This window comes from Armigeres subalbatus, chromosome 1 (genome assembly GCF_024139115.2).
Source record: "Armigeres subalbatus isolate Guangzhou_Male chromosome 1, GZ_Asu_2, whole genome shotgun sequence".
NCBI classification, from domain to species: domain Eukaryota; kingdom Metazoa; phylum Arthropoda; class Insecta; order Diptera; family Culicidae; genus Armigeres; species Armigeres subalbatus.
This window is the reverse complement of record NC_085139.1, coordinates 281,892,133-281,964,221: the sequence shown is the minus strand read 5'-3', so window position 1 is coordinate 281,964,221 and position 72,089 is coordinate 281,892,133. Positions and strand designations below refer to the sequence as shown.

At 45.4% G+C, this 72,089-nt stretch overlaps 2 protein-coding genes across 2 annotated transcripts; one reads left to right on the top strand and one right to left on the bottom strand.

The window, feature by feature from the left end:
* Nucleotides 1–44,725: 44,725 nt before the first annotated feature.
* LOC134207654 (uncharacterized) lies at nt 44,726–45,511 on the top strand. Its single transcript, XM_062683422.1, has 2 exons — nt 44,726–45,206; nt 45,263–45,511. Exons 1-2 carry the CDS (start codon nt 44,806–44,808, stop codon nt 45,429–45,431), a joined length of 570 nt encoding a protein of 189 aa, XP_062539406.1. The 5' UTR covers nt 44,726–44,805; the 3' UTR covers nt 45,432–45,511.
* Nucleotides 45,428–56,592, bottom strand: LOC134207653 (NPC intracellular cholesterol transporter 1 homolog 1b). The gene is made up of 7 exons (XM_062683421.1): nt 56,166–56,592; nt 55,031–55,963; nt 54,756–54,973; nt 53,164–54,692; nt 52,989–53,101; nt 45,945–46,510; nt 45,428–45,889 (listed from the first exon to the last, which is right to left on the bottom strand). Exons 1-7 carry the CDS (start codon nt 56,206–56,208, stop codon nt 45,512–45,514), a joined length of 3,780 nt encoding a protein of 1,259 aa, XP_062539405.1. The 5' UTR covers nt 56,209–56,592; the 3' UTR covers nt 45,428–45,511.
* Nucleotides 56,593–72,089: the final 15,497 nt, after the last annotated feature.

The following is a 72,089-nucleotide window of genomic DNA, read 5'->3' as shown; positions in this document are numbered from 1 at the left end:
CGAAGAAAGATTAGAATCAGTACAAAAACAATTCCTATTATTTGCTCTTCGTAAATTAGGTTGGACAACATTCCCACTTCCATCATATGAGGCACGCTGCAAGCTTATAAACATTCAATCTTTGAAAGAGCGTCGTGAAACTGCAATGGTTTCATTTATTAACGATATAGTTTCGCAGCGTATTGATTCAACAAACATTTTATCGAAATTAAATTTCTACATACCATCTCGACAACTGCGTCATCGACATACATTAATCACTGCCGTACAAATTATGCAAAATTCGGACCTCTCAATCAGATGATGGCTATCTATAATCAACACTGCGAAACTGTTGACTTTACAATGTCTCGGCAGAACCTAAAAAAATATTTTGTCACAATTCGTAACCTACACATCTAAATTTACATTAAATCGCAAAATTAAACACTACTTAACCAAACTATTTTTATGTTTATACACTATAATACCGTATTTATAGCATTAAGAAAATAAAGAAAAACATGTATATTGTATATGTACTAGTCTACGTCGGTTGACGAAATAAATAAATAAATAAATAAATAGATTCTCTGAAAATTCAGGGGGTGGAGGTCAACCTTTAAAAAAAATTAAGCATCGGATAATCAACAAAAATTCGGCCCGGAACAATCGGCGAAGATCACAGGGACTACTGATTTGAAGCTCGGTTCTTGGAACTGTAAATTATGCAATTTCATTGGGAACACTGCGGGTGGCGTATTGGGATAAAGGGTGCAAAAGTTCATAAGTAATCATACCACCTGCTTTCACACACATGGGACAGCTTTCGTTCTTCTTCTTCTTCTTCTTCTTCTTCTTCTTCTTATTGGCATTACATCCCCACACTGGGACAGAGCCGCCTCGCAGCTTAGTGTTCATTAAGCACTTCCACAGTTATTAACTGCAAGGTTTCTAAGCCAAGTTACCATTTTTGCATTCGTATATCATGAGGCTAGCACGATGATACTTTCATGCCCAGGGAAGTCGAGACAATTTCCAATCCGAAAATTGTCTAGAACGGCACCGGGAATCGAACCCAGCCACCCTCAGCATGGTCTTGCTTTGTAGCCGCGCGTCTTACCGCACGGCTAAGGAGGGCCCGCTTTCGTTATGATGGCTGATATGCACAGGCGCGTAATTGGGTGATGGCCGTTCAAAGAGAGAATGTACAGGTCGTAAGCGTTCAGTGGACTTCTCGAGAGTACAGCGAAAAACTTGGTGGCTTAAGTGCCACTCCCACAAACGAGAAACTTGTGCGAGACTTGTACTGACTCTTTCCCTCACGGTATAACCCAAACTAATCTGAATCTCGCTCAATCCGCGAAAGTGCAAAATGGACTGTTTCGAACCTTTGCATGAGCAGAAGATTGAAAACGAAACAGCGCAACGGTAAATGCAATAGGAGTGGAGTCTCCCAGCACTGTGAAAAACTAAACTAAACTGCATAGCAGAATATCACAGTAGATCTCGCCACAGTAGCGGTTAAGTAGCACAGAGTGCCTGAACAAATAAATAAAGGAATAAAAACAAAAGGCCAGGAAGACTACAATATAAACTTCGACTTCCAACCTCCCGGTGAGAACGATTCTAACCCTCTAGACCCATTGTCACCCTCGAAGGCTATATAAGCCAATATTCTCAAATTCAGATCAATTCTCAGAGAAGTTCCTAGACTGGACCGGGAATCGAACCCAGCCACCTTCCGAATGGCCTTCATGGGCATTAGACTTGGACAATGCTCTAGAGAACTTGCTAGCACTTGAGGTATTCAAGAGACGCGTGTGAACTGTGTGTTAACCACGACCTCGCCCAACTTTACGGCGAACCCAGTATCCAGAAGGTTACTAAAGCTGGAAGGGTACGAGGGGCAGGGCATGTTGCAAGAACGCCGGACAGCATCCCGCAACCCTTGGTGTTCCAACACGGCAGGCACAAGAAAGCGTGGAGCGCAACTAGTTCGGTCGGCGGACCAGTTTCAAAATAAATTGGTGATCGTTGGGCGCAACTAAGGATGGAGAGATGTGGAACCATGAAGTGTTCCATCAAATTGATGATTCAATGCTATTTGTTTAGATGTAAGCTAAATAAATTGAATTAATGCTTAGATTGAAAACAATTGTCAGATTGCATCTTTGTTCGTTAAAGTTCTCGCGTGTAACTACGCTCATTTATTGGTACCGACAGCAATAGCAGAGTTCCCATCACATAGCATCACGGCATCCCCGAACGAAAGCCAAAACGGCAAAAAATTGGAAAATGTATGTTTGCTTTTAAACAATAATTGATGCATACACATCCAATCCGATGAGACGTGAGGATAAAAAGTGATGCACTTTCCTAATGGCCTGGCTGGAAAGATACAATGAGCAACGCGGGAGCCATTATCGAAAGTTCTTTCGATCGCACACTCGCTTATTGTCGGGCCTCGTCTAGTTATGTTTGATATCCGTTAAGGAGCCGCTTACCAGAACAGAACTTCAACTGCATATATATGTTATGGTCGGTCCGACAGTAGCGATTCAATGTTTGATGGCTGTAATCCAGCGAAGGATGAAATTATAGGACGGTGTGAAGACCGAATCCAATGTTCCACTGGAAGCACGAGCGTTTCCCTCTGCGTACGGAGCGAGATGGTAATGTGTATTTTAATAAATGTATGAGCAAATTAACGAGTTTCGGAAGCATCAGAACAGTCAGCGGTAGCCGCGGTAGCAGTCCAATATACGTAAAACATATGTTTTGTAATCGACTGGATACGTTGAAAACACTATTAAACAAGTGAATTATGGTGTAATATGATTGGAATGATAAATGTTCTAGTTGTTTGTTTCAATTTTACAACTGAACAACCAGTTTCTTATTTATGCATATGTAAACGCCGATTTTGATATTCCTAGTGGAAACATATCGTTTAGCAACCTTTTATTATATCATAATCAGGATTTTCGGCTATCAATCACATGAGAATGTTGATGATTTTAAATCATTGCCAACGTTTCGATCCGAAATTTTGGACATCATCATGGCTCAGATTGATAAATGCCTTCACTGCCCATGATTTCATAGTTGTCGTATCAACCATTCAAAGTTTCAGCGAATTTATCTAGTTATGTCTTTACTTGGTGTATTCTAGTTAGGATTATGGGATCCAAAAACAAATTCGAAACATTTTCATATGGGAATTTCTCATGATTCACAAAGCTCATTCTTGTATCGGTTCAGGATTGCTGCCTGTCACGTCACGTAGCCTGTTACTTTCTTTCGGTTACATTCTCCGGGATTGAGCTCATGAACATTCACAATGCTAAGATTCGAAGCGACTTATAACAAATATTGGAGCGTGTTCTGATAAGTGGAAGAGGTTTCTTACGAATGTTATTTCAGCATACGATGACTCTAACATTCTCGATGAAATTCGAGGTCTTTCAAAATAAACCTAGATTGCACCATCAGTGTAATTCTTCAATATTTGATTTTAATTACCAATTTTCCTCAGTTCATCCAACTCCAACTGTAATTGTTGTGTACATTAATTGAATACCTGAAGCGCCTTCTCCGCAGGAGTTTGGAGAGCGTAACTACTGCTCCGGCGCAACTTCAAGAACAGCATTCACCAATTAACACTGCGTATTTTAATTAGCATAAATTAATAGGCAATAAATGAGCACCCATCAGTGCGATCCAATTAAGACCGAAAAGGAAACATGTATTCCATCAACTTATACTTCGGGTGCATCAGGTGCAACGAGTGCATTGTCTGACGGAGTGCACTCCTCACACTTGGCCCCGAAAGAAGCGGGCTCGAAAAAAAAAATTGATACCTTACTCACTGATTTGCGACGACATGCGTCCACACAAGACACAACACAGAAGACGGGCAGAATCGAAATTTGTTCATTCCGTGCGAGTCTCTCGGTCGCCGATCGTCTCCTTATCAGTCGCATACAGAGTTACCAGAGGCATTCAGAGCAGGAAATGAGTTGCACTGGAATTTGGATGAGTTTTTCTAGGACTTGGACCAATTTCTTTGGAAATCGCAGTTTTAGCTTGGAAGTTTGATTAAAAGTCTCTGCGGGAAGAACCCTTTACCATACTTGAAGCTTTCGTCACATAGCTCAAATGCTAGGCATTCTCTGTAGGAAAATATAGCGTTGACATCAACCAAATATACTTTTTGCTTCAACTAAGGAGTATATAAACGCAGTAGTGTCCATTCTATCACTACTATTATAATGGTCCAGCGTTCAACCGACACATCGAATTACTCTCTTCTTAGCTATGACGTATCCGGCTCAAGAAAAGAATGTTCACACAATAGTATGCTTGAACTCATTTGGAAAGATAGCTTTACTGATCAGACATTTTACGTTTGTTTTGATATAAATTTAAATAAAAAATATTCGATTTTTACCGATAAATCAAAAATAAATTTGGAATTTTGTTTTAATTTATGATCGTGTGTCGTGTTTCGTTTGCGTTTATAAAATCTGTTCGTTCCTGTATCAATTTCAAGTTTATAGTATTTGTTATAAAAGCTCAACTCATTATGGCACGCATGTGAGCTGCAAATAGGCGGCAAACAGGCGCCATGCCTCCGATCGCCATGCCAATCGGTTGGCGCAATTTTATTTGAATATGCTTTACAATCAAATTGAATGATAGCTTAGATTTGAATAGTTGAATAGTAAAATGATTTCAAAAGATTCAAAATTTCTTGGCGCAAGTACGACTCAGACTCGCTCATTTCGTCTACGAATCGGCTGGAGAGCAGAAGTGCGCGAATAAAATACTTACGTTCAGTTCTTGAAAGTTTAAGATTTTGCTTAAGTAATTTTAGTTTAATTTGAAGGTTTAGTGAGTGAGTTTTAAAAAAATAAGTGGTGTTAAATGTTCTGTGTTTTCTTCCTAGTTTAGTGGACCGAGGTCCAATCGATTGCGTTTTCTGCTCAGATAACTTTATTAAAGTGAATTAGTACGAAAAAAGGTAATTAAATCTAATAATGTTGAGCAATTCCTTAAATTTAATGTGATTTCGTGTTGGACACGCAGCGCCCTGCGCTTTTTTCGTACGGCTGGATTTTCTGTCGCTAATCGGCGGCATTCATCACCTCATCGAGATTCCGTTCGTGGTATTCCACCACGACTTCGTCCGTTGACCGTCCGAGGACCGTCCGACCCGTGTGCCCAGCGAAGGCCCGCCTCAAGTATGTAGCCAAACGGAGGTGAGTGAGGTCGCTAAGTCAATCGTAGCGAATTTACCACGTTAATTGCCGACGGTACATTTTCGGACCAGTCAGTGTTTTAGAGAGTGTAGGTTCGTCTTTTCTGCGTGTCGTAAATTGCACGCCCGTTGGGAATCCGCTCCGGATTCCGTTGGGAATCCGCTCCGGATTCCGTTGGGAATCCGCTCCGGATTCCGTTGGGAATCCGCTCCGGATTCCGTTGGGAATCCGCTCCGGATTCCGTTGGGAATCCGCTCCGGATTCCGTTGGGAATCCGCTCCGCATTCCGTTGGGAATCCGCTCCGCATTCCGTTGGGAATCCGCTCCGCATTCCGTTGGGAATCCGCTCCGCATTCCGTTGGGAATCCGCTCCGCATTCCGTTGGGAATCCGAACCGAATTCCGTTGGGAATCCGAACCGGATTCCGTTGGGAATCCAAACCGGATTCCGTTGGGAATCCGAATCGGATTCCGTTGGGAATCCAAACCGGATTCCGTTGGGAATGCGCACCGGATTCCGTTGGGAATGCGCACCGGATTCCGTTGGAAATCCGATCCAGATTTCGTTGGGAATCCGATCCGGATTCCGTTGGGAATCCGAACCGGATTCCGTTGGGAATCCGAACCGGATTCCGTTGGGAATCCAAACCGGATTCCGTTGGGAATCCTAAACAGAATCCGTTGGGAATCCGAACAAGATTCCGTTGGAATTCCCAACCGGTTCGGATTCCCAACGGAATCTGCTTCGAAAGAAATTTAATTCCTTTGGAAATCCGAACCGGATTCCGTTGGGAATCCGTACCGAACAAGTTTCCGTTGGAATTCCGGTGTTTCCGGTGCTTCGAAAGAAATTCCATTCCGTTGGGAACCCGAACCGGATTCCGTTGGGAATCCGAACCGGATTCCGTTGGGAATCCGAACCGGATTCCGTTGGGAATCCGAACCAGATTCCGTTGGGAATCCGAACCGGATTCCGTTGGAAATCCGAACCGGATTCCACTGGGAATCCGAACCGGATTCCACTGGGAATCCGAACCGGATTCCACTGGGAATCCGAACCGGATTCCACTGGGAATCCGAACCGGATTCCGCTGGGAATCCGAACCGGATTCCGCTGGGAATCCGAACCGGATTCCGTTGGGAATCCGAACCGGATTCCGTTGGGAATCCGAACCGGATTCCGTTGGAAATCCGAACCGGATTCCGTTGGAAATCCGAACCGGATTCCGTTGGAAATCCAAAACGCTGGGAATCCGAACCGGATTCCGTTGGGAATCCGAACCGGATTCCGTTGGGAATCCGAACCGGATTCCGTTGGGAATCCGAACCGGATTCCGTTGGGAATCCGAACCGGATTCCGTTGGGAATCCGAACCGGATTCCGTTGGGAATCCGAACCGGATTCCGTTGGGAATCCGAACCGGATTCCGTTGGGAATCCGAACCGGATTCCGTTGGGAATCCGAACCGGATTCCGTTGGGAATCCGAACCGGATTCCGTTGGGAATGGGAATTCGAACCGGATTCCGTTGGGAATCCGAACCGGATTCCGTTGGGAATCCGAACCGGATTCCGTTGGGAATCCGAACCGGATTCCGTTGGGAATCCGAACCGGATTCCGTTGGGAATCCGAACCCGATTCCGTTGGGAATCCGAACCGGATTCCGTTGGGAATCCGAACCGGATTCCGTTGGGAATCCGAACCGGATTCCGTTGGGAATCCGAACCGGATTTCGTTGGGAATCCGAACCGGATTCCGTTGGGAATCCGAACCGGATTCCGTTGGGAATCCGAACCGGATTCCGTTGGGAATCCGAACCGGATTCCGTTGGGAATCCGAACCGGATTCCGTTGGGAATCCGAACCGGATTCCGTTGGGAATCCGAACCGGATTCCGTTGGGAATCCGAACCGGATTCCGCTGGGAATCCGAACCGGATTCCGCTGGGAATCCGAACCGGATTCCGCTGGGAATCCGAACCGGATTCCGCTGGGAATCCGAACCGGATTCCGTTGGGAATCCGAACCGGATTCCGTTGGGAATCCGAGCCGAATGCCGTTGGGAATCCGATTTGAATTTCGTTGGAAATCCGATCCAAATTCCGTTGGGAATCCGCTCCGGATTCCGTTGGGAATCCGCCCGATTCCGTTGGGAATCCGAACCGGATTCCGTTGGGAATCCGCTTCGGATTCCGTTGGGAATCCGCTCCGGATTCCGTTGGGAATCCGCTCCGGATTCCGTTGGGAATCCGCTCCGGATTCCGTTGGGAATCCGCTCCGGATTCCGTTGGGAATCCGCTCCGGATTCCGTTGGGAATCCGCTCCGGATTCCGTTGGGAATCCGCTCCGGATTCCGTTGGGAATCCGCTCCGGATTCCGTTGGGAATCCGCTCCGGATTCCGTTGGGAATCCGCCAAATTCCGTTGAGAATCCGCTCCGGATTCCGTTGGAAATCCGCTCCGGATTCCATTGTGAATCCGCTCCGGATTCCATTGGGAATCCGCTTCGGATTCCGTTGGGAATCCGCTCCGGATTCCGTTGGGAATCCGCTCCGGATTCCGTTGGGAATCCGAACCGGATTCCGTTGGGAATCCGAACCGGATTCCGTTGGGAATCCGAACCGGATTCCGTTGGGAATCCGCTCCGGATTCCGTTGGGAAACCGCTCCGGATTCCGTTGGGAATCCGCTCCGGATTCCTTTGGGAATCCTCTTCGGATTCCGTTGGGAATCCGCTTCGGATTCCTTTGGGAATCCGCTCCGGATTCCGTTGGAAATCCGCTCCGGATTCCATTGTGAATCCGCTCCGGATTCCGTTGGGAATCCGCTTCGGATTCCGTTGGGAATCCGCTTCGGATTCCGTTGGGAATCCGCTTCGGATTCCGTTGGGAATCCGCTTCGGATTCCGTTGGGAATCCGCTTCGGATTCCGTTGGGAATCCGCTTCGGATTCCGTTGGGAATCCGCTTCGGATTCCGTTGGGAATCCGCTTCGGATTCCGTTGGGAATCCGCTTCGGATTCCGTTGGGAATCCGCTTCGGATTCCGTTGGGAATCCGCTTCGGATTCCGTTGGGAATCCGCTTCGGATTCCGTTGGGAATCCGCTTCGGATTCCGTTGGGAATCCGCTTCGGATTCCGTTGGGAATCCGCTTCGGATTCCGTTGGGAATCCGCTTCGGATTCCGTTGGGAATCCGCTTCGGATTCCGTTGGGAATCCGCTTCGGATTCCGTTGGGAATCCGCTTTGGATTTCGTTGGGAATCCGCTTCGAATTTCGTTGGGAATCCGCTTCGAATTTCGTTGGGAATCCGCTTCGAATTTCGTTGGGAATCCGCTTCGGATTCCGTTGGGAATCCGCTTCGGATTCCGTTGGGAATCCGCTTCGGATTCCGTTGGGAATCCGCTTCGGATTCCGTTGGGAATCCGCTTCGGATTCCGTTGGTTGCCCGTCTCGGATTCCGTTGGGCATCCGTTTCGGATTCCGTTGGGAATCCGCTTCGGATTCCGTTGGGAATCCGCTTCGGATTCCGTTGGGAATCCGCTTCGGATTCCGTTGGGAATCCGCTTCGGATTCCGTTGGGAATCCGCTTCGGATTCCGTTGGGAATCCGCTTCGGATTCCGTTGGGAATCCGCTTCGGATTCCGTTGGGAATCCGCTTCGGATTCCGTTGGGAATCCGCTTCGGATTCCGTTGGGAATCCGCTTCGGATTCCGTTGGGAATCCGCTTCGGATTCCGTTGGGAATCCGCTTTGGATTTCGTTGGGAATCCACTTCGGATTCCGTTGGGAATCCGCTTCGAATTCCGTTGGTAATCCGCTTCGGATTCCGTTGACAATCCATTGGGAATCCGAACCGGCCGAGCACAACAACATACTGTACTGTACACTCACAGGCACCCCAGTAAGTCAGAAAAATGAAGAATTGTAGAATCTTAGAAAGAACGGTGTTCACTCGTTTCCTTGACCAGCCCTTTAATACCAATCCTAAGAGTCCCAAGCCCTTGGCCGGGTTCTCCCGGCCAGATCAGGGATAAATTGCTTAGAAATTCAGACGAACTTCTCAAGAGTTCGGACGATTTTCTTGAAAATCTGCTAAATTATTTTGCAGTTCATACGAAATCCAATGGATTTAACATAAATTGCTATAAAATTCAGACATAATTCTTTGGAATTCAAAATAATTTTATTGGAGCTAATGTAAACTGTAAACAAAGCCAGACAATGATGCTATGAATTACACTTTACACACAGGATTTATATTGAAACTGTTGAATGTAGTTCCTCTGAAATACACAAATACGGATGGTAACCCGTTTGCAAGCGGAACCACCTCTCGTCGATAGTGTTGATGCGTGCCCTTCATCACCATCATCATGATCGTTTCCACCGTCACTTCCATCGGCGATGATGGTACATTGTTATGAAAGCGTTTTTCATTCTTTCTTCAGACCGGAGCTGGACAATGCCAGGCGACGGACATGCCTTTCGACATTCTGCAACAAGAATGTTACACACGAAAATTACGGAAAGATGGCCATAGCACAACATCATCATTATCCACGGTGGAGCCCGAGCGTGGACCGGCCTGCCCGAGCAACTCGGTGTGGTAGCATAATTACGGTGTGGAGTTAATTGAAACATTTAAAGTGTACATACAGACAAATTCCACGGGAGGTTGCTGCGTATCGTTGGTTTTTTGTCTTCGGAAAATAAACTCCAGCCTCGTATCGTCGCCTCCAAATGGTGGTCGATCGGGCACGGTTTGTTTGCACCTGTAGACGTCCCTGGTTCCGGCAGGGATCCAATAATTTCCCTTCATCGGACGGTGAATATTGGGAAATATTTTACGCATATCATTAGACGGGAACATGCTTTTTTTCTGCTTGTTCACTAGACGCTTATGCAGAGGGGTTCCAATCAAGACCCGCTCGGCAGACCCGGAGACGATGGCCGGTGTGGTTAGGCTGATGTGGCCCGGTTATCGTGGTTAGTGGGGCTATAAAATAAAATTAGGAAACAAGCCGCATTCGGGTGGACTGCGAGCACGGCTCTAAGTCGCTGAACCTGGCCAAATGATCATCGGCACGGGCCCGATGTTGATTATTGGGTATATAAATTTTAGAGGGCATTGTGCGACTCTTTTGTTTGCGTATCTGGCAGCTGGAATCTGAACCTGAAGCTTCTTGTTGATGATATGGCTTTATAATTTAGTGCCATTTTTGGACATGCGTGTACGTTGGAAACGGTGGAATTGGAAACGCCAGTTTAGTGTAACGACAAGCGTTCCGGATTATTAATCAGTAATGAAAAATACAGTGGCTGTAAAACATAATTCCTTTATAAGCACGACTCATAATTTATTAGATGTCATATGACTTTGTTCACAAACGATACTAATTTTCTTCTGTTAAAGCAACGGAATATTTGAGCAAATTCCAAATACAATTTATGCAGTCCATTATTATGAATGTGCAGAACATTTTGTTATCAATAACCGACTTAGGCCAAAGCGAAACACGCATTTAACAGTCTCTATGACAAAATAACAAACGTATCTGATTTGTAAATAAAAAAATCAAATCAAATTAATCGAACCTCGTGCTCCTTTCTGGAGAAAAATACGAAAATGAGAAACATGCTCATTTGCATTTCAATATTGGATAAATTCTATTCAATGGATAAAGCACCGAAACAGTAACCCTATTTCAATAACATTTATTTTTATACTAATTTCATTGTTTGGTTTGCTGTTATAGTCTTACGGCAATCAGTAATCAACCCAACAAAAGGAAGAAACCCACAATCCACTTTTAGGAAATTGTCAAATAAATTTCAATGCGCCATTCCGAGATGGAGTTTCCTTTGTGAGCACGAAACCGCTACCCGGTTCGACAGCTTGACCTTATTAAAGTCATGACAAAATTTGCTCCAAGGTTGACCTGCATCCATCCTTCTCCCCCAGATAGCCATATTAGGCGAAAAGCGCTGGAGCTATTTATGTGTACATAGAAACACCTCACGCTCTTGTGTAATACACCCCGGCACCGACACAGGAAAGAAGGAAGGATGTGGGCAGTCGAAAAGAAAATCAGATTACGCGACCTACCCTAAATGTTGTTTCGTTGAGCATTTTCCGTCCCTACTCGCCCGCACGCCAACAACCTGTTCACACACCGCGCACCGACGTGACCCCAATATTGTATCATAAAAATAAAAACGCCCACCCACACTTTCGGCGTGCACTGCGAGTGAACCCAAGAACGCCCGGGTCGGGTGCGAAAAAGTGGATTGGCTGGGAGCGGAGACTGGAAGCCCTCCCAAGAAGATCGATCGATATCCTACGACCGAGCGCCGAAAACCTGCTTGACTGACTAACTGAATAACTCCGAATGACGACTGACTGGTGCGACGGAATTTTTCGAAGCGGTCATGAAGGAAAGCAGTTCAACCGTATTTTTCAAAGCGGAAAAAGGGTTTTATTGCGTTAACAGTTTTCCATTTTTATCACTTCGCTGTAGACTAATAAGCTGCTCAATAAAACACTAATTTGCCTCGGCGTGTATCGGTGCTTGAAATCACAAGAATTTTTTGCCTTTCTGCACCTGAGACAAATTACCTGCTATTTTTCGTCTTTACGCCTTGTCCCGCAGTGACACGCAATCAGTCAAAAGCTGGATGAAACGATGGCAAGAGCTGTAGCACAAACATGATCATATTTTAGGGAAAGATGTTGTGATGGGTTACGGAACGTTTGATCTTATGATCCCAAACCGACCCCCTAAATGGCAGATGCCATGAAATTGCCTAAAATGATTTTTATGGCCAAGTTTCGTAGTCCATATTGTAGGGGCATTATTCAGTGAAAGTATACGATTTCGGCATTCTCAAAAATGGTGGTCCGAAACCGACCCCCGTCCCTGTAGTCCAAAACTGACCTATATTTCGTACACATATAGTTTGAGTCACGACAGCTGACAGCGCCATCTACGAGAAATACTGGAGAATCGGTACACTCCTCCCACAGTTATGGAACATTTTTGTCCAAAAGTAATAATTTCACAATCAAATTCAATGTTTTCAGTGGAAAATGAATTTCTATCAGCAATATTAGATGATTGTATGACACTTGCCAGAAAACCATTTGCCAGAATGATTTTTGTCAGAATGTTCCATTCCCCAGAAATAGTAAAACTAAAATTCCCGTTACTTTTGGTGACTAAAGAATTATATAAAGAAGGTAGTTTTTCTTAACGAGGATTTGGCATTATTTACAAATGAAGGGATTTTCGATATAATTAATTTTTATAAAAGGGATTATTTCAGACAATTTGTATAGAGATGATAAAGATGGATACTATTTATCAAAAAAATACATTCATATTTCTCTAATACACACCAAAAAAACTGTTTACGAATGGATATCATATTCCTTTGGCTCATTCCAGACGCAGACTTCATTTCGAATCTACAATGAATCACCCACTTTGAGCGTGCTTACAGCGGCAGTCTACAGTTTATCTTTCTGAAATCTGTATGACGAAAGGCATCTAAGGCTCGATTTCTCAAAATTCAGCACCTTCATCGAAAAAATATTTGGTAGAAGTAGTAGCTGATACCTTCCCACATAACTGGTACCAAATAGTTTTTCGTGAAAAGTTCATACTTTTATGCCTTTCGCCATACAAGTTTCTGGCGGTTAACTCATGCTGGCAATTCGCGCATATATGATAACGCCTGGATGCTGACAGCAGCGTATGGGAAACCATCCACTGCCAATAATTCATTGGATAATATCACTTTAAGTCAAAATAGACAGTTATTTGTATTCATTGAAGAAGTTATATCTACAAGTCAGAAGGGTACGATGGGCAGGACATGTTGCAAGAATGTCGGACAGCAACCCTGCAAACATGGTGTTCGCTTCCGATCCGGCAGGTACGAGACGGCGTGGAGCGCAGCGAGCGAGATGGGCAGACCAGGTGCAAAACGACTTGGACGACAAATTGTTGATTCAGTGTTATCTGTTTAGATGTTAACTAAATAAATGAAATGAATATCTACAAGTGTAGGTAAAATGTCTACTTTAAATAAGGGATGACATCTACCCTCGCCTTAATCGGAGCAAGCACCTTCTTTAAAAAAAATTGGATCATATCCACCATTGCTTCATTTAACTTGCAAACGCCTATTTTCAAAGAAGGGATCACATCCGCCATTACCTTAATCCGGGCAAACGCCTATTTTTGAAGAAAGAATCACATTATAGAAACTTCTATTATAGTAATCCAGCAAACGCCTACTTTTAAAGAAGGGATCACATCCAACATTCTTTAATGACACTCCTCATGGAATCCAAATTATAAAATACTCGCGTTTTCAGGAGCACACCACTCGATACGGCAGCAACGCACAACGTCAACTGTCAGCATGCGTTACTTCCGTATCGAGTGGTTGTGCGTTACTTCCGTATCGAGTGGTGTGCCCCTGAAAAAGCCAGTACTTTGGCATTTGGATTCCGTGATGAGTGTCTTTAATCCGGCAAACTCTCACTGTTAAAGAAAGGATCACATCCACCATTGCTTCATTTGTGGCAATCGTCTATTTTTTAAAGAATTGATAACATCCACCATTGCCTTAATCCGGGAAAGCACCTTCTTTTTTTGACGTTGAACAACGTCTTACCCGAAAGTACTGGGTGTCAAATCAGAATATAAAATTGGGGACCGTAATCATGTAAGATTTTGAACGTTAATAGAGCCTTTATCTTTCGATGGATTTTAGAGATTTATATATCAATCGACTCGGAAACTCTCCAGCAATTTGTCAATTTCATTGAAACTTTTGATTATTTACGATAAACTATTGAAAATTTCAATTCTTGTCCTATCCAGTAAAAATATCAGAACCAACCAATCCCATTCATGCATTCCCAAAACGGGCATCAGAATAGTGTAAGTTACGGGCCTTGTGACCCACTGTTTCATTTTCTTTGGGTTTAAATAGCCCATGATTCGCGCTCGCGCGTCATCAAACGAACGCATTCCAGTTCGAGACAGCAACACGTACGGACGTGTTTTTTGCTCGCGCGTTTTTTCGAAGTGTTTTTTCTCGTTCTTTCGCTGTTTACGTTTTCGCTTGTCGCGTTGGCGTTATTTTCTCCCGGACCCGTCATGGGAGACTCGGTGGCCGATTCGGTCGCTGGAAAAGTGCCTAAGCGCACTGCTCTTGGAGGCGCGGGTAACCCCTCCAAGCAGCTTTTGCAGAGCAATGTGTTCTCGCCGTTGCCGCTTGATGGCGCCGGCAATCCGCCGAAAAAGAGGAAGAAGCAGCAATCGCAGCTGCCGCAGGTGCAACCGGAGCGGAAGGAGAAGTGCCCGCCCGTGTTTGTGAAGGGCCGGATTTACGCCCAAAAATTCGCCAGCTGATCGCTAAGGGGCTGAAATGTACTTTTCGGCTCTGCAGCGAGGGCGTGAAAGTGATGCCGGCCAACAGGGACCATCATCAATCCGTCGTGGAGTTCCTCGAGGTCCACAAGTATGAGTACTACACTCATGACCACCCCGGCACGAAGCCGCTCAAGGCTTTGCTGCGAGGACTTGAAGGACGACATGAAGGAGGAAGAGCTCCAAGCAGAGCTTGAAAGTTGCGGACTGAAGCCAGTAGCCGTCCACAAGATCGCTCGTCACGACAAGGCGAGGAAATATCGCGACCAGCTTTACCTGATCCATCTGGAGCACGGCTCCACTACCTGGAAGGACCTGAAGCTGGTTGGCGTTATAAATTACACCGTCGTTGACTGGGAGCGATATCGGCCAGTGCACCGCGATGTCACGCAATGCACCAACTGCTTCAATTTCGGGCACGGCACCAGAAACTGCCGCATGAAGCCGCGCTGCAACAAGTGTGGCGAACCCCATCCGACTGACGAGTGCGACAAAATGGAGGTGGCTGATCCCAAGTGCGCCAACTGTGGCGACAAACATCGGGCCACCACAAAGGGCTGCCCAAAGCGAGCCGAGTTCCTGGAAATCCGGAAGAAGGCTTCCACCAGGACCATTCCGAAGAAGAACCGTGTTCCTGTAATCAACGAGGTGAACTTTCCAGTTATCCCGGCTCCCCGTCGTGTGATTCCAATACTCCCACCGCTACAGCCGCACAAGCGACTGGCAGCGGCAGCTGCATCGGTCCAAGCTCCAGCATCGTCGGCACCATCCACCAGCGAATGGCCCCGCTTCCTCCTCCTGGGTTCCGTCGGCAGTCGGAGAACGAAGCCGTCCCACCGGAAGAATCTGCCCCGCTGTACACTCCGGAGCAGCTGATGCCGATCTTCGCGCAGCTCGCCACTCGACTGCGCGGCTGCAAAACCCGATTCGACCAGGTCTTCACACTTGGCATGTTCATCATTGAAAATGGCTGCTATGGTGGGCCTGGTCAACTGGAACGCTTGCTCGCTAAAGAGCAAAACAATCTAGCTGAAGGATTTCCTTGAGGAGAAGGAAATAGACGTGGCGTTCATCACCGAAACGCACCTAAAACCGGAGGTGAACATCAACATCCCGGACTTCCGCATCGTGCGACTCGACCGGCCGACCAAGGGAGGTGGTGTGGCCATCGCTCTTCGCTACAACATCAACTGTCGTCTGCTTCCAAGCTTCCAGCTCAGTGTCATCGAGGCCATCGGTGTCGAAATCACCACTTCGGTCGGCACAATCGCGCTCATCGCGGCGTACTGTCCAACGCAAGCCAAAGCCGGCGATGGATCATCGGCTGCCCTTCGGAGGGACATCGTCAAGCTGGCGCGGAGGCAAGGCCAGTATATCATTGCCGGCGACTTGAATGCCAAACATCAAGCCTGGGGCAACAGTCGCGGCAATCGAAACGGCACCATCTGGAGCAACGACATGGAGGAAGGCCACTACACGATCCTGAGCCCGGATTCCCCCACTCGGCTGAGTCGGTCCGGTGCCCACGCAACGCTCGACCTCTACGTAACAAACCTGAGTGACCACGTCTCGCAGCCGTTTGTATACCAGGAGCTCAGTTCGGATCACTATCCGGTGGTGGCGGAACTGGGCTCCTCGGTCAATCGGCACCAGCAGTTACGGCGGAACTACCACCGAGTGAACTGGCAGCGTTTCCAGCAGTGCGTCGATAACACCGTCGACTACGAGGTGCGTCCGGAGACGCCGGAAAGTATCGACCGCCAGCTGTGCGCTATCGAGGAGGCGATCACGGCGGCCCGAGAGCAACACGTACCGACGGCTCGGCAGGTAAGCAACTGCCCGACTGCCTGAGCTTAAGGCACGCTGCAATCGAATCACAAAAATTATCAAGGCCAGAATGGTGGACCTCAAGAATAACGACTTCTTGAATAAGATCCGCACTCTCCCAGATTATGCTAAGCCGTTCTGGAAAATGATCAAAATTCTAAAATCCAAGCCTCGGCCCATTCCACCTTTGATCACACCAGAGAATAATGGCGCTTGATAACTCCTGCAGAGAAGGTAGCTGAAATAGGTCGTCACTTCGTCAGCTCACACAATCTTGGGCAGAACATCGTCAGTCCACACGAAGCAGCCGTCAACGAGCATGCTAACAACATCGATTTGATTCCCAACGACTTCTCGGAGGAGTTGGAGTTCTCAGCTGGCGAATTGACGGCCTATATCAAATAGTCGAAGAACATGAAGGCCCCAGGCTTCGACAGCATCCTGAATCTCGAGCTCAAACACATGAGTGCTCCGTTCTGAGCACCTCTCGCTGATCTTTAATCAGTGTCTCCGGCTTAGCTACTTCCCATCGTCCTGGAAGTCAGCGAAAGTCATCCCCATCCGGAAGCCTGGGAAGAATCCTTCCTCACCCAAAAGCTATCGTCCCATCAGCCTTCTCTCAGGATTATCCAAGCTATTCGAAAAAGCTATTCATCACCGGTTACTTGAGTCTGCCGAAAATCTCAACATCTTGCTCGAGGAACAGTTTGGTTTCCGATGCGGTCGGTCAACTGTACACCAACTGACCCGAGTTACCAACGTCCTCAGACGGAACAAGTTTGTCTCGAAAACATCCGCCATGGCCTTACTCGATGTCGAGAAGGCATTTGACAATGTATGGCATGATGGCCTGGTGTACAAACTACAACGCTACAATCTTCCCAGCTACCTGGTGAAAATCATCAACAATTACCTGTCGGCAAGGACATTCCGGGTCTCAATCAGCGGAGCGAGTTCCAATGCGCACAACATCGTCGCAGGCGTTCCCCAGGGCAGTATCCTCGGGCCCTGCTTTTCAATCTGTTCACCTCCGACATGCCAGAACCTCCAGAAGGCGGCATTCTGTCTCTGTTCGCAGATGACACATCCATCGTCTACAACGGTAGAGTGATCAGAGCGCTAGTGGCAAAACTCCAACGAGGCCTGGATGCCCTGACAGAGTACCTCACCAGCTGGAAGATCTGTATCAACGCGGCGAAGACCCAGGTCATCATTTTCCCCCACTCCAAATCCCCTAAACTTGTTCCGCCTGGGGACTGTAGAATCATCCTCAATGGCACGACTGTGGAATGGGCCAATGAGGCCGGCTACCTTGGCTTGCAAGCAAGCTCGACAGCAAGCTTATTTTCAGGCAACAGGTTGACAAAACGGTGACAAAGTGTAACGTCTTGTTGAAACTACTGTACCCTTTGATCAACCGCCGGTCGTCATTGTCCCTGAAAAATAAGCTTGCTGTCTACAAGCAAATCATCCTCCCTGTGATCGAATATGGCATGCCGGTCTGGGAGAGCTGCGCTAAAACCCACCACCTCAAACTTCAACGGGTCCAAAACAAATTCCTGAGGATGATCCTCAACACCCTCCCAGGACAAGAACATCCGAGGTCCACCGTCTGGCCGGAATAAAACCTTACATGAACGCTTTGGTGAGTGTAAAGAAAAGTTTAGGGTCCGTTGCTTGCACTCGGACCAACAAGCGCTTAGGGCGCTAGTTCCAATCTAGGTTATCAAATTTTTATTGTAAATATTAGTGTACATAGTAGTTAGGTTATCAAATTTCTGAAATAATCAATTCCTCCTAAAGGATGATATGGTAAATCAAGCTAGATAATCTTTTGAAAATTTTATTGAAAATAACCTTAAAAAAGAGACTAAAGTTGAAGGGCCTTGTGGCCAACCACTTGAATTGTTTTTAAAATACTGTACTATACAAAAATTGAAAAATAAACAAATTTAAGTAAGTAAAAAATAAAGCTAGCGCGTCATTTCTGTACGATGATCCACGGTGAGTGGTCACGGAGAGCGGGAACGAAGAGCGCACAGAACGATGGCGTTGGTAACGGTCCTAGCATCGGAGGGGGTGATTTCTGCATCTGTATCGGTTAAGCGACAAACTATCGAGTGAATTCGTCGGCGTCAGCGTCCCTGCAGTAAATTATTTTGCATGATTCTGGATCTGGCTTTGCTGCAGGACCAATAAATTGTTTTTTTTTCAGGACCACCATTTTATACAAGAGAAGGTTGCTGTGTGAAGAATTTTGTTTAAATTGTAAATTAACCGCTTTGCGACGCCAGAAAGTTACCGTCCGTAGCAGAATCATGAGAGAGAGGCGCGTAGCAAATCATGAGAGAGGGAGATGCTACAAATATTTATTCGCATGGATGGCATCAGTGGCAGCCAGGTGTAATTTTCTCAAAATATTTATTTGGTTTTGTTGCAGTTTGTGATTGATCACAATTTTGTGGTTAAGCCGAAGCGAAGGTTAAGCCGAGACGAATTTTGTTTAAAGTGCAAATTATAATCGGTTGGTGACAGCAGAAAGTTACCGTCGGCAGCAAAATCACGAGCGCCTACTGATCCCCTCTATGTCACACTTTTTGTATGAAACATCTAAAAAAAATGTATGGGATGTCACACACTAGGGGACCCCCTCCCCCTCTAAACGTTACGTAATTTGTGGGTCTTCCCTAATCTATCACGAAATTATTTAGAAATTCGTCCAAGAGTAAGTATATCCCCTTTCAAATCATGCAGTAAAAAAGTAGAGTGCATGGTTTCGGACCACTGCTTGCCGGTAGGGTTCGGACCACCCCAACTTTTTTCGCAAAATGACGCGCCGCAATAAGAATAGCTTTTATCGTTCAATTAGTCAATACAAGCTAAAAATATGTTACCGATATCTCCTGCAGCCAAAAAATCAATGCAAACACAATATGGCGTAGTCAAATCACAATATGGATAGAAAACTACGAAAAACGCAACCTTGGAAGATAGCTGTCTACGTCCAAATTAGTAGTGCCGCGGCAGTATTCTACTGACTATGCAGGCATACTCGCCCACAGCGCCACTTATGAGATAGACCGGGGGGTCGGGTTGGGAACATCCTCTCCTAATAGAACAAAACTCGTTGTCTTCCACCTAATATTCGTTTTTTTTGGAAAAAAAAATGGTGGGGGCCGTTAAGGAATCTACTCCATTTAGCCGAAAGACATTTAGAAAAATAATGTTTTGTCGAATAATATTTAGTGGAAAGGTATTTCGAAAAATTTCGTTTCAGGTGGTTCGAAACGAAATTCCGCGAAATTTCACGGAATTTGATCATGGTGAAATTTGATTTCTTGATTTCGTTTCGTAAAATTACAAAAAAAAAAATCGCTAGGAAAATTTGCTTTTAACGAAATTGAACGAAATTTCGAAACAAATTTAGACTTTAACCATACTGTTTCGTACGGTTGCTGCGCCCGTTGCTGCGGTTGCTCAATGTTATACCAATTTTTATATTAACACTTATTACATAATCCCATTATGAGTCGACAAATACGTATTTAGATTTCTTCTATGTGTTTTGTTAGAAATATCCAACAGAAAACGAAAAATATCTTTAACTATTCTTTTTTTTTCCAAAAGTGATTCGACTCGTTATTTAAGACGTCAGGCTCAGAGAGAAAATGTAATCAGATATGAATCGGATCAGTACAACTTAGTCAAAGAGGCAAAGCCGTAGCGTGAATTCCTGAGGCCCTTTGTGAAGTATTTTTAGAGCGCCTCTTTCTTATTGAAGCCAACTTCGTCTCCTCTCATGCCTCAAACCAGGTTTAAGTGCAAAGGCCCTAAGGAAAACATCATTATTAAGCGAAGAAAATGATTTTGCGTTGGGTTGATTTGAAACACGGTTTTCATTTTCGAGTTTTCAAAATGACTTCGTTTACAATAAATGTGTAGTCGCTTACCAAGGTGGCTTCACATGTATTACATTTTTAACAATCCAAAGAATCTTTTCCAGTGGCGCTCCAGAGATGCAGAGCATTCCTCGGCATCTTATAAGAATAAGTGTCAAACTAATTCTCCTCTCGTAATACTAAGTTGACTGTAAGGACGTGACCGGCTCATATTGTCCATAGCAGCTGTTTCTTGCACTCAATTGAAGTCGTTGAGGATGAAAATTCGACAACAATTTTTGTATGCCTCATTTGCACAAACACATTTATTTATTTATGATCAGGCTAAGGCCGGAGTGGCCTGTGCTGCACATAAAAGTCTTCTCCATTCAGCTCGGTCCAAGGCTGCACTTCGCCAACCACGTAGTCTGCGGAGGGTTCGCAAATCGTCCTCCACCTGATCGATCCACCTTGCCCGCTATGCACCTCGCCTTCTTGTTCCCGTCAGGTCGAGAACCATTTTCACCGGGTTACTGTCCGACATTCTGGCTACGTGCCCGGCCCACCGCAGTCTTTCGATTTTCGCGGTGTGAACGATGGATGGTTCTCCCAACAGCTGATGCAACTCGTGGTTCATTCGCCTCCTCCACGTACTGTCCGCCATCTGTACCCCACCATAGATGGTACGCAGCACTTTCCTCCCAGTGCGCGTTGGTCCTCCACGAGTGTCGTCCAGGTCTCGTGTTCGTAGAGAACTAACGGTCTTATAAGCGTTTTGTAGATAGTCAGTTTGGTACGGCGGCGAACTCTATTCGATCGGAGCGTCTTACGGAGTCCAAAGTACGTACGATTTCCAGCCACTATGCGCCTCCGAATTTCTCTGCTGGTATCGTTATCGGCGGTCACTAGTGAGCCCAAGTACACGAATTCTTCAACCACCTCGATTTCGTCACCACCGATAGAAACTCGTGGTGGGTGGCTTACATTGACCTCTCTTGAGCCTCTTCCTATCATGTACTTCGTCTTCGACGTGTTGATGACTAGTCCAATCCGTTAAGCTTCGCTTTTCAGTCTGATGTAGGCTTCCTCCATCGTCTCAAAGTTACGTGCCATGATATCAATGTCGTCGGCGAAACCAAATAACTGGACGGACTTCGCGAAAATCGTACCAGTCGTGTCAATCCCTACCCTTCGTATTACTCCCTCCAAAGCGATGTTGAATAGCAGACACGAAAGACCATCATCTTGCCGTAACCCTCTGCGGGTTTCGAAGGGACTCGAGAATGCCCCTGAAACTCGAACTACGCACATCACCCGATCCATTGTCGTTTTGATCAACCGTGTTAGTTTATCCGGAAATCCGTGTTCGTGCATTAGCTGCCATAGCTTTTCTCGATCGATTGTATCATATGCGGCTTTGAGGTCGATGAATAGATGATGTGTGGGCATGTTGTATTCGAAGCATTTCTGCAGTACATGGCGAATGGCGAACACCTGGTCCGTGGTGGAGCGTTCGCCCATAAAACCCACCTGGTACTGCCCCACGGACTCCCTTGCAATTGGCGCTAGTCAACGGCATAACATTTGGGAGCGTACCTTGTAGGCGGCGTTCAGCAATGTGATTGCGCGGTAGTTGCTACAATCCAGCTTATCGCACTTTTTGTAGATGGGACACACGACACCTTCCATCCACTCCTGCGGCAAAACTTCCTCCTCCCAAACCCAGCGCAGCGCTCTAGCCAGTGCTTCACCACCATGTTTAAATAGCTCTCCTGGTAGTTGGTCAACCCCAGGGACTACGGCCAATCTCCTCCTGGATTTCCTGGAGATCCATAGCCGGTAAAATTATGTCCTGCGCGCGTTCTCCCAGGTCCATCACCATACCGCCATCTTCGTCTGCCACATCGCCATTCAGGTGTTCTTCGTAGTGCTGCCGCCACCTTTGGATCACCTTACGCTCGTTCGTAAGAAGGTTCCCGTTTATGTCCTTGCACATATCAGGCTGTGGCACGTGGCCCTTACGTGAACGGTTTATCTTCTCATAGAACTTTCGTGTGTTATTAGCGCGGTACAGTTGCTCCGTCTCTTCACGGTCTCGATCTTCCTGCTGGCGCTTTTTCCTCCGGAAAATCGAGTTTTGTCTGTCCCGTGCCTGTTTATATCGTGCCTCGTTCGCCCTCGTACGGTGTTGCAGCAATCTCGCCCATGCTGCATTCTTCTCTTCCGCTAACTGCTCACATTCGCCGTCAGGGTCGTTTGGCCGAAAGGGTCATTTAGCCGAATAGGTCATTTGAAAAGTGAGAAATTAGGAGTAAGAAAAGAGACTTCTCAATTATCATTCCTAATTTCTCACTTCTCACTGTAAAAAATGAGGAGCGCGAAGTGAGTAGCGAGACGTATAACTACTCACTCTGCGCTTCTCACTTTTTACAGCGAGAAGTGATAAATGAGGAGTGAGAAGTTAGACGTCTCACTTCTCATTTCCCACTTCTCACTGTAAAAAGGGAGCGCAAAGTGAGTAGTAAGACGTCTCACTACTCACTCTTGACAGCGAGAAGTGAGAAATTGAGATGTCTCTTCTCATTCCTAGTTTTTCACTTTTCGAATTACCTGTTCGGCCACATGACCTATTTGGCCAAATGACTCTTTCGGCTAAACGACCCTTTTGGCCAAGTTATCCTTTCGGCTACATGACCCTTTCTGCCAAATAACCCTTTCGGCCTAATAACCCTTTCGGCCTCATGACCCTTCCGGCCTTATGACCCTTTCGACCAATTGACCCTTTCGGCCAAATGACCCTTTCGGCCTTATTATACTTTCGGCGAAATGACCCTTTCGTCCAAATGACTCTTTCGGCCTAATGACCCTTGCAGTCTAATGACCCTTTCAGCCAAATGACTCTTTCGGCCAAACGACCCTTTCGGCTTAATGACCCTTTCGGCCAAACGTCCCTTCCCCGATCTAGATTTGTGAGCTGCTGAAACGTGTACTTTTAAAATAGGTGGCAAATCTCAACCTCTATTCACTTGGATCGCAGTCAATTTACACCAGTTCTGATCAATCTCACGTTCGATAAGTCTGAGCTTAGTAAAGCTGTTGCTTGATTTTCTGAAATAGAGACATATTCTATGTGTCTTCAATCCCGTATTTGCCTCGGAAGTCATATTTCGGAACTTTTAGCCCTCTTCAAATCATCGACTATGCGGCTTTTTCGGGAAGGCCCGCCACTGTGCGTCGTCTTGGTGATTCTGGAGGTCCCCTTCCCCCTCTTCCGCAAAACCCTTTTTTTTCAGCTGTCGGACTGCGCCAGACTTGCGGCACCGAGGGCCATAATTTTCAATTAGGTCTTCGACGTAAATTGGCAACAAGCAAATAAAAAATTATAGACGATAACCGGCGCAACAAAACGCATCATAAAACTCGCTCACTTTGGGGCGCACTGTGCTAGGCGATGAATGGATGGCGGGATCAGCCATCGCCGCAGTATTCTGCGTGCTGTTGATGGTTGCCCGACAACCAACAGAAAATCTTCATCGTAAAGGTGCATTCCTGCGCATTCGTATCTCGTAGGAACGAATCGGAAACACACGAAACATTATCAGCTCGCACGCTTGGCGTTTTTCTCTATTTTTTTTGCACTTGAGTATGGGAAAGGGCGTGGGTGGAAGTCCGATTTGAGCCTATTAGCGTAGCCTTAAGAGATGCTTACATACACTCAGAGTCCAATATAAGTGCGTTAGGGTGTTCACAAACAGTTAAATTAGAAGTTTTCAAATTACTTTTCAAAACATTGTCAGAACTTGACACCAACTTCTTGAATACTAAATTCTTAACAGAAGCTTTTAGGAAAAGCACATCATAATATGTTTCCATAATTCGTTAAAATCATGACTATTGCAACGCCAACTCAGCTAATTGGGTCAGCCTATTTTACGTATATCAAAGCGATAAGGTGCGATGCGGTGTGTAAGTTTTAATTACCAATTCAGATCGGGCTAAACATGTAAATTGAAGATGATTGATATGGTTTTACAGCTGAATTTCTAAAAATGTTCTCGCGGGAAACGAGAGGGGCGAGAGCTTGCATGCGGATGTGAGTTGAGTTCTTTTCTGGAATACGCTTTATCGTAACCCAGGGTTCAACCAAATGCAACGTTTAGCACTGCATTATAGACAATTTTTCACGACAGTATTTGTTTTACATTGCAGAAAGAATTACAGAACAAGAACAGAACAAGAACAGAACAAGAACAGAACAAGAACAGAACAAGAACAGAACAAGAACAGAACAAGAACAGAACAAGAACAGAACAAGAACAGAACAAGAACAGAACAAGAACAGAACAAGAACAGAACAAGAACAGAACAAGAACAGAACAAGAACAGAACAAGAACAGAACAAGAACAGAACAAGAACAGAACAAGAACAGAACAAGAACAGAACAAGAACAGAACAAGAACAGAACAAGAACAGAACAAGAACAGAACAAGAACAGAACAAGAACAGAACAAGAACAGAACAAGAACAGAACAAGAACAGAACAAGAACAGAACAAGAACAGAACAAACCGTTTTGATTTTTGCGCGCACTTCCAACCTCAAATATTCTTTAGATATTCTTCTCTTAGACTATTCGAATTTTAGCTTTGCTGCATTTAATTGGTTTTGCAAACCAGAACTACACCCCTGCCCAGCTTACACATGTGTGTGACCACTCGTTTCAATCACCAAACCCATCAACAACATAAATCAAGCCATATTTGAGAAAACAGAGTGTGAGCCCTATAACAGATTTCGTAAACATGAACACTTAAGTCGCCCCCTCTGCCCACTGAACCTACTGCGACGTCCACTCCTGGGTCGTAATTATTTTTTTAGTGAGCCCTAATTACTCATCGTAAAGCGCTGAGTGCAGCTACGGCATGCAAGCCGAAGCTGCTCGAGTAGCCGTTATGGGAGATGCACGCACCGCATTGAATCGAATTCGCTTTCCTGTGTTCTTGATTCTCCCGTCGTATATAATTACGTATGAAAACAGTTCTCGTACCCCCTTACCCCGCTCTCTTCATTCGGAAGATAAGCAACGAACCTGCCCCCGAAAGCAATAAATTGCGTGACAAACCGCTTCGCATTGGCTTCCTGCAGCAGAATTGGTTTTAATTTTTTTAATGATAACTTAATTAAAATTAAACACTCATTGGAAAATTAGCCCGCCATAAATCATTGGGAAGTGATACATTCCCGTCGACTCTGGCGGACGTTCGCAGCTCTGTTTAGCGCGCATTTGAGCATTGGAGCACTCTGCTGGGCGGAGTCGAGCCATTTATACGTACGATTGCGTCCAGCCTTGGAAGCAACGCGGGCAAGTGCGTGCACAGTTCCACATCGGAATTGCAACGTGCCCTAATTGAGTGCAGCAATGATGAATGGGCCACCCGAAACATTCGCAAGCAACGCATTACGGTTCCGGGAAAAAATGGAAATCTTGAACAAAATTGCAGAGCGGCGATGGAAAATATAAGAAACAGTCCAAACTAACAATTACGGGAATGTGGAAATAATTAATTGGAATGGAATGCATTCTTCACAGGTTGATCTTAAGTAGATAAGTTCTGTTAACGTAATGCGTATGTATTTTTTGTCTTCCTTTCCGCTGCAAGGCACTTGACGAAATGAAAAAAAAAGCAGTAGATGTAAAGATGGAAGTATTTAAGGGGAAATGAAGGGCCCATAAAACAAAATTTTACGATCTGGGCAGAGACCAAAACAATTTAGTAAGTAATGCGTAATGATAGGATCCAATGCATTAATGTATTGGGAGGCAGTTACAACTAAGCGTAATTAGCTACATAACTATCCATTAAATATGATATTTTTTAACGCTTGAGCGCATCAAGATTGTTCGTGGGATACGTTGTAGTACGGTTTAAGTACGTGCATGTCTAGTCCTGAAGTTTTGTGGTTTGATCATTTTTAGATAATGTTTCAAGTACAGACCCCATTCGATTCTGGCAACATTCAACAAAAAGTCAATTATCATCAAAAAAGGCTCGGAAGCCTCCTTTCAAGAGGCTCGGAAGCCTCCTTTCAAGAGGCTCGGAAGCCTCCTTTCAAGAGGCTCGGAAGCCTCCTTTCAAGAGGCTCGGAAGCCTCCTTTCAAGAGGCTCGGAAGCCTCCTTTCAAGAGACTCAAAAGCCTCCTTTCAAGAGGCTCGGAAGCCTCCTTTCAAGAGGCTCGGAAGCCTCCTTTCAAGAGGCTCGGGAGCCTCCTGCAAGAGGCTCGAAAGCCTCCTTTCAAGAGGCCCGGAAGCGTCCTTTTAAGAGTCTCGGAAGCCTCCTTTCAAGAGGCCCGGAAGCCTCCTTTCAAGAGGCCTCGGAAGCCTCCTGTCAAGAGGCTCAGAGCCTCCTGTCAAGAGGCCTGGAAGCCTCCTGTCAAGAGGCTGGAAGCCTCCTGTCAAGAGGCTCGGAAGCCTCCGGTCAAGAGGCTCAGAAGCCTCCTGTCAAGAGGCTCGGAAGCCTCCTGTCAAGAGGCTCGGAAGCCTCCTGTCCAGAGGCTCAAGCCTCCTGTCAAGAGGCTCAAGCCTCCTGTCAAGAGGCTCAGAAGCCTCCTGTCAAGAGGCCTGGAAGCCTCCTGTCAAGAGGCTCGGAAGCCTCCTGTCAAGAGGCCTGGAAGCCCCCTGTCAAGAGGTTTGGAAGCCTCCTGTCAAGAGGCTCGGAAGCCTCCTGTCAAGAGGCGCGGAAGCCTCCTCTCAAGAGGCGCGGTAGCCTCCTGTCAAGCGGCTCGGGAGCCTCCTGTCAAGAGGCCCGGAAGCCTCCTGTCAAGAGGCCTGGAAGCCTCCTGTCAAGAGGCCCGGAAGCCTCCTGTCAAGAGGCTCAGGAAGCCTCCTGTCAAGAGGCTCAGAAGCCTCCTGTCAAGAGCTCAGGAAGCCTCCTGTCAAGAGGCCTGGAAGCCTCCTGTCAAGAGGCCTGGAAGCCTCCTGTCAAGAGGCTCAGAAGCCTCCTGTCAAGAGGCCTGGAAGCCTACTGTCAAGAGGCTCAGAAGCCTCCTGTCAAGAGGCTCGGAAGCCTCCTGTCAAGAGGCTCGGAAGCCTCCTGTCAAGAGGCTCAGAAGCCTCCTGTCAAGAGGCTCGGAAGCCTCCTGTCAAGAGGCTCGGAAGCCTCCTGTCAAGAGGCTCGGAAGCCTCCTGTCAAGAGGCTCGGAAGCCTCCTGTCAAGAGGCTCGGAAGCCTCCTGTCAAGAGGCTCGGAAGCCTCCTGTCAAGAGGCTCGGAAGCCTCCTGTCAAGAGGCTCGGAAGCCTCCTGTCAAGAGGCTCGGAAGCCTCCTGTCAAGAGGCTCGGAAGCCTCCTGTCAAGAGGCCCGGAAGCCTCCTGTCAAGAGGCTCGGGAGCCTCCTGTCAAGAGGCCCGGAAGCCTCCTGTCAAGAGGCTCGGAAGCCTCCTGTCAAGAGGCTCGGAAGCCTCCTGTCAAGAGGCTCGGAAGCCTCCTGTCAAGAGGCCGGGAAGCCTCCTGTGAAGCGGCTGGGAAGCCTTCTGTCATGAGGCTTGGAAGCCTCCTGTCAAGAGGCTCGGAAGCCTCCTGTCAAGAGGCTCGGAAGCCTCCTGTCAAGAGGCTCGGAAGCCTCCTGTCAAGAGGCTCGGAAGCCTCCTGTCAAGAGGCTCGGAAGCCTCCTGTCAAGAGGCTCGGAAGCCTCCTGTCAAGAGGCTCGGAAGCCTCCTGTCAAGAGGCGCGGAAGCCTCCTGTCAAGAGGCTCGGAAGCCTCCTGTCAAGAGGCTCGGAAGCCTCCTGTCAAGAGGCTCGGAAGCCTCCTGTCAAGAGGCTCGGAAGCCTCCTGTCAAGAGGCTCGGAAGCCTCCTGTCAAGAGGCTCGGAAGCCTCCTGTCAAGAGGCTCGGAAGCCTCCTGTCAAGAGGCTCGGAAGCCTCCTGTCAAGAGGCTCGGAAGCCTCCTGTCAAGAGGCTCGGAAGCCTCCTGTCAAGAGGCTCGGAAGCCTCCTTTCAAGAGGCCCTTTCGGAAGTCTCCTTTCAAGAGGCCGGGAAGCCTCCTTTCAAGACACCCGGAAGCCTTCTTTCAAGGGGCTCGGAAGCCTCCTTTCAAGATGCTCGGAAGCCTCCTTTCAAGGGGCTCGGAAGCCTCCTTTCAAGGGGCTCGGAAGCCTCCTTCAAGAGCCCTGGAAGCCTCCTTGCAAGAGGCCTGGAAGCCTCCTTTCAATAGGCCTGGAAGCCTCCTGTCAAGAGGCCTGGAACCCGCTTTCAAGAGGCTCGGAAGCCTCCTTCCAAGAGGCCTGGAAGCCTCCTCCAAGAGGCTCGGAAGCCTCCTTCCAAGAGGCTCGGAAGCCTCCTTCCAAGAGGCCTGGAAGCCTCCTCCAAGAGGCTCGGAAGCCTCCTTCCAAGAGGCCTGGAAGCCTCCTTCCAAGAGGCCTGGAAGCCTCCTCCAAGAGGCTCGGAAGCCTCCTTCCAAGAGGCTGGAAGCCTCCTCCAAGAGGCTCGGAAGCCTCCTCCAAGAGGCCTCGGAAGCCTCCTCCAAGAGGCCTGGAAGCCTCCTCCAAGAGGCTCAGAAGCCTCCTCCAAGAGGCCTGGAAGCCTCCTTCCAAGAGGCCTGGAAGCCTCCTTCAAGAGGCCTCGGAAGCCTCCTCCAAGAGGCCTGGAAGCCTCCTCCAAGAGGCCTGGAAGCCTCCTTCCAAGAGGCCTCGGAAGCCTCCTTCCAAGAGGCCTGGAAGCCTCCTTCCAAGAGGCCTGGAAGCCTCCTTCCAAGAGGCTCGGAAGCCTCCTTCCAAGAGGCTCGGAAGCCTCCTTCCAAGAGGCTCCAGGCCTCCTTCCAAGAGGCCTGGAAGCCTCCTCCAAGAGGCCTCGGAAGCCTCCTTCCAAGAGGCTCGGAAGCCTCCTTCCAAGAGGCTCGGAAGCCTCCTTCCAAGAGGCCTCGGAAGCCTCCTCCAAGAGGCTCGGAAGCCTCCTCCAAGAGGCCTGGAAGCCTCCTTCCAAGAGGCCTCGGAAGCCTCCTCCAAGAGGCTGGAAGCCTCCTCCAAGAGGCCTGGAAGCCTCCTTCCAAGAGGCCTGGAAGCCTCCTTCCAAGAGGCTCGGAAGCCTCCGTCCAAGAGGCTCGGAAGCCTCCTTCCAAGAGGCCCGGAAGCCTCCTTCCAAAAGGCTCGGAAGCCTCCTCCAAGAGGCTCAGGAAGCCTCCTTCCAAGAGGCCTGGAAGCCTCCTCCAAGAGGCTCGGAAGCCCCCTCCCAAGAGGCCCGGAAGCCTCCTTCCAAGAGGCTCGGAAGCCTCCTTCCAAGAGGCTCGGAAGCCTCCTCCAAGAGGCCTCGGAAGCCTCCTTCCAAGAGGCTCGGAAGCCTCCTTCCAAGAGGCCTGGAAGCCTCCTCCAAGAGGCTCGGAAGCCTCCTTCCAAGAGGCTCGGAAGCCTCCTTCCAAGAGGCCTGGAAGCCTCCTTCCAAGAGGCTCGGAAGCCTCCTTCCAAGAGGCTCGGAAGCCTCCTTCCAAGAGGCCTGGAAGCCTCCTTCCAAGAGGCCTGGAAGCCTCCTTCCGAGAGGCTCGGAAGCCTCCTTCCAAGAGGCCTGGAAGCCTCCTTCCAAAGAGGCTCTGGAAGCCTCCTTCCAAGAGGCCTGGAAGCCTCCTTCCAAGAGGCCTGGGAGCCTCCTTCAAGAGGCTCGGAAGCCTCCTCCCAAGAGGCTCGAAAGCCACCTTCCAAGAGGCTCGGAAGCCTCCTTCCAAGAGGCTCGGAAGCCTCCTTCCAAGAGGCTCGGAAGCCTCCTTCCAAGAGGCTCGGAAGCCTCCTTCCAAGAGGCTCGGGAGCCTCCTTCCAAGAGGCTCGGGAGCCTCCTTCCAAGAGGCTCGGGAGCCTCCTTCCAAGAGGCTCGGGAGCCTCCTTCCAAGAGGCTCGGGAGCCTCCTTCCAAGAGGCTCGGGAGCCTCCTTCCAAGAGGCTCGGGAGCCTCCTTCCAAGAGGCTCGGGAGCCTCCTTCCAAGAGGTCTGGGAGCCTCCTTCCAAGTGGCCTGGGAGTCTCCTTTCAAGAGGCTCGGAAGCCTCCTTTAAAGAGGCCCGGGAGCCTTCTTCCAAGAGGCATGGAGGCCTCCTTCCAAGAGGCTCGGAAGCCTCCTTCCAAGAGGCTCGGAAGCCTCCTTCCAAGAGGCTCGGAAGCCTCCTTCCAAGAGGCTCGGAAGCCTCCTTTCAAGAGGCTCGGAAGCCTCCTTCCAAGAGGCCTGGAAGCCTCCTTCCAAGAGGCCTGGAAGCCTCCTTCCAAGAGGCTTGGAAGCCTCCTTCCAAGAGGCTCGGAAGCCTCCTTCCAAGAGGCTCGGAAGCCTCCTTCCAAGAGGCTCGGAAGCCTCCTTCCAAGAGGCTCGGAAGCCTCCTTCCAAGAGGCTCGGAAGCCTCCTTTCAAGAGGCTCGGAAGCATTCTTTCAAGAGGCTTGGATATCCGTCGAGCGATTCCAATCCTCCAACTGTTATAGTCGTACAAGTGACTAGCAGCGGCAGCTGCGTCGGTCCACCTGATCCATCCTCCAGCGAATGGCCCATGCCCCTGGAAGAATCTGTTCCACTTTACACTCCACAGCAACTGATGCCGATCTTCTCGCAACCGATTCGACCAGGTCTTTACTCTTGGCTAGGGGGGACCTGTTCAATTGGAAAGCATGTTTGCTCAAGAGACGTGGCTTTCATCACCGAAAAGCAGATGAACCAGGAACTGAACGCAACGTTCTGGACTTTCGCATCGTGAAACTCGACCGGCCGACCAGGGCAGGTGGTGTTGCCATCGCTCTTCGCTACAACATCAACTGTCGCCTGTTGCAAATCTTCCAGCTGAGAGTTTTCGAGGCCATCGATGTTATCACTTATGTCGGCACGATTCGGAGCCAGAGATGGTTCATCGGTGGGACATTGTGAAGCTAGCACGGGGGCAAGGTCAATACATCATCGTCGGCGAACTGAATTCCAAACATCAAGCCTGGGGCAACGATGTGGAAGAATGGCCACTACACGATCATGAGCCTGAATTCCCTCACTCGGCTGAGTCGGTCCGACAAACCTAAAGCTTCACTAAAATTTTTAAACAAATTCTATTGAGTGCTGCCAATGCTGATGACGACGGCCAGCACAACTGCGAACGTGCGCGGGAATTCTGAGCTGAACTTCTGATATGATGTTAGCCACAAACATCTGCCAATAGGGATGAGTTGACGACTGAGCTTGTCTAAAACCCGATTCATGTCATAGGCAATAGGCATGATTCACCTGATTTACTTCATATCTCGCTTCACATCAGCTAGTGTCGCAGCTGACCATCCGACAAATTGCGACGAAAATAAATGCACACAACATATCCATGGATTCACCCACAAAATCCATAAATTTACAACAAAACGGTACTGTTATCGAAAGCGAATAACCATGTAACTTTCAGAGCTGAGAAACCGCTAATAGTTTCAATTCACGAACATTAATATTTCCTGAATGTAATTCGAAAGATGAACCTTAGAATCGTGTAAACCTTGTTGCAAATCGATTGCAATGATGTAAATCTTACAGGTTACGGATCAATCAATGCAACCAATAACTAGCATTAGGTATGGAGAACCGCACGAATCGATAGCCCTAAACAAAGAGTAACTTTGTGTTTGTCAAACAATATACAAGCTCATGACATCAGAACTTCCAATTGTGAACCGTAAAAGTGCATTCACAACACTGATATCTGAAAATTAGCAAACTTGTCTGACATCTTTCAGATTTCTAATTGAACACCTACGACAGAAACCAATTAATGATTTGTTCCCAACACATCATCGCATGGTCGCAATCACACGGCGCTTGCTTTGTGCACCGCGGCCGGGGGTGTAGATAAGGCCGCCGATTTCCATTTCACGCTCGGAGCCAGACAAACAAAAGCGGTGGGTCTGAAGCTCGCCCATGTGTACGTACGGAGGTACGTCCATCCGTTCGGTCCGGACTCAAACAAGGCGCACACACACACACACACACCACACACTCGAGCCGACAACACACGAAATCAATACTGCCGTCTGGTCGTTGTCCTTTGGACCCGTCATCGTCGTCCGTCCATTCAACCGACAAACCAACCAACACCCGAAAAGTACGCCGGAGGACGACCGTCTAACATCCGCCGCACAATACTTTCCCGCCTCTCGCCAGTGCACATCCGCCTAATAAGCAGGCACAAATTTCGAGCTTGAGTCAGAGAGCTGCCGAAAAAAGGCAACAAATTTGCTTGGCACAACTGCGCTGATGCTTGTTAGCCCCAGAAGTAACAACATTTCGCTTTTCTTTGATACCTCTCATGTCAAAGTGAAATGTTCGCGCGGTGGCGGCGGTGGTATGGGGCGTTGAGGTGTGGCAGCAATGCTGCAATGTTGTGTTTTTCGCAATTTGGGAGAAGGCCTTGAACGATTTTGGTAGGTGCCTACCCGTTTATGGTCGGCTCATCCAGCATGTTGTTGAAATCATACAATTGGTGGTATTTTGAGCGGTGGGTGAAGAATGCAAACTTACATATAATACAATGTTACAGGAGCGAAATGAAGAATTGTTGTAGCAATTGACAATTGAAGTATTTTGAAATGAAAACCTTGGACTGCTGTGAAACTGAAATTTTATTTCATGATCCGTATACTAAGAACAAAATAAGTTTCACCAAATGAAAAAGATTGCTAAAATTTGTTTCAAGATTAAGTCAATCGTTTACTAGACATTTGAAGAAATTCAACTCATTTAGGTACATTTCAGAGCTGAACTTACAACAAGGCTTGGAAGTCATTGATATTCGAGCCACAAATGTTACGATAGCGCTTACTTGTTATTTGGACTTGATATACGAATCTACGAGTTTCAGACTATCATTTATCGGAACTCATCTCGATAAAAGTTGAACGAAAGAAAATATACGCCGGACTTCGCAACTTAGCGGCTACTGAATGAACCCGAGATTCCCAAATCTGACGCATTTGCACGCTCTGCAGCGTGAAAATGACACTGGCTGAGACTGTGGGAACGAAAAGCAGCTTCCCCAACAGATAGAAAATACTGCAGATTCCTAGAAAAAAAAAACTTTCAGAGATCCTGAGGTTAGGACCGCTGACCCCAATTCCAACCCCACGGCTAGAAACTGACCGTAAGATATTGAGGGAGTCAATGTCAACCTGTTTTTTTCCTGTTCGAAGGCGTCGAACGCCCCCAAGATTGGCGAACAAAGTGCCCGTTACTTAGTCAGGATGGAAGGTGTGCTACCGAAAACCGTCTGTTTCGAGTATACAGAAGACAGGAGGTCAAGAAGATTGAATGGCATTTCGAGGCATTTTAGGAAAAGGCACGAGACTTAGTCACCATTCATCGAGGAAAGTTCGGTCAAGGCTAGGTTGACCAAATCTTGAAACATAGAAGCCCCCATAAGGATCTTGATCATCGGGTACCCTATCTCATCTGGGCTAGACCTATGCGCCGGTCATATAATCGGCGGCGGCGTGGTGGTCACTTTTGCCCCGGCGGCGGCGGCGTCACAGCGGCGCGCCGTTAGCTTTTATCGACGGCGGCGGCGTGAACCGGCGTGGATGAAAAAATCAATGGCTGAAAAAATCAATTTGAACGCGGATTTTTTGATTCCCATGGTACGAATCACTCGTATAAACATCGACTTCAGATACAATTGCAATATTATACGTTTATCGATCATCAAACAGCATTCAAAAGCCAATTGCTGACGACACTAATTAGTACCTGATAGACCTGACCTGAATGCTATTTAAATTAAAACTATTTTGTTATTCCCTGATTTTGATGAATTAAATTCAATAAATCCTGCTTCCCTTTTTGTGATCCCTGAGCAGTGAGCAGTGTTGAGAATTAGATTGCAGTGTCACAATTTTTATCAAAAGTTATTTCCACTTCAGGATTTTGATACACTTCAGTTGTTTTACTTCTCAATATATCTAGATATCAGAAAAATTTGAACTATTTGTTAAGTTTCATATACAATTCAGCAATGTTTGAGGTGCTGCAATGTTTGGGGGCAGCAGGGACTATGTCCAAGGGCTTAACGATCCCTCCCCAGGCCATCTGCGAGTTGTGGCGCCTGCCTAGGATGTGGTGGGGTTTGACAGTGGGCCCTGTTGAACCTCTATAAAAAGCTGCATGTATCCGCAAGTAGGCTGCGCCAAAGCGACCGTGTGCCGCTCAAAGCGCACAAGCCCAAGTCCTGGTGTTAGGTGGGACGCTAAACAGCCCTGACACGATGGCCCTCCGGCGAGACAGGAGGTTTGCGCAGGCCCAATAAGCCGCCTGGAAAACCAATAATTACGAACAATATAAGAGATAATGCGACTCGATATAATCGGCAAAGACCTAGGCGACGAATAAAGGATCACGATTGGAAGCTTGGAACATGGAACTGCAAGTCGCTAAGTTTTGCAGGTTGCGACAGGATGATCTACGATGAATTACATCCCCGCAACTTCGACGTCGTGGCGCTGCAGGAGATTTGCTGGACAGGACAGAAAGTGTGGAAAAGCGGGCATCGGGCGGCTATCTTCTACCAAAGCTGTGGCACCACCAACGAGCTGGGAATCGGCTTCATAGTGCTGGGTAAGATGCGCCTACGCGTGATTGGGTGGCAGCCAATCAACGCAAGGATGTGCAAGCTGAGGATTAAAGGCCGTTTCTTCAACTATAGCATCATCAACGTGCACTGCCCACACGAAGGGAGACCCGACGACGAGAAAGAAGCGTTCTACGCACAGCTGGAGCAGACATACGATGGATGCCCACTGCGGGACGTCAAAATCGTCATCGGTGACATGAACGCGCAGGTAGGAAGGGAGGAAATGTATAGACCGGTCATCGGACCGGATAGTCTGCACACCGTATCGAATGACAACGGCCAACGATGCATAAACTTCGCAGCCTCCCGCGGAATGGTAGTCCGAAGCACCTTCTTTCCGCGCAAAAATATCCACAAGGCCACATGGAGATCACCTAACCAAGAAACGGAAAACCAAATCGATCACGTTCTAATCGACGGTAAATTCTTCTCCGACATCACGAATGTCCGCACTTACCGCAGTGCGAATATTGAATCCGACCACTACCTCGTTGCAGTATGCCTGCGCTCAAAACTCTCGACGGTGTACAACACGCGTCGAAGTCGGACGCCGCGGCTTAACATTGGGCGGCTACAAGACGGTAGACTAGCCCAAGAATACGCGCAGCAGCTGGAAGTGGCACTTCCAACGGAAGAGCAGCTAGGCGCAGCGTCTCTTGAAGATGGCTGGAGAGATATTCGATCCGCCATTGGTAGCACCGCAACCGCTGCACTAGGCACGGTGCCCCGGATCAGAGAAACGACTGGTATGACGGCGAATGTGAGCAGTTAGTGGAAGAGAAGAATGCAGCATGGGCGAGATTGCTGCAACACCGCACGAGGGCGAACGAGGCACGATATAAACAGGCGCGGAACAGACAAAACTCGATTTTCCGGAGGAAAAAGCTCCAGCAGGAAGATCGAGACCGTGAAGAAACGGAGCAACTGTACCGCGCTAATAACACACGAAAGTTCTATGAGAAGTTAAACCGTTCACGTAAGGGCCACGTGCCACAGCCTGATATGTGTAAGGACATAAACGGGAACCTTCTTACGAACGAGCGTGAGGTGATCCAAAGGTGGCGGCAGCACTACGAAGAACACCTGAATGGCGATGTGGCAGACGAAGATGGCGGTATGGTGATGGACCTGGGAGAACGCGTGCAGGACATAATTCTACCGGCTCCGGATCTCCAGGAAATCCAGGAGGAGATTGGCCGGCTGAAGAACCACCAACTTGTTGATTGGTTGACCAACTACCAGGAGAGCTATTTAAACACGGTGGTGAGGTACTGGCTAGAGCGCTGCACTGGGTCATTACCAAGATTTGGGAGGAGGAAGTTTTGCAGCAGGAGTGGATGGAAGGTGTCGTGTGTCCCATCTACAAAAAGGGCGATAAGCTGGATTGTAGCAACTACCGCGCAATCACATTGCTGAACGCCGCCTACAAGGTACTCTCCCAAATTTTATGCCGTCGACTAGCACCAACTGCAAGGGAGTTCGTGGGGCAGTACCAGGCGGGTTTTATGGGCGAACGCTCCACCACGGACCAGGTGTTCGCCATTCGCCAAGTACTGCAGAAATGCCGCGAATACAACGTGCCCACACATCATCTATTCATCGACTTCAAAGCCGCATATGATACAATCGATCGGGACCAGCTATGGCAGCTAATGCACGAACACGGTTTTCCGGATAAACTGACACGATTGATCAAAGCGACGATGGATCGGGTGATGTGCGTAGTTCGAGTTTCAGGGGCATTCTCGAGTTTCTTCGGAGCCCGCTGAGGGTTACGGCAAGGTGATGGTCTTTCGTGTTTGCTATTCAACGTCGCTTTGGAAGGGGTAATACGAAGAGCAGGGATTAACACGAGTGGTACAATTTTCAATAAGTCCGTCCAGCTATTTGGTTTCGCCGACGACATAGATATTATGGCACGTAACTTTGAGAAGATGGAGGAAGCCTACATCAGACTGAAGAGGGAAGCTAAGCGGATCGGACTAGTCATCAACACGTCGAAGACGAAGTACATGATAGGCAGAGGTTCAAGAGAAGACAATGTGAGCCACCCACCGCGAGTTTGCATCGGTGGTGACGAAATCGAGGTGGTAGAAGAATTTGTGTACTTGGGCTCACTGGTGACTGCCGAAAATGACACCAGCAGAGAAATTCGGAGACGCATAGTGGCTGGAAATCGTACGTACTTTGGACTCCGCAAGACGCTCCGATCGAATAGAGTTCGCCGCCGTACCAAACTGACTATCTACAAAACGCTAATTAGACCGGTAGTCCTCTACGGACACGAGACCTGGACGATGCTCGTGGAGGACCAACGCGCACTTGGAGTTTTCGAAAGGAAAGTGCTGCGTACCATCTATGGTGGGGTGCAGATGGCGGACGGTACGTGGAGGAGGCGAATGAACCACGAATTGCATCAGCTGTTGGGAGAACCATCCATCGTTCACACCGCGAAAATCGGACGACTGCGATGGGCCGGGCACGTAGCCAGAATGTCGGACAGTAACCCGGTGAAAATGGTTCTCGACAACGATCCGACGGGCACAAGAAGGCGAGGTGCGCAGCGGGCAAGGTGGATCGATCAGGTGGAAGATGACTTGCGGACCCTCCGTAGACTGCGTGGTTGGCGACGTGTAGCCATGGACCGAGCCGAATGGAGAAGACTCTTATATACCGCACAGGCCACTTCGGCCTTAGTCTGATTAAATAAATAATAAATATAAGTATTAGTCTTTCACTTGAGTCACAACTTTTAGCATGTAAGATGTTGTAAGATCTTTAAATTATCCTGGAGTTTGAATCAAGTGGTCTACCAAATCAACCGAGGCTTCCATGATTTCTTCACTTGCGATATCAACTCAATTATATTCCCCGAGTGTTTGTCTTTCACTCGTCTCAAATCAAGGCATATGAGGTGTTGTAAGATCTCAAATTTGTCCTGGAATTTGCATAGTTTGCGAATTGCGTCTCAAATTCTGACATGTAACATGTTGTAAGATCTCCCAATTGTTCTAGAGATTGAATGAAATGGTCTACCGAATCAATCAAGGCTTCCAATATGTACCCAGCCACGAAGTCTAGACTTCAGAGATTTCTTCGATGACCTGGAATGGAATAATTGTTGAATGCGTATCTAATATGGATCTATGGATCAAAATGGGATGAACCATTTAAAAATAATAATCCTGAAGACCTAAAGACCTGTACTCCATGACTTTCTTAAATTACCTGGAATGGAACAATAGTTGAAATGGTATCTAATTTAATCCTATGGATCAAAACTGGTATGAGCAATTTTTTTAAGAGATGGCAGCCTTTTATTTCAGGGATGGATGATATTCATGGACGATCTGCAATGGAACAATAGTTGAAGCCGTATTCACTTTGGTTCTTTGGATCAAAAAGGGCATCGACCATATAAATTCACCGAATTTAGTCACAATCAAATTGCTACAACCATCCCTACAAACATTTTAGTTTTAGGCTAATTTTACCGAAGTCTTTTTCTTCTTCTTCTTATTGGCATTACATCCCCACACTGGGACAGAGCCGCCTCGCAGCTTAGTGTTCATTAAGCACTTCCACAATTATTAACTGTGAGGTTTGTAAGCCAAGTTACCATTTCAGCATTCGTATATCATGAGGCTAACACGATGATACTTGCATGCCCAGGGAAGTCGAGACAATTTCCAATCCGAAAATTGCCTAGACCGGCACCGGGAATCGAACCCAGCCACCCTCAGCATGGTCTTGCTTTGTAGCCGCGCGTCTTACCGCACGGCTAAGGAGGGCCCACAAGAACAAATATATTTGATCGAACAATATTAGAAATGTTAAAAAGGTATATAAAATGATAATGAAATAATAAAACAATAATTACAAAATCGAACAATGCAGAAACAACCAAAATACGAGAAAGGCAGTATCACTACAAGGTGAAATAAATTGGGTTTCACTATTCATCATACTATACCATTTCACCACGCTTCAATTTTCACTGAACGAAAAACAAAACTCGTAGGGTTAACTCCGAGCTCTCATTGAACAGGGTTAGCACATTCAAATGGTCTGTCATGTCCAGGGGACTGAAGAGAAGGCTAATACGCCTACCCACCATTAATTCAGTATGGCGTACAATGTTTTTGTTTTAATTTCGTTTGATTCATGATAACATAACTTCGGAGGTATGGACGAGCTATTTTTCGACATAAAGAAGCCGTACAAACACAAAAGGCTCGATGTACCCCAACCAATTGCAAGTTTTCGCCATGAGAAGTTAAATGCCGATAATTAGCACTAACTGCGTAGGAACCAATCAACAGAAGTACCAAGGGCCCGTTCACAAATTACATAACGCTTTAGGAGGTGGGAGGGTACCTGCCAGAAAAGCGATGTTGGGTAGAGTGCCATCGTACCGCGGATGACAGGCGTTTCACCCTCCTGGTCATGTCCCGCCGTAGTGCGTCCTCTGTGTTATGCCGCTTGTTGAATAATGTAGCCCGTTTCTGCCCGCATCATCTTATTGTCTATCCGGAAAAAAGTTAGACCGATTTTTATACCGAAGTTGGATTTTTCTCCAGATACAGGCAACTTTCCTAACTTCGGAAGTAGTGCGCTGAATTCGCCTAAAGATGCGCTAAACAACGCATCAATTAGTTTGACAGATAAAACTTCGGAAGAAAGTTCGGTTCGGAAGTCCCGACTTCCGAATTCTAAGTTGGTGCTACGCCGACAATAATACATCTCTTAATTAAGACACATTTCCATGTCAGGGAATAAACTATCACGAAAAGTAGTCTTGTAAAATTCAATGTAAGTTATAAGATTTATTTAAAAAAATTGCCAGAAATAAAATTTCTTTTTTAAAAACCAGATTGCGCTGTCTCTTGTACGGTCGTATCCTGCATTGGTGGCTGACTCCTCGGATTCTCCGCAGGTCTGAATATTAAATAAATATCAGGGTAGCATTAGTCATGCTCTGCTTTTACAGGCACTTTGGTTTCATTCCCATGCCCCATGTTCAAAGACAACGGAAATGGTTTCATATAAAATTAAGCGTAGATCAGTAGGATATCCTCAGTTATGGGGCTGAGAGATATCCGATACGATTTGTGACTAATTAAATCTGCTAAACTGAAAAACTAATTAATTTTTCGTTGGAGTACAATGAGTTTAAAAATCGATCTGGTTTTTAGGCATGCCGTTTCCCTCGGACATAACCTAAAAATCAGTCTTCCATTTTAAATTATATTATTATTAAATTATACAACAACTTACCGTTGAAAATGACATGTTGGAATCATTCTCTTTTTCGCTTCTATTTTATTATTTAATATTCACTACTTTTAATATTCAGTGCGAAAACTGAATATAATATATTATAACAAGCTGCAAGCAGCAACCAGCATGCTGCAGCAAACAACACAAACAAACAGCAAACGTCCAAGCAGGCATGCCAGATACATTTTTTATAAGTCTGTATCAATCTCAGCAAAATGTCTGTATTTGTCTGTATAGAGACAATTATTGAAAAACAGTGCACTTTTGAAAACGTAGATTACAATAATCAAAAAGTCATTGTAATACTTAGTCGAGTCAAGTACGAGATACTGAAGACAAGTAAGCTTTGCGCTTTCGAACAAAATACCTTTGGCTTCCTAACGGAATCTTTTAAGACTTCGGAATCCCAAAAGGATATCCACTCGGTATTCCAATAGTTTTCCTCTTGAAAGTCTAGAAGCAATCCGTTCGAAAGTAAAGTCCAAAATAATTTCGTTCAGCAGCCCAATAAGGTTCCGTTAGGAAACCCAAAAGAACTCTATTTTGGAAGCCCATAAGAATTTCGTTCAGAAATATAGAAGAATTTCTTCCAGAATCCTAAATCATTTCGTTCGGAAACCCAGAGAAAGGACTCATTTGGATTTACCAACCGAGATTTTTTTTTGATTTTCTGAACGAAGCTTTTTTTCGTAGCTTTATTAAAATGATTTTTAAGTTCAGTACAAAGTTCATCACTTAAAGAAGAACTGAACGGAGCTCTTCTTGGCTTTCGGAAAGAACTCTTCTGGGTTTTTTAAGCGATTCCTTTTGCAGTTCCGAGCTAAATCCTTTCAAGGCTTCGATAGGAAATCGCTCAAGTATTCTAATGGGAATCCCTTGTTCAAAAGCAGAAAAAGATTCCGTTCAGAAGCCCAGAACGCTCCAATCGAAAGTCTAGAAGTATTTCTTTGGAAAGTCCAGAAGGATTCCGTTCGGAAGACCAAAAGTATTCCATTCGTGATTCAAGAAAGATTATGTTCAGAATCCCATCAGAATTACGTTGGAACAGCAGTTCTCAACCTGGGGTACATGTACCCCCGGGGGTACCTTCGCTGATCCCAGGGGGTACCTCGGACGAAAATGCGTAATGGCGGTCATATTACAATTCCAATAAAAAACTATTGGATAAGTTTTAATAATTGTATAAAGGAGAATGGGCGGTTTTGGGCCATCGATGTACATAGATGACCCATATCTTAGTTGAAAGATCTCGAAAAAACAAGGAAAAGTGTCTTTGAGGACAAAGTTGTACATGCTGGGAGAAAAAAGTTATGAAGCAAGTAAAATGTGGTTATTTAAAGCTTTTGTATGGTTTTTCCAGTTCCCTCACATAAACCTAGATGGCTCTAAACGGTCTAGTCCTGGTGACCTGCCTCTAGTAGAATTATGAGGGAATTCCATGGAAAAGGTTAGACTACTGAATGGAGAAATGTACGTGTTGCAAATGGCATCGCCAGTTTCTGGAGAGGAGGGAGGCGAGGGTTGTAAATGTAATTAAAGCTGTCCAGCAAATAGTTTCAACTTGCTTTGATGTCACACTCGTTATTACTCTGGGCATCATCTGTCTACATGATTTCAATACTTGCTCAACCAATTCTATTTGGAACGAACTGGTTTTTTAAAGCGGCACACTAGAAATGTGTCCAGCCCATCGTATATTTCCAACTTTTGTCATATATTGAGTATCTAATTGAGTATTTAAACAAATCTTTATTTTAATGATTTGTTGTCTAATAGAATAAGTTCATCACTTACATAATCGAGTGGCTATAACAAGGCCTTTAAAAAGGATATGTTTGCGAAAACAGTTTGATTTCCTGGAGATCCGGAGCCGGTAAAATTATGTCCTGCGCGCGTTCTCCCAGGTCCATCACCATACCGCCATCTTCGTCTGCCACATCGCCATTCAGGTGTTCTTCGTAGTGCTGCCGCCACCTTTGGATCACTTCACGCTCGTTTGTAAGAAGTTTCCCGTTTATGTCCTTACACATACCAGGCTGTGGTACGTGGCCCTTACGTGAACGGTTCAACTTCTCATAGAACTTTCGTGTGTTATTAGTGCGGTACAGTTGCTCCGTCTCTTCACGGTCTCGATCTTCCTGCTGGCGCTTTTTTCTCCTGAAAATCGAGTTTTGTCTGTTCCGCGCCCTTTTATATCGTGTCTCGTTCGCCCTCGTGCGGTGTTGCAGCAATCTCGCCCATGCTGCATTCTTCTCCTCAACTAACTGCTCACATTTGCCGTCATACCAGTCGTTTCTCTGATCCGGAGCCACCGTGCCTAGTGCAGCGGTAGCTGTGCTTCCAATGGCGGATCGAATATCTCTCCAGCCATCTACAAGAGATGCTGCGCCTAGCTGCTCTTCCGTTGGGAGTGCCACTTCCAGCTGCTGCGCGTAGTCTTGGGCTAGACTACCGTCTTGTAGCCGCCCAATATTTAGCCGCGGCGGACGACTCCGACGCGTGTTGATCACCGTCGAGAGTTTTGAGCGCAGACATACTGCAACGAGGTAGTGGTCGGATTCAATATTCGCACTGCGGTAAGTGCGTACGTTCGTGATGTCGGAGAAGGATTTACCGTCGATTAGAAAGTGGTCGATTTGATTTTCCGTTACTTGATTAGGTGATTTCCATGTGGCCTTGTGGATATTCTTGCGGGGGAAGAAAGTGCTTCGGACTACCATTCCGCGGGAGGCTGCAAAGTTTATGCATCGTTGGCCGTTGTCGTTCGATACGGTATGCAGACTATCCGGTCCGATGACCGGTCTATACATTTCCTCCCTTCCTACCTGAGCGTTCATGTCACCGATGACGATTTTGACGTCCCGCAGTGGGCATCCATCGTATGTCTGCTCCGGCTGTGCGTAGAACGCTTCTTTCTCGTCGTCGGGTCTCCCTTCGTGTGGGCTGTGCACGTTGATGATGCTATAGTTGAAGAAACGGCCTTCAATTCTCAGCTTGCACATCCTTGCGTTGATTGGTTGCCACCCAATCACGCGTTGGCGCATCTTACCCAGCACTATGAAGCCGGTTTCCAGCTCGTTGGTGGTGCCACAGCTTTGGTAGAGGGTAGCCGCCCGATGCCCGCTTTTCCACACTTTCTGTCCTGTCCAGCAAATCTCCTGCCGTCGTGTCAAGGCTGTTTTGCATCCCACCTAACACCAGGACTTGGGCTTGTGCGCTCTGAGCGGCACATGGTCGCTTTGGTGGGGCCTACTTGCGGATACATGCAGCTTTTTAGGGCCCACTGTCCACAGGGCCCGCTGTCAAACCCCACCACATCCTAGGCAAGCCCCACAACTCGCAGATGTCCTGGGGAGGGATCGTCAATCCCTTGGACATAGTCCCTGCTGCCCGTATGAATCTGACAATCTAACTGACATAACTATTAACTTTGACAATGAACTGGATTTTTTGGATTTTTTGGATTTTTTGGGTTTCATCATTATCTCATTAACAAATCGGTATTTAATGAAATCTTTCCGAAATTTCATATTAATTTTGACCTGCAGATAAAGTCAAATTGTTAGTAATATTTATGAAAGTATCAAAAAAAAAATTTGTGAGAGACTTTTTTGGTGTAAATAATATAATATCATGATGTCATGATATTAAGACTATGTCGGATATCGGGGTCGAAATAAAAATCAAAACGTGATAAAATCGGATCACCGCTGCAGTAACAGTGGTTTCAATACACCTTATTTATAAATGCACGAATGTTAACTAACTTTGTAAATAACTGTTATATACCGAAAAGGAACCAAAGGCATTCCTAATGAAGCAAACGAAATCGTCTGTATATTAGGCAAGCAACAGCGCAACGAAATAATTGGTTCCAACGTATCGATCCTTTTTCCTAATAGAATCCTAATAACCTTCGAGGTGAGCTGGCATTACTCGTGGTTCCAAATGAATAAAACTGCGAAGCCTCTGCCGTAACAGATAAATAACAAAACTTCCCACCGATTACCTGCCTCAACGTTGACAAACTTCCCCATCCTTCGGGAAGTTTGTGCAAAAGAAAGCAGATAACAAATAAGCGCCAAATACTTGGCAACAGGCCGGCCGGATGGGCTCAGTTCTGAACGCGAACCTTGATTCCCGCTATTCATTCCGCTCCCGAGCTCCGAGAAGCCATAAGAATTCGTTTATCGTTCATAATAAAATTTTAAAAAGGAATCCACGGCCCATCACGGAAACATCGCGTTTCGCCACGTCACTTTCACCTAGTTTCCACCCGAAGCGAAGGTCGTCGTCCCCTCCCCGGCCCCAATCCTTCTCCTATTAACGGCGAAATAAATTATTTCGCAATTTATTGCTTCCATTTAGCTGCTTCGCACAACCCTTTATTTGCATTTGGCGCGCTTCTCTCGCTGACAGACACGCGCGCGGTCTAACCTTCGATCAAGGCAATTTTCGGCCCGAATTTGGGCACCGGTTCCCTGCCGCAGCACACCGACCGGTTCGGTGCTGGTGGGTTCACTTCAGTCCATTCGAATGGTTCGGAGCGACAAGTTGAGTTCGAAGAAGTCGCGTGTTTGTGCCCGGGTCCTACTCGCAGCAACCCGGTTTTCCGGGAGCAAAACGCAAATGAAGCCGGACGTCATGGCGCCGGCCATCAAGGAGGACGAACCGGCGAAACCTCCGGCAATTGTGTCGTACGCGTTTGAGAAGGAAGTCATCAACAAGCAGAACGCGATCAGCCATGTGACGGACCACTTCCTGCCGAACCTGAACCGGGTTCCGATTGCCATCAAGTTCTGGTCCAAGTACGACTCGACTACGGCGGCGGCCCAGAGCGGATTGGCCAACTTTGATAAGTACTTTAAGTTGCTGGAGAAGAATATTGCAGAGGGGCCGAAGGAGAAGTTTCAGGAACCGAGAACTGAGAACCAGAGGTGAGTTGACGTGGATACGGTTGGTGTAAGGTGGTCTAATGTTTTTCGTTCAACAGCTACGGGTGGCATACGGACCCGTTCTATCGCCAAGAGCCAGAGGACGTTCATCTGCTGTACCATCCGAAGAAACGGCACGAGATTACGCTGATTGGTGAGAAGATCAACGCGGACCGAATCACCCAGAGGCCGAGATTCACCGGAATTCCATTCAAACTACCCAGTTGAAACGAGTATTGATTTGTATTTTAAGTGAGGTGAATAAATATGACTGTCGATACGACTATCTTTAAACTATGCTAAGTTAACTAGAGCTTGGCGATTGGTTCTGTATCAGAATGTACGATTCCGTTTTGGTTGGCAGGTTCCGAAGTTGGCAGGAAAATCGATAATGGTTTTGTAGACCTTGGTCCTATGTAGCTCAAAAATACAGGTAATAAAACCAATCCATGGAGCGCTCCGATTATGACAATTCCCAAATACATGCGGAAGTAGAAGATTTGGAATATTTGTGAATTGGCAAACGCGAGGACAATAATTCCAGCAAATTTGGTTAGCGTGATTCCAGAGAAGACACTACTGCCGGTTTTGGTCAGCGCTTCAGCTGCTCGCTCAGTCTTACTTCCAGCTTCGTTCTTGTACGAACGTACGGTGTGTGAGATGAACTCGACTCCGATTCCAACGCACTGCAATGATTGAATTCGTTATTTGAGTACCAGAATATGTATTAGCCATACTCACCATGACGAGATTGACCAGCGAAACCGCGTTCAGTGTGATGTCCCACGCCCACATAAAGCCTCCCATATTCAGCAGAATCAAAAACACCATCAGCAGTACAATCAACGAGAACACGATGTCCAGACCAGTTACCAAAAACGTCACCACAAAGACAGCAGCCAGCGACAGTCCCAGCGACGTCAAGGTGTCGCCCCAAATGGTCAAGTACTGTTCGTAGTACACGTAGAACACACTGTACGGGAAGATCTCCACATCAATGCCCTTCTCGTCAAACATCAGCTGGATGTCGCCGGTGATCCTCCGAGCCCAGTCCAGTGCTTCGTAGAAGTTTCTCGAGGTGATCACCGTTGTGTGGTAACTCATGAAGTACGAATCGTGCACGTTCAGGTGCCCATCCGAACCGGTTACGTAGTTCAATGCCGTCAAATACGCTGCCCTGCCAGCCTTGGCACACATATCGCCGGGAATGTCCGACAGGAAGAACTCCATGTAGCGCTCGAACTGGGCCACCGTTGGACGAACGCCCGTTTCGTCGAACTCCTTCGGGCATAATGCGCAGAAGGTGTCTGGAAAAGGTAAACAATCGATTTTGTGAGAAAGGGTCGTCTGCCCGGAGGACATTCGGCCCAGGGCTAGTTGACCGTTAGTGTCATTTGACCGAAAGTATCATTCGGCCGAACTGGTAATTTAGCCGAATAACGTCATTTGATCTAGAAAAAAATGTGATCGTAAATGCCTTATGGCTGAAATGTCGTTTCTCCGAAAAGTTCTTTTTACAGAAAATGTCAGTTCGCCAAAACTATTGTTTCGTCGAAAAGTCATTTGACTGAAAACACCGTTTGGCCGAAATGGTTTCCCGAAAATGCCGTTTGGCCGAAACGTCGTCTGGTTAGAATGGTTGTTAGATAGAAAGGACAATTTGGCCGAACGGGTCATACGTCAGAAAGTTGCCCAACAGGTCATAAAGCCAAAAAATGTTGCAAGGATCGCACGGCCGAAAGTAAGCTTGCAGTGTTTTATCTAATGGTTTGTTCAGCCAAAAAACTTGACTCTCGGCCAAAAGTCATTAAACCGAATTCGATTTTGCCGAATGGAACATTTGGCCGAAACGGGTTTTAGGCTGAAAACAGTTTGGAATAAAAAATCATTTGGTCGACAGCGACAAACGGCTGAACAGGTCATTAGGACGAACAGAATAGTTGAGCCAAAAATGCCGTTTGTCCATAAAGGGCGTTTAGTCGATAGAGTCCTTTATCTGAATAGGTCAATTGAACGAAAATGCCGTTGGGCTAAAATGGTCGTTTGGCAGAAAGGCCCATTTGACTGAAAATGTTATTCAGACGAATGGCTTTTAGCCGAAAAACTGATTTGGCCGTAAAAGTCGTGCAACCGAATAGGTAATATGGCCGAAATGTTTTCTAGGCAAAACGTCGTAGAGGGCAATCTGACCGAATACCGTTTGGTCAAATTTCGTTTGGCCAAATGGGTCATTTAGCCGAATGCCGTTTGAAATACTTGGAAAAACCCTTAGATTGTGAGTACAGAAAGTGGGTAATGAGAAGTGACTAATGAGAATTGCACAGTGTGACAGTGTCGCCCAAAAGACATTTTTTGATATATTACCCGTTCCGATATGTCTTCTTCTTCTTCTTCTTATTGGCATTACATCCCCACACTGGGACAGAGCCGCCTCGCAGCTTAGTGTTCATTAAGCACTTCCACAGTTATTAACTGCGAGGTTTCTAAGCCAGGTTACCATTTTTGCATTTGTATATCATGAGGCTAGCACGATGATACTTTTATGCCCAGGGAAGTCGAGACAATTTCCAATCCGAAAATTGTCTAGACCGGCACCGGGAATCGAACCCAGCCACCCTCAGCATGGTCTAGCTTTGTAGCCGCGCGTCTTACCGCACGGCTAAGGAGGGCCCCGTCGGTACGATATGTACCGTCGTAAAATCTTTCCATCCTAGCGACGATTTCGGACATATTACTTTTTCGGCAAAGTTGCTTTTTTGACAAACGACCATTTCGACCAAACGGCATTTTCCTGCCAAATAACCTACTCGATTGATCGATTTTCTCGTCAAATGACTGTTTGGCCATACGACATTTTCGGCCATATGAGCTGGTCGGCCAAACGACAATTTCAGCTGTGAAACCCACTCAGCCAAATAGCCGTTTCTGCCAAACGACCTTTTCGGCCAAATGGCATTTTTTTTGCCAAATGACCAGCCAACCGATTTTTTTTACTTTCCGCCATCAGAGATTCGACTTATTAAGTCTTATTAAGAAAGTCATCGAGCCGAATTCAATTTTGCCGAATTGAACGTTTGGCCGAAACGGGTATTGGGCCGAAATTACTATTTGAAAGCAGTCGTTATTTGACCGAAAAAGTCGTTTGGCCGAACAGAATAAACAAAATTCCGTTTGACCGTAATGCTCGTTTGGTAGAAGAGTTAAAATGGGCCTAAATGTCATTTGGTCGAATACGCCATATCACCGTAAATGTCTTTTGTCCGAAAAATTCGTTTGGCCGGAAAATGTCTCTAGGTCGGAAAAGTCAATTGGATGTAAATTTTGTTTTGCCGAATATGTAAATAGACCGAAATGGTTGGCTGGCAGAACAGTACAGGGTCATTTGACCGAATGCCGTTTGACCGAACGGGTCGTGATGCGAGAAGTAAGGAATAAAAAGTTTCTCACTTCACATTAGAAAAAAAAACAAGTGTCTACACTAGGAAATGAATTGAGAAGTAAGAAGTATAAAGTGTGACAAGTGAGAAACTGGAAGTGTAAATCAAGAAATCATAGGTGAGAAATGAAAAGTGATGTGAGAAAATAAAAGTGAGAAGTTAAAAGTGGAAAGTGAAAAATGAACAGTGAGAAATGGGAAGTGAAAAATGCGAAGTAAGAAGTGAGTATGTAGTGGGAAATGAAGGATGAGAAGTGATAATTGACTTGTAAGAAGAAGAAGCTGAGAATTGATTATTAAGAAGTGATTACAAAGAAGCAAAAAGCAGCATGTGAGAAGTAGAAAAATATTCCTTAATCCTTCTCCTTCTCCCCTTCTCCCATCCTATTTGTTTCTTTACTTTTCATCCGTCTGCCTTCTCCCTACTTCATTCGTCCTTCTTCCATTCTCCTTCTTCATTATTCCTCCTTTCTTTTTTCTTCATTCCCTATCCTTATTTTTTCTTTCCTTCTTGCTTCTTTCTTCCTTCTTCTTTCTGCCCTCTAACTTCATCTTACTTCTTTCTTCTCTATTTTATATCTAGACTAACACTGGAAATGGGCGTAACAGCCAAAATTTATTCCTTCTGATTCTTCGTCCACATATATGTATAGCAATATATGTAGACGAAGAATTAGTTAAAATAATATTTGGCTGTTATGCCCTTTTCAAATGTTGGTCTAGATATCCTCCCTTTTCCTCTTTCCTTCTCCCATATTTCTTCATCTCTTTCCATTTTTTCTTCCTTCTTCATTCTCTGTTTATCCTTCTCCTGATCATCAGGCCGAATGGGTATAAGACCAAATAGGAAGAAACAAGTGAAAAAGTAAGCAATGAGGGGGGAGGGTCGTTTGGCCGAATGCCACTAGGCCGAACATACCATAAGGCCGAAACCCATCGCAATTTGGCCGAACGGGTAATTTGACCGAAAGGAGTATTTGGCCGAGAGGGTCGTTTCGCCGAAAAGGTCGTTAGGTCAAAAAAGTCGTTTGACTGAAAGAGTCATTCGGCCGAAAAGGTCATTTGGCCGAAATGGTCGTTAGGCAGAAAGGGTCATTTGGCCGAAAGGGTCATTTGGCCGAAAGAGTCATTTGACCGAATAGGTCATTTGGCCGAAAATATCATTTGGCTGAATAGGGCATTTGGCTGAATAGGTCATTTGGCCAAATAGGTCACTTGGTCGAATAGGATATTTGACCGAATGGGATATTTGGCCGAATAAGACATTTGGCCTAATAGGACATTTTGCCGAACAGGACATTTGGCCGAATAGGACATTTTACCGAATTGGACATTTGGCCGAATAGGATATTCGAACGAACAGCACATTTGGCCGAACAGGGCACTTTGCCGAAGAGGACATTTGGCCGAATAGAACATTTTATCGAAAAGTCGTTTGGCCGAAAGAGTCATTCGGCCGAAAAGGTCATTTGGCCGAAAGAGTCATTAGGCCTAAAGGGTCATTTGGCAGAAAAGGTCATTTGGCCGAAAGGGTCATTTGGCAGAAAGGGTCATTTGGCCGAAAGAGTCATTTGGCCGAATAGGTCATTTGGTCGAAAAGGACATTCCGCCGAATAGGACATTTGGTCGAATAAGACATTTGGCCTAATAGGACATTTTGCCGAACAGGACATTTGGACGAATAGGAAATTTTACCGAATAGGTCATTTGGCCAAATAGGGCATTTGGCCGAACAGGACATTTTACCGAATAGGACATTTGGCCGAATAGGTCATTTGGTTGAAATGGACATTTGGCCGAATAAAACATTTTGTCGAAAAGGACATTTGGCCGAATAGGACAATTGGCAAAATAGGTTATTCAGCCAAATAGGATATTTGAACGAATAGGTCATATGAAAAGTGAGAAATTAGGAGTCATGAAAGAGACGTCTCAATTTTCATTCCTCATTTCTCACTTTTCCCTGTAAAAAATGAGAAGCGTGAAGTGAGTATTGAGTCGTCTCTCTTCCCACTTCGCACTATTCACTTTTCACAATGAGAAGTGAGAAGTGAAACGTCACACTATTCATTTCGCGCTTCTCACTTTCTACACTGAGAACAGATGTGTGACGTCTTACTACTCACTAATCACTTTTCATTTCTCACTGCTCACTGTAAAGAGAGAAGTGCGAAGTTTGTGGTGAGACGTCTCTGAGTAGTTATCACAGTGAAGAGAGTAGGGAGACGTTTCACTTCTCACTCTTCATCTTTCTTTTCTCAGTGTAGAAAGTGAGAAGCGCGAAGTGAAAAGTGATACGTCTCACTATTTACTTCGCACTTCTAATTTTTTACATTGAGAAATGAGGGATGAGAATTGAATCGTCTCACATCTCACTCCTCATTTCTCACTTCTCCTTGTTAAAAGTGAGTAGTGCAAAGTTGGCAGAGAGACGTCTCACTACTCACTTCGCGCTTCTCACTTTTTACAGTGAGAAGTGAGAAATGAGGAATGAGAATTGAGACGCTTCTCTTCTCACTCTCAATGTCCCACTTTTCAAATGACTTGTCCGGTCAAATGTCCTATTCGGCCAAATGTCATATTCGGCTAAATGATCCTTTCGGACAAATGACCCTTTCAGCCAAATGACCCTTTCAACCAAATTTCCTTTTCGGTCAAATGCCCTATTCGACCAAATGACCTTTTTGACCAAATGACCTTTTCGGCCAAATGACCTTTTCGGCCAAATGACTTTTTCGGCCAAATGACCTTTTCGTCCAAATGACCCTTCCGGCCAAACGACCCTATCGGCCAAATGACCTTTTCGGCCAAATGACCCTTCTCCAGAAATGAGATATGAAAAGTACCTATGTGCTTATTTTTTTCCTTTTTGCTTCTTCCATCTTCTTCCTTCCCACTTTCTTCTCGTTTTTCTCTTCTCCCTGCTTCCTTCATCCTTTTTCTTTCTTTCGTCTTCCTTCATAATTTTTCTTTCTACCTTCTTCCTACTTCTTATTTCTCAACATTTCAATTTTATTTTCCCAATCATGGGAAGTGAGAAGTAAAAAACAAGGAAATAAGAAAAAGAGATAAGAAGAAAGATGGTAAATGTAAGAAGACATGGAGAAAGTAGAAGAGAGAAAGAAAAGGAAAAAGAAAGAAGAATTAATTAAGAGGGAAAAGGAGAAATGAGATAAAAAAAATAAAAGTTAGAAAAAGGAAGGAAAAATAATAAATAAAAGAAAATGAGGAAGGGATAAAAAGATAAGAACAGAAATTAGGAAGATGAAAAGAAAGAAAAATGGAGTAAGAGAGAGAGAATATTGAGGAAGAAAGAAGAATAAAGAAATTAGTTGTAAGAAAAAAGAAAAAAGAAAGGAGAAGGAAGAAAGAGGAAGCAAGAAAGGAGGAGAAAGAAGAAGCAAGAAAGCATGAAGAAGAATAGAAGGAGTCGAAAGACGCAAGAAAAAAGAAAAAAAATGAAAAAAATAACAAATAGAAAGAAGAAGGAAGAAGTAAAGATGAATAAGGAAGAATAAAGAAAGAAGCGATTTGATGGTAGAAGAGAAAGGAAAAAAGAACAAGGAAGGAGGAAGGAAAAATGAAGAAAATAAATAAAAAGGGAATATTCAAGAAGAAGGACAAAGGAATACATAAGAAGGAAGTGCTGACTTAAAACCATTCGGCGTTAAGAGCATTCGGCCTTATGACCACTGGCCTTATGGCCTGATACACAACATTTTCTGCCAACCGACATTTTCGGCCATACGACATATTCCGCCGAACGATCATTTTGGTCAAATGGCAAATTGGAAGAAAAAATTGGAATGAGGAAACAAAAAGAAAAAAGAAGGAAGGAAAAATAAGAAAGAACGAAGGAAGGAGGAAGAAAGAAGATGGAAGCACTGATTTTTCATATTCCCTTTTTCACATCTAACTCTTACTTCTCATTCGGTTTTATAACCATTTGGCCCAATGATGTTCGGCCCAATGGCCTGATATCAGTCATTTTTGACCAAATGACACTTTCGGCCTCATAAGCTATTCGACCAAACGATTATTTTGGCCAAATGGCATTTCCGGTCAAGTGATAAATTCGGCCAAACGGCTTTTTCGACCGAATGATCTGTTTCGCCAATTGTGCATTTCAATCAAACAACCTTTGACCAAATGGCCAGGTCGGATGAACGATATGTTGGGCCATATGTCAATTTCGGCCGAATGACCTTTGTCTAGATGGATTTTGGCCCAACTGTTCGTACCGCCCAAATAACATATTCGACCAAACAACTTTCTGCCAAATGGCTTTTGGCCAAATGACTCTCGGTCAAACGGCTTTTTCCCCGATTTTATAGCAGATAAATACTCACTGGAGCTTAAACAGAAAGATCCGTCAGTTTGGTTGTAACGACAACAGCCAGTCGTGGCCAGCCAATCGATGTAGTCATCCAGCCACGATGAAGATGGACGAGCCACGCGAGTTCTGCAATAAAAGTTAATTGATTATTAGATTCGATACTGTAATAAAAACGGGTTCAATCGTACATCTCCGGATAAAGTGATTTCAAGTACAGCTGAGTCTGAACCGAGTCAGAATTACACAAAACTCCACCGCAGACCAAATTCTGATCATCAAATGCAGAGTAGTTCAGTCCCGGCTTGAGAACGAAGTACACCGGAGGACCCATCCAAAGCAGCTCCGCCATAAACTGGAAATATTTGACCAAGTGTGAGTCCTTCGGCATCGACAGCTCCTGGTCCAATCCGGGTTCCACATTTGGGATGACCATCAACGACAGCGACGACACCACGATGAATATCACCAAAACGGTCATCCGCACCGGCTTCTTCATCATGAACGGCGCGTAGTACTTCCCGAAGAATTTCTCCAAGATTCCAATATGCTCTGCCTTAGCCAGCTGCTTCTCGCTTTTCACACAGCAGAACAGATCCAAACGGCCACTGGCCAGTCGCCTCTCATCCAACGCCATCAACGCCACGAAAGCTGTTATCTGCAGAATAAAGTCCACGAGCAGAGCCACCGTCGCGTACCAGGCAAAAGTGTTTACCGCAGGCATCGGCGACAACCCACCGATTGCGAAGCAACAGCACTCGCTAGCCGACGTCAACAGGATCGAAGGCCCAATCTGACCCAGTGCCTTCCCGATTGCCCTGTCCGTTCTCGGAGTCTCCAACCGATCGATCCGCTGGAAGGCATGAACCAGCATGAAGATGTTGTCCACCCCCACGGCCAACACCAAAAACGGAATCACCTCGATCGTCAGCATGGTTGTGGCGAGCCGCAAATAACCGAAGAAACCCAAACTGCAAGCAACGGAAAGCAGTACCACTACGATTCCCCCAACCGCCAGGGTAATCTTCGACTCCTTGAAGAACGTCCGGATTCCGCTGATCCTTCCCAAAGAAATTGTGATGTACACGAACATGACCACGTAGCTGATTATGACGGTGTACATCTCGGCCTCGGACAAGGCATTGATTCCGTCCTCGATCGATCGTTCCGCCGTGTATGCAATGTCCATCAGCGGGTGGCGGTACTGGTCCATAAACTTGATGTACTTCTGCTCCCATTCTAACATCGGAGTTAGATCATCTTTGTTGACCTTGTTGTTGATCAGAAAGGTGACAATCACCCCTGTGGCGAGACGGAAGTCGGGGTTCTCACCGGACGTCGTTGGGAAACCTCCAACAGCTATGCCAGGCTCAATCGGACCACCATAGGGTCCAAAGCAGGTCGGAATGTACGCATTGCGGGTGCAATCGTTGATTGTGTTCAAATAGTTGACTTCGTAGCCCTGCACGTTTGTATAATTGGAGTGGAACGAACTGTAGCTGTTCTGGAAGTATCCGAACACGGATTGAATGGTGCATTCGCTGAGGGTTGTTTCCTGACCGGCTGCTGTCATCGGAGCGTAGCAGATCTTTTCTAGGCCTGCGCCCTCTTCTTGGCCAATTTGCTCGATTTGATCCTGTAGCTCGAATACCGCGAGAAGAAAGTCCTTGTCGAACGCTGGACCGAATGTGATGTTACCCGCCGTCGTTGGGTGGACGATCTGAAAGCGAAGACGGTTACGAATTAATTTAAGACAACACGGATCGATTGAAGAAGTACTCACGTAATTTTGGGTAGTAGGCTTGATGAATAGTTGCGTGGTTCTGTAGAATGGGGAGAACCGGGAGTCGAAGTAGTCCTTTTCAAGGCGTGAACGGCTATCAGGAGATGCCCACAATTCCACCGGATCGGTTGTAATCTCCATGTAGATGATTCCATAACAAAGGCCGGCAACCACCCAAGAGCAAACGGCGATGATAAGCACCGGATGTGCGGCACAAACTGAACATGGGTGTGATCATTAATTGAAGCTTGAAATAAACAGAAAAGAATACTTACAAGTCCCCCAAATAGTAAAGAATTTGGTTAAGGCGACATTCACGCCCGGAAAGCCTCCAAAAAACTTAGGAAATTCAAACGATGGGCCCGAAGATTTCCAGATCCCACTGAAAAATACGAGGAATAGCCCATAACCTCCAACGCCTATGGCAACCACAAAGGTCACACCATTCAGATCTCCAACCAAAAAGCCAGGATCATCCGCTTCGGGAGGATCCGACACCGGACAAGTTTCAGCACAATCCACACACGAACAACTATTCGAATCGGCGTACGACTCGTTGCAGTGCAGAACGTCCTGGTTGTAGCGAATTTCCGGATCTTCAGGGTACTGATACTCGATCATAAAGGGCACATAATCATTATTAACCGAGTCACCAAGGTATTCGAACCACCTCTCTCCGTTGCAACCCGTTGACTCCCAACCTCCGCATGCAATGTCCATGGCATATTTTCCACTTGATGGGACAATAACTCCTTTGCACGAATTGTAGACGTCTTCTACGTGTTTTGGGTCGATACGGTAGTCCACTTTCTCCACGTAATACCCGTAGGGATCCAAATGAGCCGTCAAGAATCGGCTCTGCTCCGGACTGCAGGCCATGGTGCAAATACTGTACAACATATTTCTTGCGCAAGTCTCGCACCGCCCAAACAGGCCCTCTGCGTTCCGAAAATTTTTGTCCAACTCTTCCAACTGGACAGTATTGCAGCATACAGGCATTTTCTCATCTTCGAACAAAAACCCGCATCTTCGCTTCAGTATCTCCTCTCCTGCTTCATCATTCAGCGGCTTTGCACTCTCCGTAGTCGGACAATTTTGAAGGTGCATCCCACTCTCACGGCAAATTCCGTACATCACACAGTGATGTTCATCCTCCTGCGATGCTACATGCTCAGCCACTAAAACTAGCACCAACGCCAGCAGTTTCACTGTAAAATATTCAGAAATTCAGAACACAGTTTTTTTATGTGTGAAGCAATCAGGCTCTTCATCAATCATTCTGCGCGACTTCCTGGTCACGCCAGTTCCAAAATTTTCAAATCGTAATCACTCCCCCTAATTATGGAAATTCCCATTTCACGTTTCCGAATGGACTTTTGAACCTTATTGCTCGAAAAATACTTCACATACCACTCATCCACCGCAATGACAGCAATCCATTGCCCCTGCCCATCACTTCCCATAGAGCAGAAGAAAAAAATCGTGACCGAAAACTTCGGAACCACCTCCGACCCACTGAACGACCGGCTGTTGACTGATCGAACACCGGCAGCTAAGCCAGATCTAAGCCAAATTGACCAATCGAGCCCAAAATACTGACCAACTGCCGGCTATCGCACAATCGAACCCGGTGATAAGATTACTCCGACGCGCGAGAGATAAGTTCCCCCTGAAAGGACGCCCACCCTCGCGAAGTCATCGCCATTGTTGTCTTCGTCGTCGTTGCCGAACAAAATTGAACACCTGTGGCCTGTGGAGAATTCCGGTTAGCTTTCCTCATATATGCCACTTACTGCATCGACAGCAGCAGCACTTGAATGAGTTGCCCGAATGTGTGCGACATAAGTGGGTATCTTATCGAAAGGGAATCCGTCGATAGTCGTCGACCTAGTGATTGACGACCGATTAGCAGATTCGGATAATCCACGACGGCGATGGTTTCACGCTTAGTTAAGGTGATTATAGAATGAAGCCCGTGGTGAATTTCAAATTCACCACACGTTTATCTACATACATTTCAAAATGCCCAAATCTGGCGGAATAGTTTTCGTACAGTGCCGAAACTCAAATTATGATTGTTCAGCGTAACTAAGCAATCGATCTACCATTATTTCAGCCCCATACGCGTTATTGTTCTTTCATCTCGTGCGCTTGAAAAAAATATTGGAAAAGCACGTGGTTTACAAAATGGCCGATTTCTGGTTTCATTCTATAATCACCTTAAGGGCTCTTGAAAAAAGGGAAGTCTGCGCTCAAGGGAGGGGGTGAAAGAGTCCGGATATTAATACGAGGGGGAGGGGGAATAAAAAAATAACAAGGAAACGGACAAAAAATCCAAAATGCGAATAATGGCATGGAAAATTTGTGATTTTGATGGAAAATGATAACAAAGAATGTCAGAGAAAGCAAAGAATATGAATACTTGTAACATATTTATCCAGTAGCACAAACTTTACATTATTAAAAAAAATGCTGGAACTTATTTCTGTGAAAGTTTTGGATTTTCTTTTTGGAAAAAGTGTTTGCTGATGTACTCTGAACACGGGCAAGTAAATGAACCATCGTCCTGATACTTCAGACTGAGAAAGCCTACTTCCGAACAATAAATCTGGGTAGAGGTCGTTTGATAGCTCCATGGAGGTGGACTGCCAGAGAGATTCATGATTTCGTCGACTACGATGGGAAATTTCAACCGAGGTATAATACAAGCACCCTTGTCTCACTCTTGAACTCACTCACGATTCCATTGTGCAGGACTCTGGATTTTGTCTAGACCTCCCTTGCATCCAGAAATTCCCCACAGTTTTTCGTGACTCAGACGAGCGATGGCTTTTCCGTGGTCAATCCGTAATAAACGCAGCGCTGACATCGCGTTAGACTATAATCTTCTAATTGGCGACAACGCATTGCTCGGATTCAGCGGCGTCGGGAGAGGCTCGGGATAACTTTGCGAGTTATCAAAATTTTTGGAAACCCAACCGGATTGATTCACGCACCAAAGTTCGAATGTACCACTCGATCTTGAAACGTGTTGAGTATAGGAAAAGATAAAATTTAAAACTCAGATGACCTTTCAGCTCTACAGCGTGTGCCGAGCAACATAAAAGCAATCAAATACCGATAACAGTATGTAGATGTTCAGACCGCATTGCACAATGGTTCCAGAGTCGAATCTAGCAAGACAAAAATGTTTGCGCCAAAACTATTAGTTTTAGATATATAGTGTCTTTGGGAAAAAAAAATTATGTTTTTTGACGATTTTTTCCATGTAGTGAAATTAGGGTGGTACCTATATTTCAGAAGTTCATAATATCAACTTTTTAATTTTTCGGTAAAGACTTGTGCAATGTTCCACAAAGTTGTAGAGCAATTAATTTTGAGCAACTTTGCCGAAGAAACCATTTTTCTATCACTTATGGTTCACAAGTTATGAGCTTTTTCAATAAATACGTTAGGGCGGTCCCTAAAAATCGGTATTCTTCACATAACTTTTTATACATTCATTTCTCACATAAACTTTGTTCCGAGCACTTTTAGGACTTTTGAAGACGCACATTTTTGTTAAAGAACCATGGATCTATCTCTTATAACAAAAAAGTTATTCGAGTTTTTGTATGAAAAACATGTTTTTTTCATATGCGTATATTTTGAAACGGAGCAAACCGATTTTCAATCTATTGGTTCTATTCGAAAGCTCACACTTTTCTGCGTTTATGGTGGGAAAACTGAGAGAGCGTTTTTTGTTCAAAGCGTTTTATTTCATTTTGAAAAAAAAAACATGTTTTAATCGAAAAACGGCTATAACTTGATAAATAAACGAGATAGGTCCATGGGTCTTCAACAAAAAGATGTGTCTTTAGAAGTTCTAAATGTGGTCCATACAAAGTATCCCTCAAAAATCAATACATAAAAATATATTTAAAAAACGGTTTTCGTAAGGAAATAAACGTTAGATCGATCAAAGTAGGCTGAACTAGAGAGCGCATTTTCTCGGTTCACCGGTTCATTCATACTGAATGTTTACATACGCGTTGAGACTGCCATGTCTTTTGTGTGCCATGCTAAACATCAAACAGAAAATCAGGCTACTGTTGGATATGTAGCGTTAAAAGTACGTCACTTTTGAAGTATAGCCTTTGTTACAAGCCTACCTTGTTTTGATTAGATTTTTTTCGGTATCGCCAGTGGGAGAAAGCGAAGATGACCAGTGGTTAGCTACTGAAATGTTTTTATTACTATTACGTTAATAGCAAATCTTCATCAGGTGGGAAAATCTCAGTGGTTTGCATTAAAGTTTGAATTGTTATGGAAGGCAAGTAACAGACAAACTTGGCTAAGTAGGTACACCAGGAGAAATTCCGGAACGGAAACCCTTGAAACGGCGCAAATTTTCATCAAGCCCGAGATCAAAGTTGTAAAAAGGGGTGGGTAGGGGTTGAAAATTGTCTTTTTCGGCATTATGTAATTTGTAAATGAACCATGTACTGTACCGCTCACAAAAAAACAACCCTTCAGCTCATTTTTGGTCGCAACGGAAAATACGCGCCAGATAGTCGCCTAAAAAAACATACTTCCAGATAAAAAAGCTACTTCGATATTTTTAAAATTTGGCCGCCACGTGGTGCATCCTAGCGGTGAATGCTTGGATAGCACGTGCTATTTGTACTGCGGAGAAATTTTTCACATCTATGAGAGCTTTGAAAAATTATCATGAAAGTTGTAATTTTGTTGCAAGGCACAATAACGTCAACAAAAATCAAACGCTCTGTCGACCAGCCTACTTTGATCGATCTAACGTTTATTTCCTTACGAAGACCGTTTTTTTGAAATATATTTTTATGTATTGATTTTTGAGGGATACTTTGCATGGACCACATTTAAAACTTCTAAAGACACATCTTTTTGTTGAAGACCCATGGACCTATCTTTATTTATCAAGTTATAGCCGTTTTTCGATTAAACACATATTTTTTTCAAAATGAAATAAAACGCTTTAAACAAAAAACGCTCTCTCAGTTTTCCACCATAAGCGCAGAAAACTGCGAGTTTTCGTATAGAACCAATAGATTGAAAATCGGTTTGCTCCGTTTCAAAATATTCGCATATGAAGAAAACATGTTTTTCATATAAAAACTCAAATAATTTTTTTGTTATAAGAGATAATTCCATGGTTCTCTAACAAAAATGTGTTTCTTAGTCCTAAAAGTGCTCGGAACAAAGTTTTTGCGAGAAATGAATGTATAAAAATTTATAGAAAGAAAACCGATTTTTGAGGACCGCTCTAAGGTATTTATTGAAAAAGCTTATAACTTGTGAACCATGAGTTATAGAGAAATATTTTCATCGGCAAAGTTGCTCAAAATCAATTGCTCTACAACGTTGTGGAACATTGCACAAGTCTGTACCGAAAAATTAAAATGTTGATATCATGAACTTCTGAAATATAGGTACCACCGTAATTTCACAACATGGAAACACATCGTCAACAAATTTGAATTTTTTTCTCAAAGACACTAAATATCTAAATTTAATAGTTTAGGCACAAATATTTTTGTCTTGCTAGATTCTACTCTGGGTCCATTGTGCATTGTGCGGTTGATTTTTCGCTTTGCACAAGGAAGTTTTTAATACTACCCGAAGCTATTTTAATTTCAACAGTGCTTCTCAGCGCTATTTGTACCCACTGATCCCGTTACGATCTTTGCAAGGACCCGTGCCTTCGTTTTACGTTGGACCCGTTTTCGGAAGTAAAGTTTCGACAATCGGTGGTAATCCTGCAGGGACACCGTTCTGGGAAAAAACCTCCTAGAAGGTCACGTCTTCACGCTCAGCAATGAGTAGTAACAAAAACAAGAGGAAGGGTGAATCTCTGAATTCTCCACTTCCTTCAAAGAAACAAGGTTTCAAGACCGTCCTGCCCAAGCGCGGAAAAAATAGTTAGAAGGAAGCTGGAGACTTCAGATATTCCTTCTAATTCTAATATCGGATATAATTCTTCTCCTATCGAACTGAGCAATCAGTTCGATTTGATTAATGATGAAATTGAGCAAATCGAATCTACCTCCAGCCCAGGTGATTCGATTCATGCGAAGAAACAACGAATTCCGCCAATTGTGGTATCTGTTGCCGAGTTTTTTGGCGTTCGGAACGAAATCTTTAGTAACCTTCAGGGGATGAAAAAGAAATCTCACTCTGGTACTTTCCAGAGGGACATTTCTCAAGAATTTTATTTAGTTCATTTTAACAAAAGTGACCTAAGTAATATGAAAAGTTTGGAAAAGGCCTGTATTATGTCCCATGTCCGTGTTACAATGGGAACATTTCCGCAGGCCTGGGGGAAATTTCCAAAACCCCACCCAGTGCACTATGGTCCAGGATACAGATTTACGCGGAAAGATGAATTTTTCGCCAAAACTATATTTTTTAGAAAAAAAATGTTGTTCTACAAAATTGTTCGAAATAGTAAGGCCATCATTATGGTTCTACCAAAAAATAGGGTGGCCCATCATACAAAAAAAATTAGAAAATATTTTTTTTAATTTCTCAGAATATTGACATGTTATGTTCTACAAAGTTGTAGCGAAGCTTATTCCAATCAATTTTGTTTAAAAAACTTTTTCTGTAGCTCTTGAGTTGGTTGATTTAGAGCAATTTTACCTAATTGGATTAGGGTGTACCTAAAAAATACAGTATTTTTTATCTCCTTTTTTTAATTTAGATTTTTCGAAAAAGTCGTCTTCAGGTGACTTTTAGAGCTCAAAAAATGCAACTTTTAATGGGTGAATATGCTCAATATCTTCTTCCGATACAAAGTTATAATTGGTTTTCTGTCAAAATTACATTTTTTTCATAAGTTGATATCTCCGGTTAGGGCAGACAAAAAAAATATATTCACACGGCATCTGAAAGAAAAATTATTATTCTTTATTGTGTCAAAAAATTGAGGATATGTTATTTTGTTATCTCAAGTTTAACCAATTTTACTAAAATCATGCTTTTTCAAATAAATTGATATAACTTGATATAACGGAACGGAACGGATATAACGAAAGAAGATACAGACGATATTATTATAGCAAAACACCCGTTTTAAAAAGCCCCAAAAGTCTTCAAAAGGTGACATCCGTGAAAAATAAAAAATGAAATAAGCAGATCATAAATATTGTTTTTTTAAGAAACACCCTAATCCTGGTAAGTAAAATTACTCTAAACAAGTGAGCTTAGGAGCTACATAAAAAGTTTATATAGCAAAGTTGATTGGAAAAAGCTGCGCTACAACTTTGTACATTTTATGTCAAAATTCCGCAAAATAAAAAAAAATAAAAATTTCACATTTTTAAAAAATGGCTCACCCTATTTTTCGGTTACTCCATAATAAGGGCCCAAGTATCCAGAACAACTTTGTAGAACAAACGTTGTTTCTTAAAAGTATGCTTCAGACCGAAAATGCATCTTTTCTCGTAAATCTTGCAATACGACGATAATGATAAAACTTATAAAAAGTGTTAAATCTGTAGATTTTTTTATTTTCATTTCTCACGAACGTCATCTTCTGATGACTTTTGGGGCTTTTCAAAACTCGTGTTTTGCTATAAGAATATTTTTTGTGTATTCTTCCGTTGTCGAGTTATATTAATTTATTCAAAAAAACATGATTTTAGTAAAATTGATAAAACTTGAGATAAAAAAATAACATATCCCCAATTTTTTGACATAATAAAGAATATCAATTCCTCTTTCAAATGCCGTGTAAATATATTTTTTTGGTTTGCCCTAACCGGAGATATCAACTTATGAAAAAAATGAAATTTTGACAGAAAAATGATTATAAGTTTTGAACGGAAAAAGATATTGAGCATATTTACCCTTCAAAAGTCGCATTTTTTTGAGCTCTAAAAGTCACCTGAAGACGACTTTTTCGAGAAATCTAAAACAAAAAAAGTAAATAAAAAATACTGTTTTTTTGAGGTACACCCTAATCCAATTAGGTAAAATTGGTCTAAATCAGCCAACTTAAGAGCTACAGAAAAAGTTTTTTTGGCAAAATTGATTGGAATAAGCTGCGCTACAACTTTGTAGAGCATAACATGTCAATATTCCAAGAAATAAAAAAAATATTTTCTTTTTTTTTTTTTATATGATGGGCCACCCTAGTTTTTGGTAGAACCATAATGATGGCCTTACTATTTCGAACAACTTTGTAGAACAACAGTTTTTTCTAAAAAATATAGTTTTGGCGTAAAATTCATCTTTCCGCTTAAATCTGTATCCTGGACCATAGTGCAGTGCCGTAAGTGCCAAAAATGGGGTCATGGAGCCAAACATTGTCACATGGATGCTAAATGCATCATTTGTGGTGGAACCTCCCACGCCAAGGGCACATGTCCTGTGAGAGAAGATCCTAATAAATTTAAGTGTGCAAATTGTGGGGGCAATCATAAATCCAATTTCTGGGAATGCCTTCCACGCAAAAAAGTTTTGAATTCCCGTGCAAAATTAATGACGGGAAATTCCTATCGGATCCCAGATTCGACGGGTAGAAATGTTACAAACGCTCAAAATTCGAAACCAGGTACCGCTCGAGCAATTCATACCTGTCGGATATTCAATAGAAACTACCAGTACACTTTTCTAATTTCTTTAGTTTATTCCACGAATCAATTATCCAACACTCCCGACGGGGCTGGGGCAGCAGGGACTTTGTCCAAGGGCTTGACGACCCTCCCCATGGCCACTGCGAGTCAGACCGGGACCATTGTCCCTAACCCCTAATCCCAAGGCGTCAAGCGACCCGTGCCGAGGGGATGCATGGCCAGGGGGGTGAAATAATAAGCTAGGCCTTTAACGGAGCCTGTGGGGTACCTGGGCACCCTCCACAGTAATTGTCCCTTACCGCGTCATGCTGGGCTCTGGCGTGGTGGACCTCTTTTCCCGAGCAACTCGTGGGACCAAAATGGAAAACCAAGGCAATTCTTCAACTAGTGGTAGTAGTGTAGGCGACAACCCCTTCGCAAGAGGTGGGTTGTTCAGGTCTCCGCCTAGGAGGCCAGAGGCAATAGTCGGCAGCTCAGTGCGCAGCGCCAGCGTGGGTCACTCAACCTTCCTCTCGGCTATAAAAACGCCGTTATTGACGGCCCATGGCTTGTGAAGGCGATGAACCGCAAACGCGATGGGCTTTCGGCCTTCGAGGTGGCGACGGAACAGCTGGACGCCATCATCGACTTTGCGTCATCGAAGCATAATATCAGCAAGGACCTCAAGAGGAGCTTGCAGAAACTTCGAAAGTCGATGCTGGACGCCAAGCTGGAGAGGGCGGGCGGGACGGCCAAGTGTAAACCCGTGAAATCGGTGGAGTCGAGGTCTACCCAGACTGAGGCCCAAGGATTCGCGGACTCGGGCAAGGTCGAGTCGACCGAAGGCGTGCCAGCTAAGACGGTGGTGCCAAAGTCTACCCAGACTGAGGCTCAAGTATTTGCGGGTACGTCGGGGGTGACTACTCCAACGGAGCAGACACAAAAACGGGGGAGACAGTCTCCAGGGGATGAGCTCCCTGGGGGCCGCTCCAAAACGCAGAGGGTTACTACCCAAAACAAGGGTAGTGGGGCTGGGAAGCTGAACCCCAGTCAGGTACCTCCAAAACCGGGGGAGGAAGGACCTGGAAAGGTCCGTCCACTCAGGCAAGACGGTGGTAAGGGGTTACGGCAGGCCGAAAGTTCTCAGCCGCACCAGACCAGGGAAATAGAGGGGAATGACGCCTCCTGGACCCTGGTCAAGAACAAGAGGGAACCGAAGACGTCAAGGGCCGAAAAGAAGGCCCAGGCGAATGAGGGTAGCAAGAAGTTCAGGGTAGGCGCCAATCGCTCCAGGGGCGATGCCCTAGTCATCACGGCGGACGAGGCTAAGTACTCGGACGTCTTGAAGGCGATGAGGAGTGACGTCAAGCTCGGTGAACTCGGCGCCGACGTACGTCAAATAAGACCCGGATGGACGAGATGATCCACGAGCTGAAGCGGGGCGTCTCGCAAAGGGTGCCGCCTACAAGAAGTTGGCGGAGGTCCTAGGCGAGACGGTCAAGGTGAGGGCACTCACGACGGAGATGAATCTAAGGGTTAAAGACCTGGACGAGATCACTGAAGTCGAAGAGCTCGTCACGGCACTGCGGCGACAGTGTGAAGTGGAGACGCCCACCGCAGCCGTTCGGCTACGGAAAGGTCCGGCAGGGACGCAGGTAGCATTGGTTCGGCTATCTGCAGCGGACGCCTCCAAGGTAGTCAAGTTAGGGAGCGTCAAGGTGGGATGGTCGGTATGCCCTGTGCGCATATACGAGCAACCCGAAGCTTGCTTCAAGTGCCTGGAACCGGGGCACAAGCAATGGGACTGCAAAGGCCCTGACAGAAGCAAGCTCTGCCGACGCTGCGGATTGGCACATAAGGCAAAATGCTGCACGAACCCTCCCAATTGTTTTATTTATTCCAGCAAAGCTGTGAACAGCAAGCACCCCATGGGGGCCTCGATGTGCCCGGCGTTTAAGCGTGCTGCAAAATCAAAGTGCAGGTAAAGCAACTGGCTTGCTCGGCTTCGCCTGAGTGTTTGGTGTGCGCAGGTTTAGAGGAAACGGCGGAACACGTGTTGTTCGTGTGCTCACGTTTTCGCGTAATGCGTGACCACATGCTTGCCACATGTGGTCTGGACACTACCCCGGACAACCTAGTTCGGAGGATGTGTAAAGACGAAGTTGGCTGGAACGCCGTTTTATCGGCTATCGCCCAAATCGTCTCGGAGCTACACAGAAGGTGGCGCGTGGACTCAAGGATGGCTAGTTCAGGCGCAAATAAGAGGGATCGGAGTCGGCTTCATGGGTCATACCGGTGGTCATGCTCTGTGGTCGAACTCGATCCTTTTATCGAACAAGTGGCCGCGCGAAGAACAACATGGTATCGTCGCTTTCGCGGCGTCGGTCAACCGGGCGGGTTCCGAGCCCGAGGACGGAAAGGGGTCCTCGTCAAGGCTGGGGCAGGCGTAGGCCTCGCGTCTGCAAGTCCCTCTGTGCTGGGCGAATAGGCCCTATCGCAGAAAGGTCAATTTGGGGTGCACGCGGCATCATCATTCTTGATACCAGTCGTGCAGAGGGAAGCAGGCGCGAAGTCGACCCTGCCCACCTTCCGAGGACATAGGGCGTGGTAAGGCCACCTGGAAAGCCGGCAATGCGCTGGCACGATACCATGGTGTTCTTCTAAAAAAGCGAGTCACGATGTTCGATGCTGCAAGGACACGCAGCTAACCTCGAGGGTGCGTCATGCATTGGCCCCCCTTTGAAGCATTACTTTCTGGTTGTACCGAAGGGACGATGGGCTTGGCGGCAATGGAAACGGTTTAGCTGGTCGGGGATGCAGCCCTGCCTCCCTCATTGGAGGTGGCCCCTAACCCAGCACTTCCTGGTCAACCCAGGATGTCTGTTGAGCAGATTCCCCCTCCATTGTTTAGGAAGAAAAAAAAAAACACTCCCGACGAATACACACTTGCTCGTAGCTCGCCCAACACTAACTCTTCCGCCACATCTTCAGTGCTGCCAACCTACCCCATCTATCTTACATATAATCAGGGTCGTAGTTAGGCACGACCCGACACCTCCCTATAATCAATAGTCAAAAACAGCTTTAGTTTGATAGTCCTTCAAATATGTGGGGGCGCGTAGTGATAGCATTGGCCGCTGTTCCAACCTTGAATCTAAAGTTGATCCTGGTTCGTATCCCTAGATTTCGCCATTGTCGCATGATCTTCAGGTGGCGTTTTACTTAGCAGCGGCTTTAGATGAGCTACGTTGCGGTGGATGATGCGTTTTGATTCAGTTGACCGCAGTGTTGCATCCAAACCATTCATTCTGACGATCTCGAACTCTTTCGGACCAAACGTCGTTGATAATTTGTTGCTCTTATGCATTCGCTTTGCGACAACTACATCCCCCTCTTTGAGTTCAGAAAGCTTTGCATGACGGCGAGTGTCACTGTAATCCGCATCTTTCAGTTTTTTCGACCAATCTTTGTCCCAAATCTCCTCTGCGTTCATTCGAAACCTTCTGTGGTCCATACTTGGAAGCTTGTCACGTAAATCCCTTCCGAACATGAGAGAGGACGGCGCTTCCCCGGTTGTCGCATGCGATGTAGAGTTATACATTAGTAAAAACGAACGTAAATCCCAAACCCAATCCACGCTTCCAGATTCCTGGCTTATTTTCAAGTGTTTCAGAATAGTCTTATTCGCTCTCTCCACCTCTCCGTTTGCCTGCTGCCAATAAGGGGTAGCTTTACGGAGCTGGATGCCATATTCTCGGCAGTATGCTGCTAATTCATCACTTATAAATTGGGGGTCGTTATCCGCCTTGATTGTTTCTGGAACGCCGAATCTTCAAAAAGATTCATGGATGGTACGCTTAGCGGTGATCTGCTTCATCACTATGGCTTCTGTGAATCTACTAAAATAATCCACGAGGACCAGGAGGTTGTGACCGGACGGTAGCGGACCCATAAAATCTACAGCGATGTCAATTCATGGCATCATTGGCATCTTAGTTCTATGTAGCGGTTCAGGAACACCCAACGAAGAGATCATTGTGCATAGTTTACACTGTTTAACACAGTTTTCTACACTTTTATCCAACAAAGGCCACCATACCTTTTGCCGCAGCCTGCGCTTCATCGCTGCGATACCCGGATGTGCTTCGTGAGCCAGTTCTATTACTCGATTTCTTAGAGTCTTTGGAATTACTAACCGGTTACCTCTGAACAAAACTCCGTCCACGCTGCACAATTCAGACTCATATGGTTTATATTCTTTTGGAATGTCATCGAATCGACCAATCTCAAGAGCCTTGATTGCCGCTTCAATGTCCGCGTCTTCCAGAGTTCCTTGCGTTATTTATGTGAAGGTTAGTGCAACTGGTACCGCTTTTTCGGCGACGCAACGGACATATTCTTGAGCGTCAGAATCGTATTGCTCCGCGGGATGAACTGTTAGTCGTGAAAGAGCATCCGCGATGTTCGCTGCTCCTGGTATGTGTTCGACATTGTAGTTGAAAGCCTGTAATCGTAAGACCCATCGTTTTATACGAGCACACGGACGAGATCTAGGACTAAACAAAAACACCAATGCTTTGCAATCAGTCAGTAAACTGAACTTTATACCCTGCAAGTATAGTTTAAACTTCTCTACCCCCCAAACTAGTGACAACTCCTCTCTTTCCGTCTGAAAGTATTTCTTTTCAACATCTGTGAGTGCCTTGCTGGCGTATGCAATCACTCTGGTTCTTCCATCAGAATCCTCCTGGAGTAGCACTGCTCCGAGTCCCGTTGGACTTGCATCCGTAATAAGTTTTATATGGTCTCTGGGATTGAAGAATCCTAGATACTCAATTTTAGAAATGGCATCCTTAAGTGCCTTAAAATCCGTGTTTTCCTGTTCTGCCCATTCAAATCGTACTCCCGTACCAAGAAGTTGCCTGAGGGAATTAGTTCTTGAAGCCAGATCCGGGATAAACCGGCCAACGTAACATACCAATCCCAGAAAGTTTCTCAACTCGGCCACATTTTGTGGTTATCTAAACTTCTTAATTGCATCAATCCGACTCTCCGTTGAGCGAATACCATCAGTTGATAATACGTATCCAAGAAACTCAAGTGACCTTACATTATATACGCACTTCTTATCATTCAAAAGAACTCCGTACTCAGTCAACCTATCTTGAACCGCTTTCAACCTTTCGTCGTGTTCTGTTTGGATTCGTCCGTGAACAATAGCATCATCTAAATAAACAATTATCCCGTCAAGTCCTGCTACCACCGATTCCATCACTTTCTGGAATAGTTCTGGTGCGCAGCTAACCCCAAACATTAACCGTTTGTACCTATTTCAGATTTGAGCAATGAATAATAAGAAAAAAGTCAAGAAATATTTATTTATTTTTTAAGGTGAACCAAACTTTATAAAAAATTATCGCAAAATCGAATCTACCTGAACAGGCCCTGCTTGGTGATAAAAGTTGTGATCGGCCTTGACTTCTCAGAGATCTCCACCTGATGGTAGGCGTCCTTAATGTCGATCTTTGACAAACATACTGCACCGTTCATCGAGCTCAGTAACTCATCAATCAAAGGTAAATTATGCGTCTCCCTCAAAACTGCTCTATTCGCCTGGGGCATGTCGATACATAATCGAATTTCTCCTGAGTCTTTGGTAACTGGGAACATCGGAGAGACCCATGGAGATGGTCCCTTCACCCGCTCAATGATGTCCTGTTGAAGCAGCGAATGTAGCTTTTTTCTATCTGCTTCTCGAGTGCAATCGGAGGACGCGTATAGGGTTGCTGTACCGGTTGTACATCTGCATCAATCGGTATTTCAACAATAACATTACGGAACTTTGGAAAATGTTCGTCCTTTTTGTCCGTTACTGCTCCAACGTCGAAGCCAACCTTTAGAACTTTCAGGTTTTTCCCTGTTTTATCGCCGAGTAGACATTGTTGACCGTCTTCCACAACATAAAACTTCGCGAAGTCTTTGTTTCCTCCCGCTTCAATTTCCGCCTGGAGCATTCCTTTAATAACCATGGGTTGCTCTGTTGCGTACGCGATCAGATTTCGATCAGTCTCCGACGACATGTTTACAACGTGCACACCTGCCACCTCCATCTGATTCCAAGTATCTTGATTGATGATATTGGCATCACCCGAATCAATGGTCATCGGCATTTCCACTCCGCCTACCTTAACTACACACACGTTACGCCCCATCGCGTAAAAAATGTACTGTGCACGATCCTTCTCTGATTCTTCGACAACTGCACGGATTCGTTTTGGTTTAGGCTCATCGGACGTTGCCAACAGTTCTTGGCCTCGCTTCGCTGTTGGTCTTCGACTGTAGCACCGTTTGGCCCAATGGCCAGTTCTGCCGCAACTAGCACATTTAGTTGTTTTTGCGGGACAATCACCACTTCCTTGAATATGTCCTCGTTTGCCGCAACTGTAACAGATGAACCAATCATTCGAGTGGTTCCGCGGGAACCTTGGTTGGATACCCTCGATAGGTATGACGAACTATGTTTATCTCTTGCTGGTCCTTCCTCAGTGTAGGATGTCGGCTCAGGTCTGTGGATTTCTGAGTAGATTCCGCCAAACTCGTTCCCAATGCGATGATTTCCACTAAATTCCTGTCTTTCTGAAGTAATTTAGTTCTCAATTCCTCCGAGCTACATCCTTGCGTTATCCGGTCAGCGATAAGATCTTCGATGAACGAAGCATCTTAACAGTTACGTTCGTGATAAGTTTTCGAAGGGTTTGTTTTTATAGTTACGGATTTACGGATTTTCTTATGCGAAAGTCACGAGTAAAGTTAAAAAAAATCGTGAAAATCTAAAATTAAGATTCATGTGGAAGCAGTGCATGGGTAGTTTACATGGCACTTTTTCACCTGCACTGACTTGAAATTTTTTTTAGAGAACCACAGGTCCTCTTTCATTAATTTGAAAAAGTGTTCCATACAACAACGTAATTAGGAAAGATGAAGTATGACAGAAGAAGAGGAAATATGTACTACTCATTGTGACTGATAAAGACAATGGGTTTACAATTTTACCCCAATGACACCCACTTATGAAGACTGCTCAACACCTGCAGTAGCAATTAAGCAAACAAGTCCGCGCACATTCGCTAAACAATGGTCCGATTCTTCACTTTAAGAACATACCATTGCGTTGCAGTACAACCAACGGTCTAATCAGTTGTACAAACCTAAAAATATTACGAATCGTATTCAAGTTGCATACTGATAACACATCGTCAGACAGCTGAGAGCGGATAATTGGCCTTATCATAGCCGGCGAGTGATTTAATGACAAAGCATCTGAATCATTTGTTTGAGAAACTGCATATATTTATTTTACACAATTCCGCGAAAACAGCAAAAAAAAACTGTGTTTGAACAAACCAGCTCCGAATTGTCCGATTTATTCGATACAGATCAATAGTTTTTGGCAAAAATTAACACCCTGGGACACATCCAGGTCGAAAACTGCAAGCAGTTACTCCACAATTGTTTTTCAAAGTGCTTGCACATATGCACTGCATATTATGCAGTTTCTCAAACAAACGAGAAAATGTTCATTCATTTGTGAGCAACATTGTTATCGTATTTTTTGCCAGAATACGACGACGAGGATTCAGAATATATAAAAATCTCATTTGATGATGATGATGATGATGATGATGATGATGATGATGATACTGCCATCTATTGTAGCAAGGCACCTGCCGATAGCACTGGCCATATCTGACAAACGATTTGATCATGATTATACTATTGTATGTATTTCATCAAACTCCTGTATGAAGGGCCGAAAATGGGTGGGGTGGTTCCATAAGCAAAGACACTTATGCGAATCCACGGGATGAATGGAGAATCTCCTTCCAGAAGAAAGTTCGTACACACAAAATTATAATCTAGCCCTCGTTTCCCAGATTGACCCAATAGATGGGGAGAAGAGCCCGCCCTTTATCCACGAGATGTTAACAATAGGAAGTTGGCGATTCCACTCTTCCTATCCAAATCGCTTCAATCGGGTGCCCTGATGGTTTTTTTTTTTTTTTTTTTTGTCAGTGGTCATATAATTTGGGAAATATTTATATATATATATATATCATGTATAATGGAATTCTCTCACCAAGTTTTAATTCGTATATCCTGGATGAGGGATGACCTTTCTTCAACATCAGCTAGTTTTAGATTTGTGCTGTCTTCAGAGATGGAAAACCAATAGTTCGGAATATTCTTGGATAAATTGCAAAACAGACTTCTTGATTTCTGAAAAGATGAAATAACAGGACAGATGGCAGTATCATAGGTAATTACGTGAGCGTCTTGATTAAAATGAATATGTATTCTTATTTTTTTTCACAATCATTTTTTTTCTGTTTACTTTTTTTTATCTGTTTACTTTTTTTTCTGATACTATTTTTTTTTTATCATGGTGATTGAAGTATTTATAAACGTGATGACAACTATATTTAAGGATTGTTATTTAATAAAAAAGGACAATAGCTTTGTAATGCTATAATATATGTAAGAGGACGTGACGTGTATTGCTTTTGATATACATTCGTCTCTACACTTAATATGAAATGACAAATTATGCAAAGTGTTTGCTTATATGTTTTAATTAAACTTCTTTTGTAAAAAAGGAACTGAGTTTCTAAACGTCAAATAACATAGGATCATACAAAAGCAAAGAGGACCAAAATTCTATAAGAATGCAAGAAAAATGTTTTAAAAGCAAGTCTACATCCTA

Bases quoted from the DNA above. Each gene is read 5' to 3' on its own strand.
- LOC134207654 (XM_062683422.1), top strand. From the start codon at position 44,806: ATGGTTCGGAGCGACAAGTTGAGTTCGAAGAAGTCGCGTGTTTGTGCC. The intron at 45,207-45,262 runs GTGAGTTGACGT...TTCGTTCAACAG, and splicing joins CCGAGAACTGAGAACCAGAG to CTACGGGTGGCATACGGACC.
- LOC134207653 (XM_062683421.1), bottom strand. From the start codon at position 56,208: ATGGGCAGGGGCAATGGATTGCTGTCATTGCGGTGGATGAGTG. The intron at 54,974-55,030 runs GTAAGTATTCTT...ACCCATGTTCAG, and splicing joins CTTTACTATTTGGGGGACTT to TTTGTGCCGCACATCCGGTG. The intron at 53,102-53,163 runs GTACGATTGAAC...CTTTTATTGCAG, and splicing joins AAATCACTTTATCCGGAGAT to AACTCGCGTGGCTCGTCCAT.